This window comes from Podarcis bocagei (assembly GCF_964188305.1).
Source record: "Podarcis bocagei genome assembly, chromosome: 11".
Classification (NCBI taxonomy): domain Eukaryota; kingdom Metazoa; phylum Chordata; class Lepidosauria; order Squamata; family Lacertidae; genus Podarcis; species Podarcis bocagei.
Window position 1 is genome coordinate 30682471 of NC_138136.1, and position 72089 is coordinate 30754559.

The window sequence follows — 72089 nt, forward strand, 5'->3', positions numbered from 1 at the left end:
GCGGCTTCTGATTGGCCTCAGGAAGCTCCTGCAGCCAACCAGAAGCCATGGATGCCCCACCGGATGTTTGGGTTCCAAAAGAACGTTCGCAAAGCGGAACAATCACCTCCCGGTTTGCGCCATCTGGGAGCCAAAACATATGAGTTCCAGGGTGTTTGACAACCAAGGTATGACTGTAATGGCAATCGCAGCTACCTGAGAGGTGCCATAACTGAGTTCCAGCTGAAAAAATGCCCTGTGAGTAACCCATGTTGTTTCAGCTGGTGGTGCTGTAAACGTTGCCCTCCACTGGCCTATGCAACTAGTCCTTGACCTCTGAAATAGAGAAATGTCACTAAAACATTACCTGATGGTGTATGGTTACAAAGATGTGAGTCATTTCAGGTACCAGGGATTCAGCATGGTGCTCCAGGAATCTCCATGTCTTAGGACTCCTTGGTTATCTGTGTATGCCCAGAAGCTCAGAATATTTCCCAAGCCAGAGAAGAATGTCACATGTACATAATGCTTAATTTGTAAAGTGGGTGAGGATTTCAAGTTGGCAGAATTCTTAGGCCACGCAGGTCAATCTGATCATCAGCAACATCACTAGTGGGAACTACAGCAATGAAAGCAATAAAGCAAGCTCTGGCTGTGCCTGAGGGGAGAACTGCATGTACATGTTCTGTGTTTTGGATTGAGCCTCATATGGCTGTGCTACTCTGCATAAAGAAGTGCAATCTTTATTAACATTCTCCCTATCTCAGTCACATTGTAATCCTTATCGAATTGAGAAATCAGTTACAAATCATGGCAATAAATAGCAGTTTCTTGCTACATGAGGTTCTAGAGTTATCAGAAAACCCTATGGAGCTGGCTGAAACACAGATTTTCCTGACAAATGATTTTAAAATATTCTTCTCTGAATGCATTTATTTTTATTTTATTTCTTTATTTTGACAAGAGAAAAATCTATTTAAACCCAGCAGGGAAAGAAGTCACCAAAGAATTGCATCCAATCATATTTCACTCACAACGTTGAGAGTGGTACCATTCCTCATCTAAAAGAAACATAAATGTTGGAGAACATTTTTTACGCCAAGTAGTGGTTAATGGTACTTCAGTGGATTTCACGTAAATGTATAGACACTTGATCTTATGTATCCATAATGATCTTATGTATCCATGCAGAATTTCTGAGTGCATACAATATATCCCTCCCCACCACCCTGACTATATATATGGTTCAGCTAAGTTAAACAAGTTATGACTATTACGCCAAACCGCAGTTCAGAATCTCTGGTGCAGTTGTGCTCTTTTGCAGAAGTTGATTTGCATGTGTCCCTCCTGCCATGGCTTTGCTAATGCTGCTGTGCATAAGGTTTAAAGCTAAAATGTGTGGTGTGGTGTGGTGTGGTGTGGTGTGTGTGTGTGTGTGTGTGTGTGTGTGTGTGTGTAGATAAAGATAGATAGATATAGATAGATGATAGATAGATAGATAGAAGATAGATACAATTCTATTACACAGACTTTCTCATTCCTTTAATTGAAGTGTGCAGTTCTACTTCCACAAACAAATTTCATCTCTTCCGGATAGGGTAGCTCTCTAGAACTTGGAGACTGTAGGCAAATCAGGGCCAGCGTCAGGCTTTGGTGGCCCTTTGGCAGGGAGCTGCCAATGTGCTCCCAATGGTGACCTGGTCTCTGGTCCCCACCAGGGCTCCACTGCTTCTACCACTATCAAGGCTCCTGCTGCCATCCACTGCTATTGCCACTTGGATCCCTGAAAGCAGTGAAGGTGCCAGTCTCTCATCCTCTCCCTGAGACATGTTCAACCAGCAGTCGTGGTACTTTTGGAAGGGATATGAGTGGTCATTTGGCTCCATTCAATGCCAGCATCTTGGTTGGCAGCCATCTGTCTCGGGGGACAATGGGAGAGTGCACCTTTGAAGGTGAAGTCAAACAAATGGAGAGTTACAGTGCCTGCTGTGGCTGTAGAGACACGTTTTGTTGCAACTGGGGCAGATGAAGGCCTCCAATTGTGCTGCTGCAGATGCACCGTGACATTTCTTCTCTCTGCAGTCCTTCCTGCAGTCATTCCTCCTCTGACCAGCATCTTATATTTCCACCAGCCAATGCTGGCCAGACCAGCTGTGTCTCTAGTTGCAATATTGGATCCAGGTTTCCAGATCTTATTCAACAAACATACACATCTTTTTTTTAAAGAAGTCTGTAGAAAAATAGAAGAAATTTGTAATTGGTAACAACAACAAATACAAAAATGGGTAGCAATGCTCACTATCTGCCTGAAAAACGAATCTATGGATTTTTCAGCCACTCTACTTTTTTTACTATCTTGGGGTACTGAAGTTTGCCAAGAGAATTATAAGCAGTACCTGTCAATGAGGACTGCTTCCCTATTGTTCATACAAACATTTATTCACACTTAGATGAAACAGAGGTGGCTCAAGAACCCCTAATTTACTAGAGGTGATCAGGTGCCATTTCAGCTCACTTCAGCTTCTGATCTCATCTCAGAATATGTTGAATGGTTGAGCTGACTTAACCAGTTCAGCCACTTTACATTGTGGAGAAAATTCTAGAAAGTCTGGAGAACATGCATAGCCACCGTGGCTGACTTAAAGGTTCCCTGTATTCTCTCTCTCTCCCCTTCTGTTAAAGCTCTGGAGAGAGCCAAAGAAATGATCAATAGGAAAGTTATTAGCCATGAGATCCTAGTACGCTACCCATAACTTTCCTTTTAGTGTTGTGTTCAGAGCAGCATTGCAAGAGGGTCTTCAGTATATGCTGAAATCATTAAACTTGAATCCCTATGGAGCATATTTGAAATTGTTGTACTCAGATAATGGCTTTATTAATGTGGTCTCAGTAGACTTGAAAAGCAATTGTTTGACCGTGGCCTTCTTAGTCTAGCAGTAAAATAATTTACTGCTATAATATGGCTTCCATTAACTTGAACTAACATCATTTCCCCATGGTAACAGGGTCCCTGTGGAATTTAACTACAACTGTTTTGCCCTCTGCATGGCATGATGGGTAAATTTCTTTCAAATGACTCAGAGTATACTTGTTGTGCTTCTCTTCATATGCAACATTTGACGTATAATATTTGGAAACACAGGCTATGCAACTAGTTTGTCCAGGTTAAACTCCCCCACCCCAAACTGAAATGAAGACTGAAATCATTCTTTTAAAATAAATATTATCCAGTGTTTCGGCACAGCGGTTCCAACAGCATGTGCATGAATAATACTTGGAGATTTGAGTGTACTAGTGTGTTTTTTGAAATTGATTTTTTAAGAGGTCACACTAATTCAGTAACCATATCCACCAAGCCATACAGCACCCATTTTGCACCTGTGGTAATCCCTAAGGACAAATGGAGTGAATTGTGCAGTCAGAGCTAATAGCACACACTGTACAATATAGCAACTCCCTTCACCTCATCCTGTTTTTCTACGTTTCTGCTTGAGCTTTAAGGAAGCACATCAGAGGTACAGGAAGTTCTCAGGAGACCATTGCCCAAGCTATACCCTGTCTGACACTACAGTGGTACCTTGGGTTAAGAACTTAATTCATTCTGGAGGTCTGTTCTTAACCTGAAACTGTTCTTAACCTGAGGTACCACTTTAGCTAATGGGGCCTCCCACTGCCGCTGCGCCGCCAGAGCACGATTTCTGTTCTCATCCTGAAGCAAAGTTCTTAACCCAAGGTACTATTTCTGGGTTAGCGGAGTCTGTAACCTGAAGCATCTGTAACCTGAAGCGTCTGTAACCCGAGGTACCACTGTATACTGAAATGTAGATACAAGTGTGTGTGTGATGGAATTCTGGTCAACAATTCTAATTCCATCATTTCCCAACTCTGAACTGAAAATTCTGGCAGCTGTTCTGAAGATCTGCTGTGTTTTCCATCAGTCCAGCTATGAATGGGCTGAATGACTGTTTTCTGCCAATCACCTATGTTGTTATTGCATTTAAACTTTTTACTTTTTTTTTGCATAAGGGGGTATACTAAATCACCTTCATTCTCAGGAACACAGATGAAATGATGTCTGCTATTCCACTTAAAAATGATAAATTCCATGATGCAACAACAAGCTAAACATGCAACAGTGAAAACATTCCCACAGTACCAGCTGATTTTATCTCTACATCCCCCCTTTTTTCCTATGAAGAAGGAATGATGTAGCTTTTCAACAGTTCAAAACATTTGTGGGAAACCTGAACCAATGAAGCATCATATTCTTGTGTAACTTGAACAATCTGATTCATCTATTTCTTTTCACTTGTATAAATCTCACACAGAAGAATGAGGAGGAAGGCTGTGGTTAGAAGCTGATGGCCTAAGGGGTGAAATCTTCTTTACTGCTAAGAAGATTTATGTAAATCTCCACGAAGGGAGTGAATTTCAGATCTCTGGAGAAACTTTCATGATTATAATGTGACGGGTACTTGTTTTCCACTTCATTTGAAGTGTTTCCTTGTTCAAAAAAGAGCAGAAAAATGTGTCCTCTTAGAACAGAATGTAAGAGCATTTAGCAGTTGACTGCTGTGGAATTTCAGACAGGTTGTATGTGACATTACATTAATGAGTATTTATTTTACCATGGAGGTTTTTCTCACCAACCTTAGTTGCTTGGAGATGCCTACTAAAGCACCACTCATGCTTTTAATTTACAGGCTAAGCCTCTCTTCCTCTGCATTTCTGCAAGTATACTGCACATTTTTAAATATAAGATACGTGTCACCCTCAATGAAGTTTTCCATAGTTATTTGCTGGAGCTCCTCTCTGAACTTGGCAGTGGTTGTAAGTTTGTGGACTTGCAGTGCTAAATTCAGATGAGCCTCCTTCAGCTTTTTCCTCATTCACGGTGACTGAGGAAGGATTCAGGGAAAGGGCACAGCAGAGGCAGCTTGATGAAGTGCTGAGGATAACTGAGGGCAGGGAGATTAAAGCAGAGGGATGATTTGTCCAGGTTTTAAGGGCAGAGCACATTAACTTGCTTAATGTGGCCATCTAAGGACACAGAGCATGCCCACTATGTGGCGTTGGCTTTTTAAGGGATCAGAACACGCTTTTGTACACAGCTCCTTATGCCACATAATCTCTAAAGAGGCCATTTTATGCCATCTGGCTTCTCTTGTTATTCTCAGTCAGCATTTCACTCTTGAAATATGTTTCCCTTTCATTTGGGATAGATCTTCTCAATTCTTATTATCCACACTGAATATATCAAATCAGAACCGGAAATGGAGGCATTCTTTTACAGTCACTTTACCTATGACTGACGGCAGGCCCTATCTCAAAATGCTTTATTCCCTTCAGCATAGCTGTCCAGCTACTTACACCTTAATCTCGGCTGAATCCCCTCCTTGGCTTTTGCCAGGCTAGTGGGCAGGTTGAGGGTGCAAAGATGATATGACCATAATAGGACAAATCACATGCTATTTTTCTAGAAACAGAGGTGTCAGAACTCACCACGAATGTCTCCCTTGTTCTCTTATAAAGCCAACGGTGCCCATCTGAGAGGTTCCACAACTCAGTTACGACAAGTTCCAGCTTTGAAAAAAATCCCTAGGACCAATATTTTCAAAACAAGGGGTTGTATTCAATGTAAAATGAACTTCTGCATCCTGCCCCGTAAGGAATTGAGTTGTGACTCACTGGGGTTTTCCCATTCACTTTTATTGAGATTTTCTCACACCAATGGCAACAGAATGCACTGCCACTAATATATTCATTTTTCATACACACTTTCCCCTAATGTACGCATTATTTGACTGGAGAACTTGATTTCAAAATTCAGAGAAGTCTGCATTTTGTAGGGTAGGTGTATTTCAGTTCCAGTATTTCCCCCCAGCAGATGCAGATCATGTAATTTCACACTAAAATGCAAACGGAACCTAATTTCTCCCCCATTCCTAACCTTGAGAGCCTAACTAACCGAGGACCAGTGTGGTGCAGTGGTTAGAATGTCAGACTAGGACCTGGGAGACCAGGGTTCAAATTTGGTTCAAATTTCCACTCAGCCATTAACGAAGCTCCCTGGGTGGCCTTGGGTCAGTGACTGCCTCTCAGGCTAACCTACCATACAGGGATGTTGTGGGAATTAAGTGAGGAGGAGGAGAACCATGTTTGCCACCTTGAGCTCCTTGAGCCAGCATGGTGTAGTGGTTAAGAGCGGTAGTCTCGTAATCTGGGGAACCGGGTTCGCGTCTCCGCTCCTCCACATGCAGCTGCTGAGTGACCTTGGGCCAGTCACACTTCTCTGAAGTCTCTCAGCCCCACTCACCTCAAAGAGTGTTTGTTGTGAGGGAGGAAGGGAAAGGAGATTGTTAGCTGCTTTGAGACTCCTTAATGGGAGTGAAAGGCGGGATATCAAGTCCAAAGCCTCCTTCTTCTTCTTCTTGAAGAAAAAGGTGGGATGCAAATGAAATAAAGAAAAGAAAAGGGGGGAAAACACCCCTACATGTTACATTGGTGAAGGGATTGGCAATCATACTCCATTTTAAAAAATGAAATAAATAAATAAATAAATACTCAGCATTGCAAATCACACACACACAACTCTCACACATGCAGCAATTAGTATTCGCAAATTGACACCTGTTCATAGGTTTTGTTTTCTAACATTAATTACCTCAGTAGGTTTGTGGGTTGATTTGCACCCAGATTGTGTCCAAAGAGGGGAGGCTTAAACTTACCTTCCTCTTGTGCTTGGGTGCCACTAACAACCCCCCTCCTCCACATCCGCTGTTTATTTTTATTTTTTTAATGTGTGATGTGGTTACAAATCACATTATTAATGAAACTGCAGTCAAGCCTTTAGTCTGACTCAGCAAGACTCTTCCTATGTTTTTATCCCTCCTTCCAAATCCAGGGAAAAGCTGGCTTGTGTATGTATTTGCATGGGTGAGAATCAGATCTAAAAATCCTTTGCTTTCAGGAGGCAAAGGATCCCATTAGGACTGACTCAAAAGTGGCAGGCTTGGGTAATCTAATGCAAATTTCCGTGACATAGCAAAATTTACCTAGTAACTTGAGAGCCTGGCTTCTGACATGGACTTCCAGAGTCTCCTTCTAATCTGTGTTGCCTCTTGAAGCGAAAAGGTCAGTCTGAATCTCTTTACTTGACCATAGGGGCAAAAGCCTGCTGAGAAGCTCTACCTGCCTTTGGTGAAGAGACAACTAAAATACAAGTCAGATGATCAGCCTAAGGTCAAAGCTTCTCTCTAAAGATCTTCTGTTTGTTCCAATACTATGCCGGCCACATTGATATCCCTAACTAAGAGGCGATACTGTACACTATCATGGATCAAGTGCACTAAGAATTAAACCATTAAATGATTTTAGAAGAGATGGAATGAGATCTGTCTAAATCAATTTGGATTTCTAAGTGCCATTAACCTTTGGAATGTAGGTCGAAGCCTTTGTACGTGTCTATATGCCTGACCCAGGTTATGCTGGCTCTTTCTATATTGTGTCAGGGAAGAAAGGAGAAAAAGATTTCCCACACTTCCCACTTCACCTCTCCAAAGGGAATTGAACAATACTGTAACGAGACTTTCTCCATGTAAAAAAAGTCAAACCCCAGGCCACATTTTCAGAGAGAGATCTGGCACATGTGAGGGGGTGGGGAGAACAGAAACCGGACCTTTTCTTTCTTGTTGTCTCCCCGCAAATGTTTCTCCCCCCCCCCCAAATATGTCTGTTTTCCAACCCAGAGATCAATCCACCCCCTGCTTTTCCTCGTTCTACTTTTGTGCTGGTATTGTCTGAATCCCAGAGTGAACAGCAATACATCATCCTGCTTCAACATCTGCTAGAGCCCTCTCTCCTCCTAATCTGCCCAGATCCCAAAAGCCTTCCCCACCTGCTATAGCACCAAATGCTCATTATAGCACACAGCGACGCCCTTCGCTGTCCTTTCTCCCAGACTTTCAAGGTTAACGTTGGAACAATGGCTATTATTAAACTGGGGTGGGGGTGGCCTTTGAGAAAGGAAAGGCAGCCTGGGTTTGAGGGAAGGGGGTGGGGAACGCTGTGATGCCAGCAGTGCTTGTAGCTCAGATCTGCTGGAGGGCTGTGGCCGGCTTGCCAGTTGAAACGTGAGTCACCGAGCAAAGAATAGCTTCCCTGTTCTGTGGCTGATGCAGGGAGGAACCACGCCCAGCTGTGGTCTCTGTGTCAGGGCACTGTGGGCACCGAACGCAGCAGTGTGGTGGAAACCAGGGAATCAAACTGGCCATTTTAAAGGAACTGGCTGCCCCCGGGGAAGGGGAATCATTACTTAGCGCTCTGCAGTTTTTAAGTAATTGTAAGCACCCCCCCCACTTGTACACTTTTAAGCATATTGGTAACTTCTGTGCTACAGATTAGCTCATGCTGTGGACCTCATCAAGCTGCTGTCAATGGAAAATGAAAGGCAGATCAAGCTGGGCTGCAGGAGAAATCAGGAATGAGCCAGAAAAAGAAAGAAGGAGACAGTTTAGGGCACTGGTCATTGCAGTCTAAGCAACTTTTCATCTCAAAAAAGCCATCTACTTGAATGTGATCAAGGAGTTGATCAGCTGCGTCATAACCTGACCTAAGCCCATTTTCAGGTGTTACAGGTTAAATAAACTCATCAGGGACGTCGCCATAGCCGCTCCTGTCACCCATAAATTATCCTCATAGTCAAACGAAAAGGCATGGCAGATACTGATCTGCTCCTTTTACCAAATAACGCCTACATGTTAAATGTAGATTTATCCACGGATTTGATTGAGAAATTGGAGGTTCGGATATTTCTTATGTGTATATCATATTTGTGCATTATAACATTTTATGTTGTGTCATTTTTCTAGCAGTTAAAATTGGTGAACCCAACAAATCCAGCCCTTGTAATTTGATGAATACCTGAAGCCCTTTCACATCTTAAGTTGGGGAGCAAGGATCGGGTTCTCTTCCTATTTGGGGGCTATTTAAGAGCTAACTGGTCCAATACAAGCTGCATCAAGATTGACATATGGAAAGGATCCCGATGTTCTTTTGTTACATTACTATTTTTATAGTATTGTAAAAATATGTAATCGAATATTACTTATAAGCCAGGTTGGGTAGGATTTATATTGTGGGGTTTAAATAATTGCAATAAATAAATTAAATGACTAAAAAAGAGAGATTAATTACCCACCATTTTTATTTAGGCGAATAAACCCAGGTGTAGTTCTGAGGATACAAACAGAATTCTTAACAAGACTAAAAAACTCTCCAGCTTAGCGCTCCTCTGGCCATCATTTTGTGCCACATTTTTAGCTCTTTTTCTGACTTGCCAAATGGCTGTTTTTTCCAGTAAAGGCAGTGCTTTTCTTTGGGGGGGGCATAGGGGTACGCATACACCTAAACATTTTGTGAATTTATTCTAGCACAGTGAATCGTCAGTTCTGTTGCTACCCCTGATGGCGGCCTCATTTCCTGTCATGAGTCTCAGACGGAAGTGAGCGTTTAATGTGTGAAGCAGTGTGGAATGTGGATGTGTGATATTTGCGTGTTCAGACCCAGAAACCTCCCCCCTAAATAAATTCACACATGACTCAAATTTTGGTTTGGTTTTTGGCAGAATTTAGGCCACAACTTTATTGATTACATCAAGTGACTGGTTGCATAGGCTCTGGTTCGACTTGCTCCCTGCCATGCAGGTAGCGCTGACCCAGGGCACCAGCATAGGTCAGCCAAGGGTGAACACCTGGATAAGCGGAAAGCCGGGCACGGGCTAACTCCACCACCCAAATGTCCCCCTGGACTCAGGCACGGGCACAACCCCCTCTCAGGGGTTGACCAAACCAACGAGTCCCTGGATTCCTTTAACGGAATACCCTATACATAGGGATGGCAAGAGCGTTCTCCCATCCCTATCACCTGAACCAGAGCCTATCCACAACCTTACGAATTGTGACAATTTGTTACGTGGCAGGCGAAACCCAAATGGCAACAGCCAATCAGCCAAGTGGGGAAAATTCCTGCCATGCCCCTGTCCCAACGACAGATGACACACAATGGCATAGCAAGGTCAAGTGCAAGACCTAAAAGTAGGGAGAGGTGGGCAGGTGTTCCGATGCACGTACCGAAAGAAGAAGTTCTGCAGAAGTATTTCTTGGGAAATGCCATGTAGTTCAAGAAGAATGCTTTATACTTCCACTTTTGCTCAAAACTGGCTCTTGCTATCTTGCTTGAATGCTGATTAAGCATTATTATTATTACCCCACCTTTTAATGCATGCATTCAACATAGCATCTGTATGGGGCTAATGGCTTTTAGTTGGTTCAGATGCTCAGCTGTTAGTACTTATCAAATGGAAAGTAATCAAGAGAATCAAAATCAACTCCATATTTGTTTGTTTTTTAAAAGATATTTATTAAAGTTTTTAAAATATAACAATGAAAATGAAAAATAAAAAGAAACAAAATACAAAATACAACATAAAAACAGTTAAAAAACAAATAATTTTCCATAACATATCTTCCTTACACTTATTTCCCCAGACCTCCTCATACCTCCCTTTGTATTCCACTTCAATTTGTTAGTTCAGCAAATCCTTACCATTAAGCTTTTACCCATTTGTAGATGTGCCTACTGGCACTTATGTAGGAAAATACTTTGATGATGACCGGTACTTTGTAAATCTGAACTATTAAATGTTAACATCAAATATAGCAAGACTGGCCACTCATGATTCATTCTCTTGAGCATGTGGTACCTGCAGGAAAGAATTTGTAGAAGACAAAGCAGGCTATCATGAGACCGCAGTCAGTTGCTACCAAGGAAAATAGGAAAACTACAGCTTTGGTACTTTAATTTTGCCCAGCAGTTGACCATTGCTTACAGTTCCAAATGAACTGCTCTGCTAAGTCACCATTTCCAGGGCAAAGAACCACACAGCACGCCCCACCCAGGGAGCCTCGCCCTGTAACCAGCCCATCAAAGGGTCTCAAAATAACTTCTGAAATAAATTCAGTGCTGCATAAACTGTGTATCTGCTCTTGAAGCATTCCATTAAAACAAGAGGAAATTATTATGTAAAACATACTCTGCATGCAGTACTTTAAAAACTCTCATCCTTTTTTTAAAAAAAAAGTGTTTTGATGATAAATAGCTGTTATTCTAGCAGGACTATGATAGCAGCTGCTCTAGCTAATGTCACCCAAATGCAAGGTGCTTTTAAGAGCCTTACCTGGTGAATTATGGCTCTTTTTACAGTCATAAGGTTGGGAGAAGGGAGGAGGTAGAGAAACTTCGGAAAATGCTTGGAAAATGAGTCTAACTTTTGCTTGTGTTGGACGTCTGTATAGCACAGCAGAACAGCTGCAGCAATCTACCCGTGTCTTGTCAAAGCTGGCATGGATGTCATTGACTGCATTTTATGTCTTTCTTACCTGTAAATCATTGTTATGTCATATGAGACAGCCTCAAATTGTGGTGTGCCTTATTCTGAAGCAAGAAAAGATGGTCTGAATTAAATTTTTAGAAATAGTTTCTTTCATTTATTATTGGTGTGTGTGGTTAGGGACCACACTTCTGTCAACTGGACTCTCTAGCATTTCATAGTATGCACTTCTGGCCACGTTCCACAGGGAATTTCAAGATGAAAAGGCTTTGCATATGAAGGAATGGCCGCATCTTTCTAGGAGCCCATTCGTAGGGCTCACAAGCGTCTTGGCTGTGTTCCCAAACCCATAAAGACCCACACAGACTTGAAACCTAGGTGTAAGCCCCAGGAAAATGCAAAGAAATGATCTAAGCAGATGAAGATTTTATCCCTACAACTTCAGTATCACACAAATACTTAAACTGAATGTCAGAATCTTTCATGGTTGCCTAACTTCCCCAGCCTGTGTAGAGAGTTTGAATATCAAATTGCATCAGGATTGGAAATGTTCCTAGTTAAAGCATGCTAGGAATCCTAGGAAAAGATGGACTGGTCTTGTAAATATTACAAAATGCAGATCCTGTTTCAGTTCCTGGCATCCCAAAACAACAGTCACAAGAGGGCTAGCTATCTCTCTATGTCTGCAAACTACACAATTCACCTCCCGTTTGTACAGAGCGATCTTTTTGTGCAATTTCAGTTCCCAGTGCTATAGCTTTGTATAGGCATTTGGTACAGATGAGCCCCCAAAAGGCACGTTCCCTATTGATTACAGTACTCATCTTAGTCATGAAAACATATCAGTGCAGAGAGAGAGAGAGCTTACCCACCCAGTCTCTTCACTGTCCCCATGAAACCCTTTTGTGGTAGGACTGGAGGAAATCCCCCCTCTAGGTTCACCCAAAAGTTCCTCCCCTGATCAAATGAGGGCCAATCTTCTGTTGCTTTCTTTGAAGCTGGCAGTTGAGGACTGCAGTTTGCGGAGATGACTCAGGGTGCCTTGCACTGCTCTGACCAGCACAGGGATTTTTAAAAAAGTTATAAATCAAGCAGCTGGAGGGAACCTCTTGGTCACCTCATAAAGTTAAGTAAAGTAAGCAGCAACCCTCTCCCCATTTATTTATTTTTTGAGAAACACCCCTACCTGGTTTTTCAAGAGACTTTCACTTTGTCCAAGCCCACCCAATGAATTACTTGAAATTTCCGACATGCATCTACCATGTGGTAATACTAGTATAAGCATAGAAACAATGGAAAGGGCTGAGTGAACAAGGAATGAAATCCTGTGTGGTGTAGAAATAAGACTGTGGAACTTGGGCCTGGGAGACCAGGGTTCAAAGCCCTACCTGGCCATGAAGCTCACTGTGAGATCTTGCACCAGTTACTGCCTCTCAGCCTAGCCTACCTCTCATGGTTGCTTTGAAGATAAAATATGGAAGAGGATAACTATATACGCCTTCTGGAGCTCCTGGAAGGAAAGGTGGGATAGAAATGCAAGAAAATGAGTAACAAATAAGTTGCCAATCAAATGGGCTAGTTTGCTTGACTCCTAATAAATTTATTGATCTATGTGCATGGCAGCAACTGAGGTAATTTAATCAACCTGCTGTGTTCCTTCTCCTGCACACACATTTGTTTTGTCTCCTTTTTAAACAATGTATGGGGAACAATTGTTTATTTAGCATTTCTGAAGAATTATTAAATGGGATGTTAAGAATTTAAGTACTGAAGTTTGGCTTATGGGAGGGGAAAGTCTTGTGTGGCTATCCTTCAGGAATTCCTCTTCTCCAACTTTCTCAAACATCCTGGATGAAGCAGTCCAACCAGTGGCTTTCTGGGAGCTGGCTACTTCCATTCAGCTGACATTTTAAAGGTAATTTAAGAATGGAGTGCAACTGAAATAATTCATACTCCATGTACCATTAAAACTGAGAGAGAGAAAGAAAGAGAGAGAGAGAGAGAGAGAGAGAGAGAGAGAGAGAGAGAGAGAGAGAAAGCTTCATTCATTTCAGCTGGCATCCTTTTTATCAGGTACACTATATAAGCAAACATGGTGTTGAGCTGTTGAGTCTGAGGTCATGGCTGTCCCGGAGCTGGAGCAGTGGTATATTTTAGTATGCGTTCATTACAAGGTACAGTGTACAGTTAAGAAACATGCCTGTGGCGCCAGCGTGTGATTATGGTAAGACAGACTGACCACTGGGAAATTGCTGAGCTAACAGGGAGGGAGCCGGGCAAAACTCTCCTGGAGCCAAGTTTACAGATGGTTACCACACCAGCACACCTTCTAATGACATATGTGAAGCGCTCTGTCCTCGGGATATTTGCTGCACTGAGATCTTGGGTGGGTTCCCTCCTCCACTTTTTTCTAAAGGTGGCATGCCATTTATGAAATTCTCCTTCTAATTTTTAAAAAATTCACTAGTGTGTTTACATTGTCTCTTAAATTGTCACCAGGGGGTCATGTTCCATATCTTCCAGAAGCACTGCTGTTTTCCAGAAGACCTTCTTCATAAGCCTTCAGCTTAGGAGGAGGTAAATTTCTTTCCAGCTTTTGTGGAAGTATGATCCTTTAATAGAGCTGCAATCACTGTTTCACACAACCACTGCTATAATGGGATAATTGTACTTTTCAAATGACAAACACAATCACGTGAATTGCTTCGAATTGTTCTGAGGCAGGTAGAATGTGAAAAGATTGGATAATTAAACGATACCCATTGAACATTTGTCATATCAAGCATATCTATGTGTTTATTAGTGGTCCAAAATATTGCACCAGACTTTTTTTTTTTGTCTGTTCCAGAAATGGGGGGCAAGTAGGCAAAAATGGCACTCAAAGATGGGTGAATTTTGTTACTCAGGGCAGTGAAGGTAGATTGACATTAAAGAGAAGCAGGCAGGGGCTTCTCCTTCCTCTCACACAGAGACAAAAAGCTTTGCTGCCTCTTCAAAGGACAGTAGGGCTACCTGAGTAGTCTGCCTTAATTTCGTGCAGAGTAGCCCAATTAGAAAGATTCTTCATCATGATGTAGCATCATCCCCATTGGAGCATTCAGTTTGCAACAAGGGTGGAACGCTGCTTATATTAACTATGTGGTATGTAAGAAGTATTTCTGTTTGTCTGCCCTGAGCCTCGCAACATTCAGTATTACAGTATTATTATTGTTGCAATTTATAACCCACCCTTCAACCTACAACAATTAAAACACAGCACTAATGTTAAAACAAAATATTAAAAACAGTTCAAAGCAATGTAAAATTCCTTTTTAGGGAAGGGGTGAAGTTTGTGGAAGTTGGTAAAATGTACTCCTGGCCAGTAGCGTAACTTGGCTTCCCAAAAGTAGCCCCGGATGTGGGATGGCACTTTGGCTGTGCCTGTGAAAATACAAAAGGAAATGAGCACCCCTCATCCCTCTAGGTAGAGAGGCCACAGACTCAACGCCAAGAATGCAGATTTGCATCACCAGCCAAGGAGACAAAGGGCAACACACATTTCCATGCAGTGACTTTATGTACAGATGCAAATTTAGGAATAATTAGAATAATTTAAATAGAAATGCAGGAAACTCCAGCTCTCAGAATGAGGTGCAGATTGCCCCAAGTTAGGCTAAATCCATAGAGAAGAAAGAGAGGAAATCCCACAGTTGCACACAGTATACATTTGGTATTTTAGAGGAAGGTCTTAAATGTTGATGCAACCTGAGCACAATCTTGAAACAGCAGCAACTGGGACAAAATAAGACTCCTGCCTGGTCAGTGCATTTTGTCTATTGGTTTATCCATTCTATCAGGCTATAGGAGAGGGAAATAGGAAACTTCAGGGACTCTCCGTTAGCTCTGCTGAAACACCAGCAACTTTTGACTCCTCCTCTATAAATGCTTCCATTCCAGCTGGTCACTACAAGAACTCAGTAACCAAGAAGCAGTGCCAAAATTTGCCCTTTCTCAGTCCCTTTTCCTCTTCTGTAATGCTTGTGAGCCCAAGTACAGAGATTGCCTTGTCAATTATATTTGTAAATCTTCTTGGGATTTTGTTTTGTTTTTGCCAAAGAGCAAGATAAAAATGCTTTTAATCATCATCTTAATTGTCATTGGCTTACCCCTAAACAACAAGTACTAGTTAGGAACTGAGGTAGTTGCCTCTCAATCTGTTTTGGAGGGGGGAAAATAATAGATGTGAAAACCATCAGAATTCCATACTCCAAAAATCACAAACAGGGAAATGTTGCATCATACATTAGACAGACAAAGTGGGACACGGAGTGGGGTGGGAAGTGAGAAGAAACCATGAATAGAAGTGAAACATTAAGGACATTGTACGTAGCATGTTATATCTAATTTTTGTCCATCTGAAACATCTGTCAGGGCTTTTGCAATGTTTCACGTAGTGCCAAACATCTCCATTATTATTTCCTTAAGCTGAAACCAATCTTATTAATCCGGGTGCAGAAAGAAAGCTTTAGAATGTAAAGTCAGATATAATAGGACCTAATAAAGAGGCCAGAACCTGGAAGCACGTTTGCCTCATCAGGACTAAATAACACACTGGCAACTGAAACCAAAGAGTGCTCTAATGTCAGTTCCTGGGTTACTCATCGGTTGTCTAGCGTATGATACATCTAATGAGCTGTGGGGGCTTGCACTTTAGTTTTTGCCTTTGTAATGGAGCCAGATGATACTGATCTACTGTAAACCAATGCTATTGATCCAAAGGCACTGTGATACCCATGAGCAGCCGTGGAACTGACAGTAAGAGATTAAGCCACACTTCCCATGCAGAAGCATTAATGGTTTGGTATGTTTTAGAGGCGCATACTTCCTGGAAAATCAACAAAGTGTTTTGTAACACCTGAAAGCCTAACACATGTCATTATGGCATCAGCTTTTGTGGACTGGAATCAACTTCAGCAGATGCATGAAGAAGACTAATTCTCACTTGCAGGTGGTAAGTGGAGGTGGCAATGAGGTCAGAGGGAAAGGAGGGCACAGTGATCCTTTACAACAGCAGTGATTGGTGTGAAAACCATCAACCTGACAGGGCATCTGCCATTCAATCCCCCTATTTAGTGAGCTACTTAGTTAGGAAAATGTTTAAATCTCTTCATGGTGGTGGTGATGTTTTCCTGTCCACCTCATCAGATAGTTTGAGAAGCACTGGTGTAAACATGCAGTGGGGGGTGGGGATAAACTTGCTAACTGCTCTTCTGTCAATATTCCAATTACCCTCTGCATTTTGGAGGGTCTCCTGTACTAATGGAAGCTGCCAGCTTTCTAAAGCACACAGAGTGCCTCCAGAGGTGCAGGAGACCCCCATTTCAGAAGATCACCCTCCATGAGTCCCAAAATGACAGGCATGGAGACAGGAGCTAGGCTAGCATGCTAATCTTTGTAGCCATTTCCCTCCCGTATTTACTTTACATATTGTCAGGTGGCTGCAAGCATGGAACACAGCCTCTTGGATAATGACGTCGTCCTGAGTGACTCTCTAGCCCTCCTTTCTCCCACTTCCTCATTCAACATTGTCATCACCTCCTCTATGTGTGCCGCTTAGGGCCCTCTGTCTCTGAGCTCTTTGCTCTCCTATTTTCAAGGCTTGCCGGGTTCTGGAAGAGGGGTGGGGATCTGGAATGCTTTCTAAAGACACTGTGTCCATCAGCTGTCACCCCCTAGTGATTCCTCTTCCTCCTCCTCCTTTCCCATTATTTCCCAACTTTCCCCCTCATCTGCCTCTGAGCTGTGACCTCCCTCAAACTCCTGTTCTAATTCTGAACTGTCTTCCTCTTCTCTGGAAGGGTCAGGCTGGGGAGGCGGTCTCCACCATTCCTCCTCTGCCCAGTCCCTGAAACATATACACTTGATCTGAATGCCTGAAGAAGGCAACAAATGCACACAGATATATATTTCAAAATGACCTCTGGATTACAGTCAGTTATCAACTTTCACTAGAAACTGATCTAACTGTGGTAGTTTACGTAACCTGTCAATGAGCCATGTTGAATGCATTCAGATGTAACAAGAAACAATGGCTTATCATGATGTGAATGACTGTGGTTCATCAGCTGCCCCTCTCTCTTCTACCTCCAATAAAACTGCAACGAGTCTGGAAGCCTTTGCTTCCATTTTTAACAAACCATGGTTTAGCATTATTATCTAAACCCAGGCAGACTGCAGCAAGCCTTAATTGTACTGAACTAAAAGAAACCAACTTCAAACCTTGGTCTATGCAGCTGACTTATTTCAATAAACCATAGCTGAACAAAAGAGCACAGGAAGCTGCCTTATACTGAGACACACTATTGGTCCATCTAGCTCTGCACTGATAGGAAGTGACTCCGCAGGGTGCAAGGCAGGAATCCTCCCAGCGCTAACTGGAGGTGCCAGGTATTGCACCTGGAACTTTTTGCCTTACTACTGAGCTACAGCCCTTCTGCTAACCTACTGAGGTTAGTTTAAGATGGAAGGAAAATCCAGTTTTCATCTCCAAGTGGCCACATGAGAGGAGGGGAAGGGACTGTATTACATTCATTCAATATTTATCCAAATACAGTCATTGTGTCCCAATACAGTGGTACCTCGGGTTACATACGCTTCAGGTTACAGACTCCGCTAACCCAGAAATAGTGCTTCAGGTTAAGAACTTTGCTTCAGGGTGAGAACAGAAATCGTGCTCCGGCAGCGCGGCGGCAGCGGGAGGCCCCATTAGCTAACGTGGTGCTTCAGGTTAAGAACAGTTTCAGGTTAAGAACGGACTTCCGGAACGAATTAAGTTCTTAACCCGAGGTACCACTGTACTTCCTTTTCATATTCTTAAAAATAACTATGTCGAATCCGGTCATAGTTAAATTCCAGTTCTTTGAATTGTTTCCTTGTATCTATAACCTATCTTCATCCTCTGCTACTCTACCTTTTATTTGATACATTTAAATATATATTTTCCGATGCAAAGATTCTCTCCATTTTAGGAGTCAGGTGTCAGGGAACTGCCATCGGAGCATCAGGCGGTGGAGGGTCTCAGGGAGGAAGAAAGAGACTCAACAGCTGAGGCAGGAACCAGCAGGGGGAGGAGTGGATCTCTGAGGGAATGCGAGCAGGAGGGAGGGCTCAGAGACGCTTCCAGCGAGAACAGTGGGGAGGTATCTGAGTCTCCCATAGGGAGACCCACACCTCGCCGGAAACTGTCACGCCGTGAGTCCAGGAGACGCGTTTCCGTTAAGGAGCTTCTTTGCTGGAAACGCTTCCGCAGACAGCCACTGTCAGACTCTACGAGTGACTAAGAGCAGACATGTTTGTGGAGCTCTGTCACACACAGAGGTTTGTGGAGTCGCACAAACTCTGAGGGAGCACGATTTTACGCACAAGCAGCTAATCATCCCATTACAGCAGTCTGACAGTCTCTGTACGCTGCCTGTGCAGGAGAAAGCATCATGAGCGAACCAGCCGGAACCGGAGGAGCAGGAGTTGGCGCTGGTCCAAGCTTGGAAGAAAGGTACCGAGCGTTGGAAGTCCAACTTGCGCTGCAGACGGCGAGGCTTGAGGAGAGAAGGGCTCAGGATGCAGACAAGAAGGGGAGAGCCACTCAGTTCCCCAGAAAGGTACCAGGATTGGTGCAGAAGTTTGGGGGGGACCCCAAGGATTACCATGCCTTTAGGACAGAGATGCAATATGCCATTAATGTGCAGTTCGATGAGTTCCCTGATGAGGAATCGCGAGTTGCTTTCGTAATTGGGCATCTTGAGAAAGGGGCGCGGGACTGGGTTCGACCCCTAATGGCAACGCACAATGACGTCCTAAAGGACACGATGAAGTTCTTTAGAGCAATGGATATCATGTTTTCCAGCGATATTGAGGAAGGGGTGGTGCGCAGACAGCTAATGGCTTGCAAGCAGGGAAGCCGATCTGTCCGTGAGTACTGGACTGAGTTTACCATGCTGATTCACAGACTGGGTTGGGATTTATCGGCGGCACCTATTCAGATGCTATTTGAAGAAGGTCTTTCTTCGGCTGTGAAAGACGAGCTGTCCCGGAGCCCCAGGGCGGTGTCTATGGATCAGCTGACCAAATCTGCGCTGACCATAGGAGCGCGTCAGGAGGCAAGAGCCTTGGAGAGGCGGGAAGGGAGAGGGGAACGTTGGAAGGAGTTCCGCATTCCAGACATTCCTGAGCCAGCTTTCCCGCCGGCAGAGCCGATGGAAATCGGAACAGCGCGCGCGCGCGCATTTTCAAAACCCAGTGAGGGGGTTAAGAAGGAGGGAAAAGGCGCCCGGAAATGCTATCTCTGCCAACAGCCAGGCCACTTTGCCAGAGTCTGCCCCCAGAGGAAGGAATGGCAAGGGATGGTGGGAGCTGTTGAGGGAGGAGAGCAGGGAGAAACGGAGCAGGTAAAAGCCAACGCCTGGTTGCCACAGTCGGGGCACTGCAGCCAGGCCAAAGAGCAGTGAAAGTGCCCGTGCCAGAAGCTCCTCAACCTGCTCTAGTTATTGATGTGTCGCTAGAGCTGCAAAATGGACACCCCCTAAAAATAAAGGCGCTGTTGGACTCAGGCAGCTCCTGCAATTTTATGAGCAAGGAGTTTGCTGCTGAACACCAGATACAGACGATCCCTTTAAGCAACCCCCTGCAGGTGACCACGATTGATGGCAGGGAGTTGTTGGGAGGAGGAGTCAGCTTGCAGACTGTCCCAATGATAATGAGGGTGGCAAGGCACACAGAACTGATAGCGTTTAATGTGGCCACCTTGGGAGGCGCTCCCATTATTTTGGGAATGAGCTGGCTAGCGCTACATGATCCGCTGGTGGGCTGGCATCAAAGAGTGGTTTCCTTTGGTTCAGCACATTGCTTAGAACACTGCAAAGGGGAAAAGGGTTCAGCAGGGGCCCAAGCCACCCTAGCAGGGACAGAAGTAATGGAGAAGGTGAAGGTGCCACCACAGTATGCAGATCTCAGCGACGTGTTCAGCGAGAAGGAAGCTGACCAACTACCCCCTCATAGGCCCTTTGATTGCCAGATCAATCTACTCCCTGGAGCACAGCTTCCTGTGGGCAAGTTGTATACCATGTCAGACAGAGAAATGCAGGAGTTGCGAGAATTTATTGACAAGAACCTGAAGAGGGGCTTCATCAGAGAGTCCAAAGCAGCGGGGGGTAGCCCAGTGTTTTTTGTGGATAAAAAGCACACGGACAAGCCGAGACTTGTATGTGATTTTAGGAGGTTAAATGCAGTGACTGAACCAGTGACTTTCCCTATGCCCAGGATTGATGATATTTTGACCAGGGTGAGGAAGGGAAAGATTTTTACAAAGCTGGATCTAAGGGGGGCGTACAACCTGATACGTATAAGGAAAGGGGATGAATGGAAAACCACCATGTTTACCCCTTTGGGGGCATTTGAATATCTCGTTATGCCTTTTGGATTACAAGCAGGCTCAGCGTGCTTTCAATCTTTTATGAACCACGTACTGGGTCCTTTGCTCTACAAGAATTGTGTTGCCTTCCTAGATGATGTGTTGGTGTATTCGGAGAATGAGGAGCAACATGTGAGAGACGTCAGAGAAGTGTTGAGCAGGCTGCAAGCCAACAGGCTGTGGGTGAAACTGGAGAAGTGTCAGTTTCATACCAAGGAGGTGGAATTCCTGGGGTACCGCCTGTCAGACAAGGGATTGGCCATGGATCCCGGTAAGGTGCAGGCAGTGCTGGACTGGAAAACACCCAAAACCAAGAAGGATGTGCAGAGGTTCCTAGGGTTTGGAAACTTTTATCGTAAGTTCATCCGAAACTTCGCCCACCTGACGGCGCCCATTACGGACTGTCTCAGCAGTAAAAAGAAGTTTGTATGGACGGCGGAGGCGGAGCGAGCGTTTGAGGAACTGAAGAGGGCCTTCGCCTCGGAAGAACAACTTCTGCATGTGGACTTACAAAGGAAGCTGAGGGTCGAAACAGACGCCTCTGACAGAGCCATAGGGGCGGTGCTTCTTCTGCAGTCGGGGAAGGAGGAGTCAGAGTGGCGACCGTGTGCCTTCTTTTCGCGAAAGCTGAACAAATCCGAGAGGAACTACACGGTGTACGACCGGGAACTTCTTGCTATTCATGAGGCTTTCCGGAAATGGAGGCACCTGCTAATTGGTGCACAACATAAGGTGCAAGTGTGCACGGACCATAAGAATCTAGAGTATTGGAGAACTGCGCGAGTGCTCAACCAACGGCAGTTGAGATGGGCCCAGGAGTTCTCCAAATTTAACTTTGAGATTTGTTACGTGCCAGGCCCAGAGAACGTTAGGGCGGACGCTCTCTCACGCAAACCTGAATATTTGGAGGGGGAGGGAGCACCCGAAGAGACCCATGTCATTCCAGAGGACCGCTGGGTGTGTGGGGCGGCATTGGTGGGGCAAAGGGAGTTGGTAGAGGGTACGGTGCATGATGAATACGCCCAGGACAAACTCAGGGGTCTCAGGAGGGAGGGAGACAAACCCGGGGGTTTTGAGGAGAGAAACGGGGCATTGTACTACAAGGGAGCGTTATATATACCCGAAGGGGAATTGAGGGAGAAGGTACTCAAGCAACTGCACGATAGCCCCACAGCAGGGCATTTTGGGCAACACAAAACCATGTGGCTGGTTACCAGGGAATTTTGGTGGCCCAAGGTCAGGGAAGATGTGCGGGAGTATGTGAGAGGGTGTGAACAATGCCAACGAGCCAAGGGGGAGAGGCGGGCACCGGCAGGTTTATTAGAACCACTACCCACACCTGAAAGACCGTGGGAAGCAGTGGCCATAGATTTTATGACTGATCTGCCAAGGTCTAGAGGGAAAACAGCCATCATGGTTGTGGTAGACCTGTTAACTAAAATGGCCCACTTTATAGCCTGCTCACATGCGGTCACAGCAGAAGAAACAGCCAAATTGTTTGTAGAAAATGTGTTTAGGTTGCATGGCGCCCCCTTGAGGGTGGTTTCAGACCGAGGGAAACAATTTACTTCCAGGTTCTGGAGGAAGCTCATGAGCTTACTGCATGTTGAGGTTAATTTCTCAACGGCCCGTCATCCAGAAACCAACGGGCAGGCGGAAAGAGCTAATGGTGTTCTCCAGCAATATTTGAGGTGTTATGTGAATGACAGAGAGAATGATTGGGTGGAGAAGCTGGCGTTGGCAGAATTTGCCTACAACAATGCAGAGAACGTGTCCACGGGGATGAGCCCCTTTTTGGCTAATCACGGGTGCCATCCCAGAGCCTTCCCAGGGGGGGAAGGGGAGAACTGGAGCGTTCCAGCTGCAGAACAGTTCGTTGAAGAAATGGAAGCGATCCATCGCCAGCTCCAACTCAACTTAAACAGGGCTAAGGAGGAATATAAGAGGCAGGCAGACAAAAACAGAAGGGAAGGTGAAAGCATCAGGGTGGGGGACCAAGTGTGGCTGTCAACCCAAGGGTTGCCATTCAAAGGGGGTTGTAAGAAGTTAAGACCCAAAAGGCTGGGACCATTTGAAGTCATGCAGCAGGTCAACCCAGTGGCTTTCAGACTCCGGTTACCGAACCACATGAAGCTGCACCCAGTTTTCCACAGGTCATTGCTGTCACCATATAAAGGGGACAGTGAAGGGAGGGTCACTAGGGGACCAGCAATGGAGGAGAAGGAACACAGCTACCATGTAGCGGAGATCCTCGATTCCAGGTGGAAGGGAGATCAAGTTGAGTATTTGGTAATGTGGGAAGGGGAACCGGAGTCGGAAAACACCTGGGTTAGGGCAGAGGATGTCAATGACGAATTTTTAATAGAAACTTTTCATCAGAGGTTCCCACGCAAACCTCAGCCTGTAGCGAGGTTCCGAAGGAAATACTTTGCCACCACCGACGAGGAAGAGGAGTTGGAGGGGTTCACAGATTCCGAAGAGGAGGAGGATTCAGCGAGCCAGGACGGCGATCGATGGAGGGAGTTGTTCGAGACGTCTGAAGATGAAGAAGATTCTTTTCGGGGTTTTAACCCTTCACCTCCCAGGGAAGAGGAAATGGGAGGGGGTGAGGGGGGCCCTGGAGGGGAGGTGGATGTCAGGGAACTGCCATCGGAGCATCAGGCGGTGGAGGGTCTCAGGGAGGAAGAAAGAGACTCAACAGCTGAGGCAGGAACCAGCAGGGGGAGGAGTGGATCTCTGAGGGAATGCGAGCAGGAGGGAGGGCTCAGAGACGCTTCCAGCGAGAACAGTGGGGAGGTATCTGAGTCTCCCATAGGGAGACCCACACCTCGCCGGAAACTGTCACGCCGTGAGTCCAGGAGACGCGTTTCCGTTAAGGAGCTTCTTTGCTGGAAACGCTTCCGCAGACAGCCACTGTCAGACTCTACGAGTGACTAAGAGCAGACATGTTTGTGGAGCTCTGTCACACACAGAGGTTTGTGGAGTCGCACAAACTCTGAGGGAGCACGATTTTACGCACAAGCAGCTAATCATCCCATTACATCAGGTAACACGTGATGTAGTTTTACATTAAAAAGGTTTCCTTGAGCAAAAAAAAAAAGCACTTTATAGTTCATGATATGGATCCAGGGTGCAAGGAGTAAAGGAGGAGGGGATTCAAAACCCTGAATCTATTTTGCAATTCGATTTGTTGGAATTCAGATCCAAATTTTGTTCTGGCCTAATTTTGGTCTTACCTGCAGCTTCACATGCAACCTTATCCTCCAGATAAATTAATTTTGCCAGCTGTATCTAGCTGAGCTTGTCACTCCTATCCCTGCCTGCTGTCAATTTTATTGCTTTTCCCATGACTGATATTCTGTTTTCTTTCAATAACAAGCTTTTTTAAAAAGAGAGAGAGAGAGAGAGGGAGGGAGGGAGAAACTTAGTAATTTAAATTGGAAGTTATAATCTTTTTGTTTTTCACAACAGATGCTCTGTGAATTTTTTGAACGTATGCACGTCAAAGCTTCTCAGAAGTATTCATATGCACTGCTGCAACCTGTAAAGTTTAGCAGGATAAAAGAGAAAATTATTCCTGACATCTATTTGCACTAAACTATATGCATCCGAGAAATGCTAAGCGCCGTCTTTGCACTTGCTAGAAAAGATCTAGGGTTTCAGTGGCATGGCACACACAAAACATAAGTGCTATATAAAGCATGTGACCTAAAGGGCTGGATCTTAACAACTGATCCTATAAAAAAAAGACAAAGTGAGAGAAAGAGAGAGAGAGAGAATGGGGGAAGGAAACCCACCATATGTGATTCAATAATTTCAGTGCATTTTTTTGGGAGAAGTTTGCTTTAATCTTTGCTATTTTTTAAACTCACAGTCTGGAAAAGGATAGTCACTGATCACTTGAGGTATTGGGTCAAACGTTGTTTTCTCGTGGAGCTATTGGGGAGTGGGGAGTTGCCATTTAATTTTGAGCCCATCTAGTCCAGCATCCTGCTGTCACAGTGGCCACCCAGTTGCCTGTGGAAAACTCACAAGTAGGATTTGAGCAGAAGAGCACGCTCTCTTCCTGTGGTTTCCAGCCAGGGGTACTCAGAAATATTACTCCCTCCAGCTGTGGAAGCAGAACAACAACAACAACCATAATGGCTAGTAGCCATTGATAGCTCTCTCCTCCATGAATAACAAGAAATTATTAGAAACTAGGCCTGTACTTAACTAGTGAACAAAATACACAGCAGACAGCTTTGTGACTTGTTTTTTCCCTGAACTCATTATAGGGGTGACATGTAGTGGGGCTTGGTGTATTAGGACAAATGGGGCACTGCCTTTTGCCTGAGTAGTCCCAATGGACACCATCCATTGGGTGGTGCCCATAAATCGAAATGAAATGATGATGATACCAATGCAACTTAAAAGTGTGTAAAACCACCCTCCTGAATTTTTCATTCAAATTCAGGATATGCAACATGGGATATGGCAGAGATTACTTACATAGACTGCCTCCATTTTCCTCTGCTATGAAACCAGTGGCTTGTTTGGGACAGCACAAGGACTTTATAAATAATGGTGCTTCCAAAACTGGTGTCCATATGCATTGCAGTGACTTACATTTGTTATCACGGCTCATTCTATCATTCTCTTTTAGATAAAGGTAAAGGATCCCTGGATGGTTAAGTCCAGACAAAGGCGACTGTGGGATGTGGCGCTCATCTTGCTTTCAGGCCAAGGGAGCTGGCGTTTGTCCACAGACAGCTTTCTGGGTCATGTGGCCAGCATGACTAAACTGCTTCTGGTGCAACGGAACACCATGATGAGTGCCAGAGTGCACAGAAATGCTGTTTACCTTCCCGTCGCAGTAGTACCTATATATCTACCTGCATTGGTGTGCTTTCAAACTGCTAGGTTGGCAGAAGCTGGGACAGAGCAATGAGAGCTCACCCCGTTGCGCAGATTTGAACCACCAACCTTCCAATTGGCAAGCCCAAGAGACTCAGTGGTTTAGACCACAGCACTACCCATATCTCTTCTATTCTCTTTTACACAAGCACTACACAACATTAGTTTCTCCTTTCAAAGTTGTTTTTGAGTTTCTTCATCAACTTTTTATACACAGATGCAGATGGTAGAACACATTACTCAAAGGAAAGGTTTTCTCTTCTTGTGTTCTCCCAGCATTCCTTGCAGTGACTGCCTTTACTTTAACAGAAAGTGCCACAGAGAATTCTTAGTACGAAAGAAATAATCTTCTCAGTGATAAAGTGGAGAAAGAGGCATTCTCAGAAGGAGCTGAGACAGCCCTGCTCCTGTCACATTCTGAGGAACTTCCTCTTTCTCCCTACTTTCAATATTAATGCATTGAGCAGAGCAGAAGAGAAATGTAGGGTGCCTCAAGACCACCAGTATTTTGCAGAAAGCCTTTAAGGGCATACCAGAACCTCAGGTTTCTGCATCTGAAGTGGATTAACACACTCTTACCCTAGCACAGCAAATCCACATATATATATATTTAAAAAAGAAGAAGAGCAGACTTCATGTGGTTTGGAAAATGCTGAGGAAATGAATGAAAAGTGTGGAGTGAACAGGAAGACGTGCAAACACCTTGCAAGTGGATCTGGATGAATGCTTGTTGCAGTGCAACCACCCCACAAACAACTCAGAATGCATGTTCAAGAAAGACTGAACCAGACATCGTCTAACCACCGCATCGTCTAACTATAAGCTTTGTGCAAGCAAATCAGAATGAACGTGGAATAAACAATTCATCTGGGGGATCCTTTATATAAGCGTTTAAAGTCTGGTTCTTAAAAATACAGTTTAGCTTGTGAATGCAGTCAGCAAGATGAACGGACAATGTCTTGATGTTATCTGCAGTAAGTTAGACAACAAGAAAGGACACAGCTGCCGCCGCCACCACGGACACAGCTGTTATGGTGACAAATACCACAGCTACCGAGGCTCCTGTTACCTTAAACCATAGAAGGGGACCATCTGAACAAATGCTCGAGTTTGACTGTCAGATTCTTAGATGTGTCACATTTTTTTCTGTAGAGCTTTGGGCTGTTGTAACAGCTGTTTGTAAACACCACAAATCCAACATTAGCCCAGGAAAGGAGGAAGGTATCTGTGTCCCTCACCCCTTATTCTTCTCAACGTCTTTCTTCCTGCTCTGTGATTTTAAAATATTGCAGATATGCTGACACTTCTGCTGTTGATTTAAATAGCAACTAGTCTAATCTTCCCACTGAGCGACCAATTGGCAGGCTCTATCCTTGACTCCTTCTGTGTCAGGTGACTCATCAGCATGTCTGAGAATGTCTATTAGACTGCCAACCCCGGTCAGACAAACACAACAGTCAATTAGAAAAGTATTTGGGAGATGTCGGAATTCTGGCTCTGTCCATTCTGGTGATGAACAAATATATTCATAAAGGTGTTAGCATGTGCTGAGTCCCAATGAGGTGTACAGGGTGATAGTGCTGAATGCCCCTGGCATTACTTTTCCATAACACTAGGCTGAAACAGTGAGGAGAAGGAAAGCATTTCAAAATAGACACACTCATACCTCCATCTTTGTAATGAGCTGACAGTCAGATGCAAGTCTGAGACAGGAATTTGACAATGAGCACTCACACTTTACATTGTGGGTGCCCTTTGTGGGATCGCGCGGGGTGCTACAGTTCCCAGGGAGCTTAATGGCAAACAGGGGCTGGCCTGCCTCTCAGTGTTATTATTTGGAGGTTCACGCCCAGCCTCAGTAGTCAAGTTTCATTGCTGGGAGGTGGGGCCAGCCCCATTATATATAGGGGGTGGAGCCGACAGTAGCCAGGCAGTCGGCTCAAGAGATTCCCCCACCCTACCCTCCCTTAGCTTAATGTTTTCTTGTTTGCAGGTTAACTTTTTCCTCCTGTTTAGCGGGCGCTGCTATGGTCTTTGACTGGTTGCTGTTGAAGGACTGGGAAGAAATTTTCCTGTATTGGCAGGTTTTGCCTTGGGTGGAATCCTTTAGTCTTTTCTTCCCTATAATGGGGGGTGGGACATGAAGTGGTGACTCACCCCCCTGTGGTGGTGATTCCAGGGTCCCCTCTTAAAAGTGGTTATTTAATGGGTGTCAATGGCCATACACTGAAAGTTGTCAGTGAACTACCCTGTGGGGGGGGGGGATATGGGCTGGGCTGCCTGCGTACACATACATCTCGCAGTGTACCCCCATATCCCATTTACCTTGATGTGCCCCAGTTCCCCTGGCTGGGGGGCTGGGAGGGATACATGCCCAAGTCCTAAGCCAAGGTCTTCCTACATTCGGAAGTTTAATAAAGTTGTGGCCTAATTTTAATTCCATAACATGTTTTCAGAGTCTTTATTCCTTTCTTATGATCCCTGGGGGCTGGGGCTGTCACGGCCTGGTCACGCAAAGCACCCTGAGTCGTTGGCTACATGCACACTAACCCATTTGTAGTACAAAAATGTGTGTTTTTTCCTCATTCAAGAATCGTTCATGCTCATCCTCAACATGCTGATTTCAATGTAGATTGATTCTAGATCCTGCCATCCCTAAGGATGCATTTGGTTACTTAAGACACATTTGAAAACTTTCCTCTTTATTAGGTTATCCATGCCTTTTGCTTCTTGTACATGCCCCAGGTGAATGACAAAGGAAATGTAGATTGTGATGTTAATATACATCCATACACAGTGTCAATTGTCAGGTGTGTTGTTCACGTCTTTAACTTCATAACAGAGAATCTGTATCTGGGCAGCTGTGGTTACACACACACCCTCATTGCCAAGGCTGTCTACATCTGTTTTCATCTGTTTTCAAATAGACACACTGTGGCACATTCTAGAATTATTCCACAATGAGCTTTTATTTTCAGAATAATATCAGTTTCTCAAGAAGCGCTTTTCAGGGGCATAAAAATATACAACAAATAAAGATTGTGTGCGGACGACATAGAAAAAAGTACTCAGTTTCCATTGATTTGAGAATAACATGTTGTCTGTCCATTGCCTTAAAATGGCACTTGAACTTTAGGAATACTAGGTATAGTAGGGCAGAACTGTTCATTTCAATATATTCTAAATCTCCTAGCATTTTAGAAAAATTGGAAAATTCTCGATCTTGGCAGCTCTCTTCAGGCACTGCAGCAAACACCTGAGAGCTTAAACTGAGGAGGTGCATTCAGAGGTGAGAAAAGGGCTTTATAGTCATCTATTTTCTCAGGTGCCCGTTGTCAGTTCCTCAGACCTTGAAGCGGAGGGAACAGGAGGTATGGGAAACTTGGAGGTGGAGGAATGTTGTTCTTAATTTATTTAAATATTAATCATTTGCTTTCTTGTTTCTGTATTTACATTTATTCCCTTACATTTATATCCTGTCTTGCAACATGGAACCCAAGGTGGTGTGCATGAGGTTCTTAGGCACATGTCTAGGCATTGACAAGATCGAGACTTGCTTAGTTAGCAAAGTGGTCGCTTCATGTGCCTTCATGCTATTCCCTCATGTTAAGCCCAGAGTGTGATAGGCAGTTGTTATTCCAGCAAAGACTCATTGAATTGTAGAGTTGAAAGGGACCCCTTGCAATGCAGAAATCTCAGCTAAAGCATCTATGACAGATAGCCATCCAACCTCTGCTTAGAAACCTCCAATGAAATGAATAGCACATATGGGGGCCACCAGGGGGCGCATTGGAAGATGGCCGACAATAACATCTCTCCGACCCACACGAGGTAATTAAGAGGCTGATATGGGAGTAAGCAGCCTCCCTTGCCCCCCCCAAGGGAATGGGGGGGGACTGCCTTGCCAGCTGTGTCCATAATTCACCCCTGGATTCGAAAGAAGGGGGTGTGGACACTTGGCATGAAGCCCTCGAATGAGGTTGGCTCTCCCTGACGCTGTCTCTAATCGTGCACTGGTTGCATTAGCTCGAAATATATAATTGGAAACATATAATTGGAAAGAAGCTAATGCACATACATCAAGTGAAGATCGGGAGTAAAGACTGCTGAATAATGGGATCTCTGTGAGCGGAGCGACGGGCTGGACAATAAATCAAGTGAAGAATCATTATTAAAAGATTGGTATGTTGGACTGAACCGGAAAGGGGGGGGGCTTTTCTTTTTTGCCTTATGTGAGTATTTAATAACCCTCCCCTCCAGAGAGAAGAATCTTTGCAAATTACTAATCACAAGCAGGAGAATAAGAACTGTGTGGAAATGAATTATTGATTAAAGAGAGGAGTGGTGGAAACATCGGGGAATGGAAAGAAAGTTTTATGACGCAGTTACTAATGGAGCTTCGTTAAGACAGGCTTGCTCACAGGAGGACGAGGGGGAAGAGGACCAGGGTCATCGGAATGTGAATGTATGGTGATCGGAATGTGATCTTGACCTGGCAGAGCCCCCTGAGATATAGTTTGGCAAGCCTGTGGAAATTAACGGACAGACTGTGGGAATATTCTTTACGGAGGTGTGGAAATGGCGTCTGTCCTTTATGTGATAGGACTCTTGGAGAGTGTAAAACCCACACAGGACATGTTTGTTTTCAACCCGCTTGTGAAGATTATCAGAGATCACAAAGAAAGGAACATATGATAACAACAAGAAGATGAGGAAAATAACAAAGAGACTATCTGGACAGAACTGGATAGAACTGTTTAATTAAAGCAGCAGCAAGAGTGATGTTTGGATCCCTTTCGGAGCTTGAAATATGGGTACCCCCAACAAAATTTTTAAGATTTGGCTGTATAATTTGGAACTAATGTGATTTGGAATTGATGTGATTTGATTGGCCTGTTAATAAAAATTATATTTTGAAATGAATAGCACATATAAAAAAGTGTGTGCTATTGAAAATGATATGTACCAATGCATTGTTATTGGGGGGTGGGTTGCTTGGGGGAAATGCATACACAAGGCAAAATGACAAACAAAAGACATACAGAAATTTTCATGTGGATTTTTTAAAAAAAGAAGTGTATGCAGAAATGAGATGAACCAAAATTAGTCAAACTGACAGAAACTGAAACAGACAAATTCATCCATTCCTAATTACAAAGTGAATTACAAATTCAGTTGTTTCACTGACTGAATCAGATATTAAATGGAAGCATAGCACCAGAACACAAAGGCAGGCAGAGACACACACAGAGTTTTTCACAGCTGGAGCTGAAGTGAGGAAGAAGCTAGGTGAGGGATAGGATTTTGAGACGGCAGTTTTGGAACTGGAGGTCGGAGACTACACCCAAATTAATCCCAATCATAAACTAATCAAGAGATGTTGCCCCATCTTTAAAAAACAAAACAAAATGAAAACAGCTTTACATATGAGTATAGTCGTTCACTGACAGCCTGATCAACATAGTTTCCTGTGCTTAATTCCCATGCTTAATGAATTCAGATGCCACCAGCTGGTCTTAAAAAATCCCATTGTTTAAATAAATAAGAGCAAAAGAGAGAGCTATGTGCTGGTAAGAAATAATAAATACAAATCATATTGGGTCAGCAAACACAATTATCAGTCAATGGTTCAATTCAGATATCATAGCAAATCATGGTTTGTGAAGACAAACCATTGTTTCATCTTTCAGCAAGCAAATCATGAATTGCAGCTGCTTGTCCGCTTCCATTTTCCCTCTGCTTAGCACTCAAGTGTTTAGGTACTGTGGCCTCAAGAGGCGGAGCAACAACCATAATGATTCATCATGTCAGAGATCAAAGGAAATGAAAGAACTACATTTCCAAAGCATGTTTTCGACTCTGATCTACCAGCCTTTTTGCTGACCATAGATTTTTCACTTCATGCATCATTTGAACCCAGATGTTGTTATGTTCCAACTCCCATCGGCCCTGTCAACATGACCAGTGGTTAGCAGTGAGGTGTTGTCCATCTTTGGAGGGTCACAGGTTTCCTAACCCAACTGCAAATGATAGCTAAGCTTTCTTATCCAGAAAATGGAGTGAGGTCTGAATTGAGCTAAATCCTCCTTTGATTACACATATGTAAATTGATTACTTTGATTACTCCAGTATTTGCTGTACTTGTAATGACTGATTCCTTGCGCCCTTTTCTAAAGCAATTGCAGGAGCATCTGATAACGTTTATTACATACTGAACGATAGGCAGTATAATGACTCATGCACCACACACCATCTTAGTCCCAATGATTCTTTCTGTGTATTATCTGAGGGTTTTTTTGCTTTTGTTTTTTTTACTACATTCCCCTTTTCAACATGAATCACAAGCATTATTCTTTTAAACATACAATCTGTCCTCTTTAACTCCTTGCAACCCCCACAGGGAAAGTGTTTGGAAAACCACACAAATCTCAAAATAACAATATAAAATTAGAACTCAAAATGCTGTGACCCTCCACATTTTCCTTCAACATATTGGAGCCCACCTACAGTAGCTATTTTGGTTCAGCAGAAACTGAACTGCAGCCATGCTGCCAAGACTACAGTGAGTAGGATAATTACGAAAAGTGTAGGGGTTGTTGATTTTTATTGTGTCTGAACAGCATTTGAAACCAAATGGCTCAGCACAATCATTATCTTGGTGGGTGACAGCCCACTCCACAATCCATTTAAACCAAAGGTCTTGGATTTAGAAGCTGAATAAGAATCACTGGAGTCAATGGGACTTCAGCTAATCTAATGAAGGCCACGAGACTTCAATGGAACTGAACACAGAAGTCAGCTGAATCATTTCCCTCCAACATCAGCCATGATTTCTCATGCTGCTGCTGAACCCGCAGTCGGAAGGCATGCTATTTGTGTTCATAATTCAGAAAGCTAGTTTGTCAGGTGTATGAGATAATCCTCGATAAAATGAAACCACAGGGTGGGTGGGGAAGATCAACACCCATGGGGGGGGGGGGTTCTTTTAGCAGGAAAAAATAAGATTAATAAAATGGAAATGGTCCTAATTTTTTAACATTTAACAATTCCTGGTGTTTTGAGAGCTGCTGCTTTACTGTGAGTTCACATTCGGTGCATATCATGAATGCCTCTATTTATTCCAAGATTAAATCTTTCACCAATTAACCATTCAATTTAAAGCTTGCAAGCCTAATAAAACTAGGTTACATTTACTTACCAAGTTGACCTCAGAAGACCAGATTATTGGGCATAAAGATCTATAAACTAGGCATAAGGGAGAGGGTGATAGCTCAGTGGTGGAGCATCTGTTTTGCATGCAAAAAAATTCAGGTTCAATCCCAGACATTTCCAGGTACGGCTGGGAAGCCTGTCTGAAACCCCAGAGAGCCACCGTTAGTCAGTGTTGATAATAGTGAGCTTGATAGACTTTTGGTCTGACATGGGCTGTATACACACAACACATTTAAAGCGCATGACTTCCCCTAAGGAATCCTGGGAACCAAGGGTATTGGCAAAAATAAAATTAAAAAGTGGGGGCAAGGTCTATGCCTTTTAACTACAGGCTGCTGACTTAACTACTTGCAGTCTTTACACAGTAATGGTCCAGCATTGTGTTAGTTGGTAAAATTTTAACACATCTGAGAGAAGATTTGCTTATGGTATATATTTCCCTATATCCAGTGCTTCCTGTCATTCAGGTTGTACAGCCTTGATTGCTGCCTCCATCATCTCAGTTGGGACATTCTCATCCCCTCCCGCTGGGTCATATTATGTATGTGCTCAGTGCTCCATAGCTGTCTTCTGCTTTTTGAAGTAATTGCATATATCCTTAGCTAAACAAATGGAAATGGATCTGCATCTTTGTCTTGTTTCTTTAGCAAGCTTGTGCCTTCTTTTCGACCTTCAACCAAACAACTAGCACTAAGTTTCTGCTTGCCAAGAAAATGATTTCTGCAACTCATTTCCTGAGAGCCTTGTCAGCAATTTTGGTTTCTGTTCCGCCGGGTTACTTTTGGTTTCTATTCTTGGCCTCTGCCCCTCAAAAAGCAGGGTTGTATCCAGCAGCAAGTACCTCACTATTCACAAAAATCTACCACCACACCTTGGCTTATATTATCATTGTATTTCTAGGGTTTCCCAATCTTGTAACATTTTCAGAAGCAGCACCCTTAGATCGGTACAGGCGGCATTTACCTGAGCCGCCTTCTGACCCAGGAAGATTTTCCTCCAGAAAAGTCCAGGTTTGGTAGCCCCTCAGTAGAAGTAGTCTCAGAAATCACTCTAAAGGTCTTCTTGACTAGCTGACACCCAGGCTGGGAATTGCAGTTTATCCCTCACCAGAGATGCAATTCCTAGCACCCTTAGCAAACTACAGTTCCCAGGATTCTTTGCGGCAAGTCATGTGCTTTTAATGTGCTTCAGTAGGTATGGTGTGTACACAGCCTCAGTATATGGCAGCTTCCTACGAGCTACATTTTTGGACAACCCATGGAACCATGCCCTCTAGCAAAGTCTGATATGGAAGCTTCCATATTCTTTTAGGAGCACGGAAGAGCTTCTCACAGCTGCAACTCCAAATAAGTATTATTGTTCTTTCACCAATTTAAATCCAGCAGAGGCACTTATATACACACACACAGAGAGAGAAGCCCAAATGAGTCCATACAGGCATGGATATGAACACAGTGAGTGGGCAATTCTCTTGCAGACGACATGGCAAATGTCAATTAGGAAGACTATGAGCCAATAATAGCCATATACCCTTCCAACAGCAGGCCTCTCTGTCAGTTAAACTTCGTAATCTCCCAGAATACACCACAACACCCCCACACACTTTCCTTTCTGAAATTCTCCAGATAGTTGTCCATCTGCCAAGAAAGCCTGGTCCAAATAAATAAAGGCCACACTGGATATCTGCAGAATGCAGATGCAGTTCTTTAACTTCAGTCAAATCTAGAGACATCCTGGTGAACTTGAAAGAATGAATATGCAAGAACCCATTATCAGTGATAATTGTGACAGCAGTCCCCCCCCCACTACAAACACACATAAACATTGTAGCTATTCTGACCATTCTGTTTTTGTTTTGTTTTTCACCGGAAGATGATGGATGAAATATTAAAAGGTGCACTTAAGGTACATTCTTCAGATGTAGGTTGAACTGTCAGATAAGCAAACCAAGAAATCAAACACTGACTCAAGCTGGTGTTTTCACCCCAAAGCAATTGAGCCTTCAAAAGAAATGCTTAAGGGACCCAATTGCCTTTTCCGCCTGCTGCCCTTTTCCAAGGGGGGAAAAACATATTGAGGAGTGTGATCTCCCTCAGTGATGGAAGAGGTTTGCGCTTGGCACTCCTCTTTTCAAGATCACAGGAATTAAAACATGGTCAGTGTAGAGATAATGACGGGGCTTTTTGGTTGCTGGCAGCAAAGATGGTGACTAATGCCTGCCTCACAGGAAGATGAACAAGAATGATTGCACAGTCAAACCCTCGGCTTCAGATTATCTCCTCATCTCATCCCTCTCAATTGTCCTGCCCTTCCCATTCTCAAGCCCTAGCAGCACTTTGATAATTTCCCCCAGTCAAAGAAAGTGAGGGTGGGGCAGTGAAGGAGGAAGGTGTGAATGAGCCTGGAAGGGGCATCCCCGGGAGTGAGAGAGCACACTTTTATATTTTGATGTGTCGTACCTCTTGAGTCCAGTTCAAATATGACTCACATTACATGGAGATATTTGAAAAAAATGCTTCTGTGTGGAAGCTCTCCACTTGGTGAGGCATCATATTTGTCCTGGGCTTACCACACAAGTCATCTCAGCCACATGAAATGGCTACTTCATTGCTGCATTCCCTGCTGGCAGCTGCAGTAGAGACATTTCACCAAATTCTTTGACTTACGCATCAAGTACATTGCAAAAAGTTTTATTTGCTGGAGCACCATAACGCAACAACACTAGATTCTTCACTGTGGACTGAGTAATATTTGAATTGGCCCAGCGACTTCATGGATCTGGTTTTATCTTTTTGTAAATTGCTTTGAGATTCCCCCCCCCAAAAAAAAATCAAGCAGTGTATAATTTTTTTTGAAAGAAATATCGAGTTGTTGTTTTCAAATAAAGGGTGGCAAACTCTGAAATTATACCAAATTGTTGCCCAGCGCAATAGATACTCTTCTATTCAAGTATCTGAAGGGCTGTCACATGGAAGATAGAACAAGCTTGTTTTGTGGGGGCCCAGAAAGTAGGCCCCAAACCAATGGAATCAAATTGCAAGGAGATTCCAACTAAACATCAGGAAGAACTTTCTGACAGTAAGAGCTGTTTGACAATGTAATAGACTACCTTGGACTCTTCTTCATTGGAGGCTTTTAAACAGAACATACTGAGCATTGTACAATGTGTTCCACAAATCAATCTCAAAAAAGCTGTTGCCCCAGTGTCAATTTTCTGCTTTTATTCTGTTTACACTCACACAGAACGCATTGGTTCTGACTTTCATTACAGAGGACTCCCCATTTTTTTCCCACCGGGGGAGTGGGTAGCTTCACAGGATAGAATAAGATTCTATCCTTCTATAAGAGCAGTTCAACAATGTATTGAACCAATTGCTGGGGTGGAGGATACACTCTAGGTCCGCATTTCCTGCATCAAACCACTGTGTGTACTAAATGGCCTACAAGTTTGCCCTCCATTCTATTATTCTAAGAGGCCCAAGCACAACCCAAGTCACCTTTGGCAGCAATAGGCCCCCCCTTACCTTTCTGAGCCCTTTAAGTGTTGAGCGGGCTGCAATGTCCTCACTCTGCTGCTAGTGCAACCTGAGGGAGTCTTGCCCACTTATGGTAGGCTGCCTCTTAGCTTCCATAAGTGCACCAAGCTACTGGCCCTGTCACTACTTCCTCACATCACAATGGAGCATAAAGTAAAGGATGCCTCAGGTAACATGGTGCCTATCTCTCAAGAAATTCCAAAAGAAGCCTAAATCCTGCCAAAAAGCATAAAGATTCAAGTTCTGGGCCCACACTTGATATACTTTCATCAAAGCTTTGGTTCCAACCCAGATTTAAATCTGTTCCATCTTCTAGCTTGGCAGTGTGAGTATGTGTTGGTATTTATTGTTGTTTGCATGGGCCTTTACCTCCTTTCCTCCTCTCCCCTCTGTACAGCTATTTGTACTAGTCAGAAATATACATATCATAACAAGAATAGGCTGGATTTCCTACCCTGCTTGCAGATTACGCATCCATGAAGTGCCAAGGAAATGCCTTCACTTACGAACAAGCTTGACCTTTGGTCCATCATAATTTCCTCTCTTTTTTGGATCATTTTACTGAGAACGTACTGCCTGAATGTATTTCATAAACTGATATGAATTTGATCTTCCTCACCCCACCGTTTGCTATAAAGCTGGTGATGGTTTAGCTTTGATAGCAGCAGGTGGTAATCCAATGTGACTTGGATTTCCTAAAGCAATAACTTTTGGCAGCTTCACTCCTCATTGTGAGGATGCATTTCTATTTTTGGCCATACCTTGTGGCAGAGCCATAAATATAGAAAGCCTAATGGACAAAGGATTTTTTTTTTTTAAGTTGCATGACATGAACCCCATTTTCTTTATTAGAGAACAAAAGAAGGAATCCTAATGCACTTTTTTAACGCACCACGTGTTTTTCAAATGTAGCACACTGTTGTTTAAATAGAAAAAAATATATATGAGGATCCTGCAGAAACAAAGTATTTTGCAGTGCAGACTGCTCCCTGTTCAGCTGGCCAGTTTTGCCCTGTCCCAAGATCCTCAATTCCATTTTCTCCTCCCAGTCTTTTCTCTCCCCATTCCCTCCACAGTCAGACTGTGTACACACCATGGATTTAAAATACACAACTTTCCCCCAAGAACCTTGGGAACTGCGGTTTGTCCCTCACAGGGCAACAATTACAAGCACCCTTAGTAAAAGCCAGTTCCCATGATTCTTTGGTAGAAGCCATGTGCTTTAAATTTATGGTGGGCAAACATCCTCAGTCAGCAAGTCCAGTTCTCATTAGACTGTTTTTGGGGCCGCTCACCCTTAGGGTTCCCCCCTAAATATGTTTTGTACTTCTGCAAATCTTGGAGTTCCTCAAGCATGCTGAATCTCTCTCTCTCTCTCTCTCTCTCTCTCTCTCTCTCTCTCTCTCTCTCTGTGTGTGTATACGTTGCCACTTCCTCCCTGCAGAATGGAAAAGATAATGCAATCTGCTGCAGAAGTTACTGTGAAATGAATTTATACTTTTACTACCCTTTGATGAAGACTGCAATCTGAAACATCTGGATCGAAGGAGGATCAGTGCAATGGAAGGTCATGGGCCTCCCTATAAATTGGCTGTTACTTTTATATATATATATATAAAAAGATACTTCATAACTCTTTATAATAATGACCGCTCCACGCTTAAAACGGGGGGTGCCCTTTGCGTGGAGGCGCGCAGCCCCTAGATCTGGAGCGGCTCCAACAGCATAGGCTTGGTTTGCCTTCCCTCAGGCGGGATACCTGGAGGTCTCCGCCTACCTCAGTCAGTTGCCCAATCCCACCTGGGGGAAGCGTTGCCAAGGAGACCAGGCCAGGTAGGGGAGGGATTACCTGCCCACACAATAGAGGGAGGATCTTACCTGGGAATCCTCACTTGGCTCCAGAGCTTCTCCCACCCTACCCACCCTCAGTTAATGTCTCATTTGCAGGTTAACTTTTCTTCACAGGTTTTGCAGGTTAACTTTTCTTCACAGGTATGCGGGCGCTGCTACGTTAAGGTCGCTGTTAAAGGGCCGGAAAGGAATTTCCCTGAATTGGCAGGTTTCGCCTTTCCCGTAGCAAAACGTCACAACTTTGGCGGTATCAGGCCTTGGGCAGAATCCTTTAGTCCATCTTCCTCTTTGCGGTGGCGATACCAGGGTTCCCCGTTAAAGGGGTTTCTGAAGGGAGGCTTTGACCGTACGCCGAAAGGTCGTCATTGCTCTCCCCTGTGGCGGCGGCGTAACGGGGGCGGCTATCTCTGCTTGAACATATGTTCTCCAGAGCCGGCCCATCCCCCCCCCACACTGGATAACCCTGATGCTGCCTAGGTCCCCGGCTGGGGACTGGGGAGGGAGAACGCCCAATGCCTGAGCCAAGGTCTACCCACATTTGAAAGTTAATAAAGTTGTGGCCAATTGAATCCCCATAGCACGTTGTCTTGAGTCGTTATTTCACATGACGGGGGGGACCGCGCGGGATCTGGGGACTCCGCCTGTCCACGCAAAGAGGTTTGTTAGCTCTTGGGTATTGCAATGAAGAATGCCTTTGGAATGTCTTTCTACATGACTACTGTTGCATGCGACCCCAATCTCTCAGTGGTGCAAGATTCCAGGATACCTGGTACTTGCCTAGGGTTTGTGTTTTCTTTTGGGAATGAGGCAAAGTAGTGACTGTGGTTTCTTTATGACATATGGTTTATTTACACACATAAACAAGTTGAGCCTACGATGGAGGGGTTCACAGTATGAACATCTCAATGGGGTCGTGTTTCTCCCACAGTCACAGGCTAGTGCTCTCAAATATTGTTCTTGCTCTTGCTCAGCCTCCAGCTTGTTGCTTTACTTCTAGATCACATCCCTGCTTCCCCAATATTTTGAACTCGCCTACCCATTTGCCATCTTGTACCCTTTTGCCCCTTAACTCCCCCTTAATGACTCATCACCCAGGTTATCACCTCACCAGGAGGCTAGCCTGGCTATTCCAAGAATTAGAAGCCTTGATTAAATTACAACACTTGCTGGATCCAGGGATTACAGGGGTCTGGCACTCATCTTAACATAACACTGTGCTCACACACACAACAAGACATCTGTCCCCAAATCTACAAACAGCCAAAATACAGCTTTCTTGTTAGCAAAGGCATTATAACACATGTCATCAAAAAATGATAATAAAATACAATTGCACTTTTAACCCAGCACCAGCACAGTAACAGCTTATTCCTTTCTAACAAGTTCCAGTAAATCAGAATCTCTTCAGGCCTCCCTCTTTCTCTTTGGTACACAATCCCAGTCTGTTTTGTATCCTAAAGCAGTTTACTCAGACTCCCACATTTGGCAGCCCCAAAATGTTGGATTTCGACCTGTTTAACCCGGGATGCCAGCCTATGTACCAGAGCTGTGTTACTCAAAGACTTTGTTTATTCTTTCCTTTATGCTAATGCAGCACAAAGCAACTTACAAACAAACACATAGTTACCTGAACCATTCCTAAAAACAGTTCCCATCATCACAAACAAGCAAGAAGTACAAATCAACAGCATTTCAAAAACCATTGCCAAAACTTGCAGGAAATGTCCCTGCAGCAAATAAGCAAACAGTCCCCAAAAGCACAACCCTGTTCTAAAAACTGCAATACATTTTGTATAGCCACTACAATTTTCAGTCAAGGATTTGGACTTCTACGGTGATAATATTCTGCTCGCATTCCACTTTTTGCAAACAAACAAATAAACTAAAAAATTTTCCCCTTCTGGCAGCACCTTAGAGACCAACTAAGTTTGTTATTTGTATGAGCTTTTGTGTGCATGCACACTTCTTCTGAAGAAAACTGAGACATTAGTGGTTCATTTACAGCACATTCCTTCACGTGTCTTCTCTGAAGTGTTTAAGAGTGCACCCTAATGTATTTAACAGTGATAAATAAAGATATAGTGCAAATGAACCTCAAATACTTTCCGAGCAATATCCTGTAAGAGTATGATTCCTAAAAAGCAGTTCCCTATTGAGTGGAAAAAGTAGTGTGAGGGATCTGTGTTATTCTAAATAATAGCACAGGAAGGGGTGAGTGGAACAGAAACCAAGAAAATATAGCGCTTTTAAAAAAAACAACACAAAATCTTTAGGCTTTATTTGGGTTGATGAGAACTCATAGAACTCAGACACTGTACATGTACAAGTCTTTTTATTAATATTGTGAGATATTATGCCATTCTAGCTGGGAATTGTTTAAATACTCCTGGTTGCATAGAAACTGGGTTTCCCTAAAGTGAACTTTCACATATGCAGTGAACTTTAATTTTCACATCATAAAAGAACCTGTATGTCATGAATGGCCAACTCAGATCATAGTTCCGTACACACTGCTAAAAAAAAAGTGGCACTTCCATTTCTGCAATGGGGAGCCTCAGGTTACATCATTCCCTACTCTAACCACAACTCATTGTTGTTCAAGTCAGTCCCCCAAACCCTTGAGAATGGCTTTTCCAAGGATGAAAGGTCCTGCAGTGTGAAGGAAAAAAGATGGGAAAATTCCATTGCATGGATCTCTCTACATCCAAGCTAGTCTTCCCCTTTGTAGATGTGTTAATCTAGAACACACTGACTTTAGTCAGAGAACCAGTGGGGAATACCCTTTATCCTTGCTTATTTAGTTATTTATTTGCAGGAATTTTACCTAACTCTTCAACTGAAAAAGGCCCCAGAGCAGCTTTCAAATATCTGCAACAGGGCAGTCCTTGCTCTACAGTCTAAAAGACATGACACGGAAGGAAGTGAGACTGGGAAGGAGGAGGGGGAAAGCAAACTCAAACACGACTTCTTAGCTACAGAGTTTTTATGACGACCTGCTGGAATGGAAATAATTCCAGGGAAAGAAGAACCTAAAGTATCTGGTCTCTTAGCAGAGCTCATGGAGAGGGCCTTCATTCCTGTTTCTCCCTCCATTATAGTCTGATGGAATGGCTCCAACTGGAGGACACCTATCCTCAACTTTATATGGACTGTTATCAAACTTTCACCAGATTCACATGTGCCCCAGGTTGTGACCCTCACCAAAAAGAGGTTGCTTATTGTGAAGATTAACAAAAGTGAACCATGACAGATCAAAAGGATAAACGACAGGATTAAAAGCCTTATCTGAGAATAACATCCTGCCTATTGCTAAGATGAATATTTCTAGCCTCTTACACCATGGGCTAGAACTCAATTGCCAAGTTCAACATGTGGAGCAGTGAGGTGGTTTTATCTAAAAGTGTAGAGATTCAAAGCACGAACCCTGAGCAATAGATCAAAGGCAACAGCTTTCACTGCACCAATATATTAATTAGAAGTGTGAGCATTTTCTGGAGCACAGGTGTAATATCTGTATCCAAGATGGACCACTAACTAAGCAGTGTCTTGTGCAGCCTTTCAGGCAATAAATATAACAACTCGGGAAGGCCAACGAATGACAAATGCCTGCAAACACTGAGAGAACATCCACATTTTCATTGAGTGCATTCTCCTCTTCTGAATTATTTGCTGATCTCACAAATTCTGCTTTTGAACATGCAAGGAACTCAGTCATGTTAATAAAAATAAGAGCCCTTTAATTGCTGAACCATATTTGAGGGAGGCATGGTATCATACTACATTCCTGGCTAGGACTCTATACCCCTCACCAGGAACAGAAAAGACAGATATTTCAGCTCACAAAGTTTCATTCAGATTTAGGAATCCATCATCAATGTATCTATGACTTGCAGCCAAGAGAATCACAATAGACGGTCTGCCCTGATGTCTGTCTGTCTGTCTCTATCTATCTATCTTCCTTCACACAGGGACTGATCCCACTTATTGTTCACTAAAACATAAACAGAGAGGCAATAAAATAAGTGCAGATTTGCTGTTTTGGAGTTAGAGCACAATCTGGAGAAACAAAGGTCCAGAATAATGCTACAAACCTTGATTTTTTAGCATAGTGCATCGCTAACCCTCTAATATTTGATTTTGATTATTTATTTATTCCCTTTATATCCCACCCTTCCTCACAAAGGAGCCCAGGGGCAGCAGACAACAAGTGATAAAACAATAGTAATATTAATAATAAAAACAATTCCAGTCCAGATACAGACTGGGAAAGAGAACAACTTTAAAGTCTTGTTAAAGGAGGAAGGTCTTCAGTAGTCACTGAAAAGACAATAGTGACAGCAGCTGTCTTATATTCCAGAGGGGAGAATTCCAAGTGGTAGGTGCCACAATGCCAAAGACCCAATTCCTACATTGTGCAGGACAGATCTCCTGATGGCATCTGCAGGAGGCTTTCAGCTGAAGCACATGATCAATTAGGTTTATAAAGAGATGAGACCATTTTCGGGTATCCTGGTCCCAAGCTGTATAGAGCTTCATTCACAAAAAACCAGCACCTTGAACATAGCCCAGTAGCTAACAGCAGGGTAATGAATTGGCAATATCCTGCCCTAGAAGATGCTTGGGAAATTGATCTTTCCAAATCCTACTGCAAAATGACCTGCTAACTCCTGGCTAATGCCTTGACTACAGATTGAAGTTAAGGAGGAAAGAGTCTAATCATGACCTTGGGGTCGGATAGCATGCTGAGCCAAACTTTGGCCTAGATACTGCACCATATTGCACTAAAGGGACTGGGGAGAAGCACAGAGGGTGTGAGCTGCTCTCTAGGATCCAACTCATTCATGCAATCCATCCAAGTAAACCATAATTTGGTTTACCATGATGTTCAGATCAGGCCATAATCTGATTCCCCATCTGTAGTACCAATTTCCTTGGTCTTGGGAGACAAAAGCATGTGCATCAATTTATAATGCAAATCGGGTGGCTTTTAACACACCACTAAAGATTCTTTTTTTCGTTTTTTCAGCCATGTGTAGTGGCTTTGAGAAAAGAGTCTGACTCACATGGTAAGCTGCTGCCATCGAACAGTTCCCCATGCAGCCACACAACCACCGTGTGGAGCTATACAGCATGATAAAAATCACTGATTAGCCTAACACTGCTGAAATATAAGAACTGATAACATGATGCAATAACCTCAATGAAACGAAACCAGTCTGGGTCTGGTCACGCCTGTAAGAGAGACCATCTTGAAACTTCTCATAATCCATGGAGGCTAGGTGAGTTAGAAATGGAATTAATGAGAATATACAAGGCGCTTGCTCTCAGTCCGTGTCAAAACAAGGGCTAAATTTTAAAGGTGACCTCACTTTTCTAGTGTCGTCTTTGGACCAATAGTCAGCAAAACTCTAACACTGGAAAAGTAAATGTTAGTTGCTAACCAGATGAAAGTTGTCTTTATTCTTGGGTTGATTATTCCTTCTCTCTCAGCGGGTCTATGAACAATGAGCTGGAGGTGAGCTGAGCTTCAAATGATCTGTCAGCAGCTACCAAGCTTTTCCAAGCTTCCCCCTGCACCTCGCATTTGAAATAACAGTTTTTCCTGCATCGTGATTTTTGCATAGTGTGTGCGCACACACCTACACATCATGATTCGCGATATATTGCCAGGTCAAAAATGATGAAACCAATATCATGCTATGGACTTAAAAATGGATTTGGACAATATATCGATATATCACCCAGCCCTATTCATGTAGCAGAATCAGTGCAGTTTGTGTGCATTTCGCTGCACTGCACACAAACAAGCCTGTTGTGTGAATACACTTTGTCATCAGTTGTGAGAATGGCTAGATGTCAATCTCTGTAGAACACCACTAAGAGGAAGGGCTGTAGCTTTGTCTTCAAAGGGTCCCAGATTCAATATGTGGCATCAGCAGGGGATTGTCTGAAACCCTGGGAAGCAACTGCCAGTCAGTGTGGACAATATTGAAGTTGATGGCTCAATGGTCTGATGCAGAATAAGGCAGCTTCCTCTGTAGGAAATGTTCAGCAGTGGATGTACACATCAGAGAAAGCTATGATCCAATAGCGAATCCCGTCCTATTGAATATACGAAAGAGATTTTTTTGTGTGTTCAAAAATGCCGCTTTGTTGTTGTGGAAATGTGGAAAAATGCCACGTTGTTGTGGAATATTCCCACAAATCCTTTTGGAAGTTCAGCCTGTTTCAGCCAGCAGAGAACACAGCAAGAAGGGACAGGTCAGCTCTCACCCTAGAGAACAACCAATGCGTCAACTCAGGAGCTATTTTTATAGCAACTTGTTCTATAAATAAGCTCACAAAGAATTGCCAAAGGAAACGAAAGCCCCCACAGCACTTCTCGAGAGAATGTCTCTGGGGGAAGGGCTGGGCAGGAGGAGAAGGGTAGAGACAGACAGGTTCCGTTGTTTACTGTAGAGTGTTATTGCAATGTGCCTTGGCAGAATCAGATCAAAAGTGTGAAGTACAATGGGCAAAAAAAAGGGGTCAAGTATAAGCTCTGGTATTCCGACATCCCTGCAGATAAGAAGAGAAAACTTATCCAGATATTCACTTCCTAGCAATCTCTCCATCTTTGAAATCATGTCCAGCAAGAGCACTATATTTGTTAGAAAGTCATGACCTTTCTTGTTTATATCAAAAGAAAGACTCGTTCAATAAATTGTTCCTATTCTTTCCCCCAAAAGTTACTGTCGGTGTCCTCAGCTGTTATTGTGGAGAGTTATTTGCCAGTTTCCCTGCACTGAATCTCTGAAAGTAAAAGTATTCAACCTCCAAGAACTATCACTGCAACTGCACTATGGGGCCTACTTTTATTTTATTTTTAAGTATGCATGATTCTTTATAAATGTTGGAAATGTAAGGAGGCTGAAGGGACATTTTTTCATCTCTGGTGGACATGCCCGAGGGTGAAGGCTTTTTGGGAAATGATTTATAATGAGTTGAAAAAGGTGTTTAAGTATACCTTTCATAAGAAACCAGAGGCCTTCCTCCTGGGCATTGTGGGCCAGAGAGTGTCAAAGAAAGATAGAACTTTCTTTTTATATGCAACCACAGCAGCAAGAATTCTTATAGCCAAATATTGGAAGGCACAGGAGTTACCCACGCTGGAAGAATGGCATTCGCAGCTGATGGACTATATGGAATTAGCCGAAATGACAAGCAGAATCCGAGACCTGGGAGAAGAAGTAGTGGAAGAGGACTGGAAAAAATTTAAGGACTATTTACAAAAATACTACAAGTTATATGAATGTTGAGAATTTGCTAAGCTTTTGGGAAAAACATGCTTCAGCACTGAGATTGGTAAATGATGGAAACTAAGTTATGATTTATAAAAGCATAAATTGCAGACTATATAACTAAATGAAAACACAAAAACATATGAAATAAGGTATTAATTTGCTGTTTATTTTTATTGTAAAGAAAGCAGGGGATGGAGGACGTGGGGAAGTCCGGTTGATCATGAAAATTGATTTGAAAAAGTGAATTTTCTTTTATAATTTCTTCTTTTCTTTGTAAAACCGCTTTTGTTGTGTTACTGACGATGTATTCTGACCTTGGAAAAAAAGCAATAAAAAATTATTATTAAAAAAAATAATAAGTATGCATGATTCTTTGAACTAGGATAAAAACTGAGTTTTGTGCATGCAACATTAATCTTGAAACCTTAATATTCACATTGTAGCTAGTCTAACACAATCCAATGTGTAGTTCACATAACATTGCCACCTTATTTTCTTTAAATATTTTTTTAAAAAAGAATTGCTTTGTTCCTTTTTTCCTCCAAATCTGCATTATGTAGGACTATTGATAATAATAAATAATTGGAAGTAGTGATTAGCCCAAAGCATAGAGGTCAAAGCACAAACATTTGTCCTCCTGCGTCGGGGCATTGTGCAAAAGTGGGAGAGCTATACATTCCCCCATATCATTGGTAGTAGCAGTTGTTCTGGGTGCCACAATTTAAGAAGTATATTGACAAGCTGGAACATGTACAGAGGAGGGCAACCAAGATGATCAAGGGACTGGAAACTAAGCCTTACGAAGAGCACTTGAAGGAGCTGGGAAAAGAGGAGACTGAAAGGAGATATGGTAGCCATGTTTAAATATCTAAAGGGATGTCAGAGGGAAGATGGAGCAAGTTTGTTTTCTCCTGCTCTGGAGGGTAGGACTCAAACCAAGGGCTTGAAGTTACAAGAAAGGAGATTCTGACTAAACATCAGGAAGAACTTTCTGACAGTAAGGGCTGTTCAACATTGGAACAGTGTCCCGCGGGAGGTTGGGGACTCTTCTTCACTGGAAGTTTTTTAGCATAGGTTGGATGGCCATCTGTCATGAATGCTTTAGCTGAAATTCCTGCATAACGGAGGGTTGTACTAAATGACCCTTTGGGTCCCTTCCAACTCTACAATTCTATGGTAGCTGTTGGGGATGAATCTGTTTCAAGCTCTGTCTGCAATAACTCTTGTGGTGGGAGCCTTTTTTTAGGACATACATCCTTTTTAAAGTGAAGCTCTTGTCATTAAAATACACTAAATTCTATGAGTTTATGACTCCTGCTCAGTTCCTATCTGCCCTCGCTTCACCTACATCAAGAAGGGCTAGTTGACATTTCATTGGATGCCACAATTTGACACCCACCACCCTTTCATTCTAAGCAGATGAGGGAGGCAAAATGTCTGCTGCCCCTTCTCAACAACAGATGCAAGAAACATTTGTCCCTCCAGATGTTGCTGAACTGCAACTCCCAAAAATCCCAGAAGGTATTATCAATGACCTGGGATCATGGAGTTATAGTTCAGGAACATCTGGGGGCACAAAAGTTTTCCACAGCTGCCCTGGAACCTGCCAGGGGAATTCGCCCACATGTAACTTTTGTCACTACAGTATTGTGACCTGCCAACCACTATTTCTTTCTACAAATTATCTATCATTGTTATTATTATTAATGTGAATACTCTGTCCTTAAACAGGTTCCAGAGTTAGCTTATAAAAAGTTGCAAAACATATTAAAACAAAGCTATTAAATGGCTACAATATAAAAGAGCACTTGGAAATCAGTCAGTAAATATAACCCTTTTTTGACAGATGAAGAAATACCGCATGAAACGGAATTTGCAACTTTTGTTTTACCTGATTGATCAAATTACATTAAACAACAGGGCTAGTAATGTGCTGCAGGGCACTTCATTGATGAACAGGAATCGGATGGAACACTGTGAGGGCAAAATAAACAAGATTAGTTCATAGGACTTCAAGACATAATGACTCACACATTCAGGAAGGGTCTGCTGACAATATATTTTGGAACAATTGGGTAGTAGGAAGGAAGCATGAGTGGGTGGAAGAGAAGTGGCTGATACTCATATGACTCTCTCTCTCTCTCTCTCTCTCTCTCTCTCTCTCACACACACACACACACACAGCCACTGATGTAGAACATAAAGGTGTTAAACAACTTTTCTAGCAATGTTTCCAAATGCTTTAAAAAAAGAAAAATGCAACCATTGCCAAGTTTCTTTGCTAATGTTTCAGTAGCATGGAAATTTTCGCAGCATTAATTTTGCTGTTTTCTGCTACTGGAAAAAATGTGATTAGCCTGATCTCCAAGAAAGTGCAAGTGTTCCATTTGTCTGTGCCCTGTGGCTAAGTGGGTACACTAGCATCACACCAGTGGCACTTATTGGACAGTTCCTGCGATGTCACTTCTCATGTGCTACAACTCCCCCTTCATTCCCATGCTATTTTTAAAACTCCGTTTCTTCCCTTATTAGTTTTTGGGTGTGTTTGTGTGTGGTGGGGTGTTTGTATGCATGTCCATATATAGGAATAGCTTATCTGATGACACCGTTCCACTGCTTAGCTGTTCTGATTATTTTATCATTTGTGTGTTTGCCACCCTTTGGCTCCTTTGGGAGTAAGGACAGAGTACAAAAGAAATAAATAACTATTACGAGATAAAACATGTATAAAAATTTGTGCATGTGTGTTCTTTTCAAATATGTAAATATGCATGTGGATTTTTAGGGTGACATGCAGTGGGCTTCTGCTCATGCAGAGTAACTTGTCCTTTCTCTCTTCCCTTTCACGGCTCCTTGCATGGATACCAAATCAGCTTGGGAGGTTGGGGGCTCTCTGGGGCAGATTTCGGAGGCACAGAGGCTGTGGGGGGAAAGATGGGGGAAAGGGCAACTCCCATCACCCATATTTTGAGATTTAAAAAATAATAATAATTGAAAGTGTTGGAATTATATGGGTAAAAGCCAGCAAAAGTGATACAGACTTGAAAGAGATGGCTTCATCCATCCCTAATAACTCCCCACTAGAACTACTCAGGAGACTCGTTTAAGGTAAGATGTGGGCAGTCTTCAAAGGACCATGAGGATGGCAGCGTGCAGGTAATTGACAGGGTTAAAAGCACTTAGATCACCGTAAATGAAGATGAAATAAAGCAAGCACCAGACTTTTCTTTACAGCAAAATGGTCAAGAGAATCTTGCACTGCTTGGTGCTTTGGGGGGAGGGACCTAGGAATTCTATAACAGTGCAAATTTAGTTTTTAAAGTAGAAAACATGCTAAAAGTCTTGAAAGGTCTGTCCATCATTGTTCTTTTCAGAGGCTTTTAAACAAATGGAGGAGGGGGTGGATTGCTGTTACAAAACATATAGTAAGTGAACTAATGACCTGCTTCTACAGGGAATGCACAGTATTCACAGGCACTTAGGTGTATCTAGATTAACAAATGATATGGGGGGGAAGAACCCACGAACCATTTACAAAGCCATACTGGTTCTTTGTTTCCAGTTGCAATCATAACCTCATAATTGTGAAGTAGGAAGGGAATAGTGTGAAGCCACAGGGAACCTAAAAGCTTCGTGCCATGTAACTCACCAGCTTGTCTGCAGCCTTTCAGTTCCACTATCTAAGTGCTACGTACTCTAGTTAAAACCTTGTGTTTATCTCCACTGGTCTCCTGTTTTGGGGCCTGGCGTTCATTACTTTTCTTCCCCCCAGAGGGAACCATATGTTAGAATCTAAATGAATAACTAAAGTAAATGATAACAGTTATGCACATTCCAGATCTAGTTAAGTGTAAATGTCTTTTGCGAGTGCTCTCTCCCTCCCCCACCAGGCAAAATAATTCCTGCAGCCTTGCCAGGTTTGGTTTTTAGGGTTCACAGCAACGATTGATGGAACGAAGAAGGGAAGGTGGATGACAATATGGCAGGCAGCTTAAGAAGTGACAATATGCCTCCTGAGTTATGAGAAGACACAACACTCAGCGACATGCTATTGCAGCATCTCTGATGCACTCATTCCATCTTCCTAGAAAGCAGGCCTTCATGACACTTTCAGCAATCACTGATAACAAATTGTGTTCTCACCTTGTCATGCCCTTTCTCATGTTTTCTTTACAGGCTGGTAGTTCTCTATTTTAGTTTTATTTATATGCATATGAAGGAACCATGTAGTTGCTATAGTTTGCCCTGTTTCATCCTGGGCAACCCACATCAGTGGGAATCACTGGGAACAGGCATGCAAAGTTGACTCCTCATGCTCCAACAACCTTGTCCAAAGGTATCCTGCTCTCTCAGACATCTGCTTTCTCTTGTGATTATCGTTATACCTGAAAATGCCTCCCTGAATGCCATTTCTCTTCTTTCCTTCCATTGCTTCTCAGAAGCTATCTTTCCCATGAAACCTCATGACATCCCCCAAACTGCATGTTATGTGAGTGGAATTCCCTGATCTGGACTTTGAGCAGTATTCTGCTCAATATGAATCACTATGGATCACTAAGCTCTTCATGCCAAGAAAGATTTCCAAAGTTTTACTGCAAATTATCCTTAAACTTGTTACAAAGAAACCTGTTGTAAATACAAATCAACAAATTGCTCTTAAACAACCAGTAATGCAATTCAGTTTTCCTTAAGTTTTTACTTGTCAGTATAGTCCAGGAACTCTCTGGTCCCAGAGAGAGATTAGCAAGTTGCTTCCTCAGTATGCTGGCAACTTTTGAGCGAGACCCAGACTCCCAGGAATGAGTCAATTAACATTGAAACAAACATTCCACCCTCTTTTTGCAGCTTAGCATCTTTTGCACATGCTGCAGTTCAAATGAAAACCTCCATTAAGTTTCATACACAATGCATACAAACATAGCAATTTATGCACATTACATGGCAGGTGTGCTGAACCTTTCCCCTCCAAGCCCTGGGGCTGTGTTCACCCTTGCTCAACTCTCTAGAGACCACATTACAGTGGGGACAGGAGTTCAGTACCAAAATGTGACCATAGCCACTAGGTAAAGGTAAAGGGACCCCTTACCATTAGGTCCAGTCGTGACCGACTCTGGGGTTGCGGCGCTCATCTCACCTTATTGGCCGAGGGAGCCGGCGTACAGCTTCTGGGTCATGTGGCCAGCATGCCTAAGCCACTTCTGGTGAACCAGAGCAGCACACGGAAACACCGTTTACCTTCCCACCAGAGTGGTACCTATTCAAACTTGCACTTTGATGTGCTTTCGAACTGCTAGCTTGGCAGGAGCAGCGACCAAGCAATGGGAGCTCACCCCATCACGGGGATTCGAACCGCCGACCTTCGGATCGGCAAGCCCTAGGCTCTGTGGTTTAACCCACAACGCCACCTGCGTCCCAGACCATAGCCACTAGGAGCCACTAGGAGCTATCAATTTCAGTTCTCAGTTTCTCATTTCTACAATCTTAAATTCTGTTGTCCACATTTTAGCACCAACTTGCAAAATTTTAATATCAAAATATCCTCATGAAAATCCATCAGATTTTAGTATAAGATTCTACTTATAAACACATTATTGTAAGCAGTTTCCCCTAATATACACATTTTTGAAAACAATGGTCATGATGATTATGAATCACAGAATCGTTGTTATTATTCTCCTTCCTCCTGATTCGTGGAAGGAGAGATCTCCAAATATTTCAAAAGGACACCAGTAAAGAACTGAAGCTGTGCATTTCCTTTTTAAAAAAAGGTAATACAAGATATGTGAACTAACATGGCCGCAAGTATTTATTCACTGACATACAAAAGGGAGCTGGTTAAATTGCTTCCCAAATTGATATAAGGAGCAACTTGAGCCTTCAGCAATGCAGTGAAGAATGCAACACAGTTGTTTCTTCCCACATGTGTAAAGAACTCTTTGGACCAGGGCCTCAGGTATTTCTAACAGATGCCTAAGGATGGCCCTTTGCACACTAAAGGCTTCTAGGGATTTTTTAAAACTTCTTCACAAGAACATAATGAGAGCTCTGCTGGATCAGAGCAAAGGCTGATCTAGCCCACCATTCTCTTCTCTACGTTGCCAATCAGATTATTCTAGAACTCCCCGCAAGCTTCAGACAAGCACAACACCACTCTCCCCATCTTGGTTGCAAGAAAGGAGCAAGCTGCGTGGCAGAGAGATTTTAGTTACCTCTCTGTTTGGATGTGGATAACACAGCTGTGAGCTGAAGACAAGAGACTGCTCAGCATGCGGTTCAACAAATGTAGGTGAAACACCGTCATTACACCATCGCAGTCAGACTGAGGGTTGTGTTTGCTGTGGAATGGTGCTGTAAATAGGTGAAGTGGAATAATCTCTAAATGAAGAAATCCGAGAAAATTAGAATTCTGCCTGGGGCGATACCTGACAGCCAGGAGGAAAGTTAAGTCAATCATGTCACTTGCTTCAACACAGTGGGAGCTCGTGGGGGAAAACATTATGAATGGGTGAAACTTCATTTTGATAGTAAAATCTACACACATGAAGTTTGCTGTGTTGAATGCATCATATCGGATTTGGTTAGCAAACTGCGTTACAGATCATGAGTCGAATAGGAAAGATGGGGCTGGAATGCCATCGTTTTTTGACCTGAGTGGTGGTGGTTTGCTCAAAGGTGAAGAAGAATATGTTCAGACATCTACCTAGCCTGGCTGATCCTTTCATGTAGCAGTAAAATGGATAGGACACACACTCTACTTTCTGCCTAAGTTTGCCATATTCCCGCTCTGCAAATCTAGACAGGTTAATTTCCATATTACACATTTTTTGTCAATTATGCAAATCAAGTTGTGGGTTGGGAAATGGCTGAGCACCCTTCTGCTGATTTTCCACAATAGCAAACCATTGTGCTTTTCTTACATGTTGCATGGCAAAGTATTATTTAAGCCTCAGAGGTGAAATAAAAACAAATGCTACTTTAAATTGTAACAAACCTAAGGATGAGTAAGCAGGGTTTACTTTTGTGTATAAGATTGCACTGTTATTCTAATAAAGGAACACTCAACTCATGTGCATATGCACCAGCATATACAAGTCAGATCAAAACTTCATTAGCTTACCACGCAATTGTTTGATAACACTGTTTTTTTTTTTTTTTAATAAATTTTTATTGGTTTTACAGCATTTTTTAAAAAAGAACAAACACAAAACAAAACAAACATACAAAATACTTTCAAAGATATTTTCATGAACCTCTTTTCTTGGACTTCCCCATACCCCCCCTCTTTGCATCCCAATGTCCATATTTGAACTAGCAACTCCCAGTTGTTACTTTCTAATCTCTGTCATCTTAGTCCTCCTTTATCATCTAACCTTGTATCCCTGTACCCTGTTACTTCTAGCAACCACAACATTTTAACATTCGTTGAGTTTGTAGTAGTCCTTAAGATAGCTCTTAAATTTTTTCCATTCTTCTTCCACCATCTCTTTACGTTGGTCACGGATTCTGCCTGTCATCTCAGCCAGTGTCATATAGTCCATCACTTTCATCTGCCATTCTTCCAGAGTAGGTAAATCTTGTGTCTTCCAATACTTTGCGATGAGTATTCTTGCTGCTGTTGTGGCATACATAAAGAAATTTCTATCTTTCTTTGTCACCAATTGGCCGACAATGCCCAAGAGAAAGGCCTCTGGTTTTTTGGAAAATGTACATTTAAGTACCTTTTTCATTTCATTATAGATCATTTCCCAGAAGGCCTTTATCTTCGGGCATGTCCACCAAAGGTGGTAAAAAGTACCTTCAGTCTCTTTACATTTCCAACATTTATTATCGGGCAAATGATAGATTTTTGCCAGCTTGACTGGGGTCATGTACCACCTGTATACCATTTTCATAATGTTTTCCTTTAAGGCATTACATGCCGTAAATTTGATACCGGTGTTCCATAACCATTCCCAGTCATCTGACATAATGTTGTGTCCAACATCCTGCGCCCACTTAATCATAGCAGATTTAACTGTTTCATCCTGTGTGTTCCATTTCAACAGCAAGTTATACATTCTAGATAGATTCTTAGTATTGGGTTCTAACAATTCGGTCTCTAGTTTTGATTTCTCCACTTGGAAACCGATTTTCCTATCCTGTTTAAAAATTTCCATTATTTGGCGATATTGAAACCAATTTTCTACTTTGTGCTTCAATTTCTCCTGACTTTGTAGTTTAACCTTGTCTCCATCCTGTTCTAAAATTTCCCAATACTTCGGCCATCCGACCTCCATATTGAGTTTCTTCACTGCTTTAGCCTCCACTGGTGACACCCATCTAGGGGTTTTATTTTCCAATAAGTCTTTGTATCTTATCCAGACATTAAATAATGCTTTTCTAACAATGTGATTTTTAAAGGTACTGTTAACCTTGTCATACCAAAGATATGCATGCCAACCAAAAGCATTATTGAAGCCTTCCAGATCCAAGATGTCTGTATTCTCGAGGAGCATCCATTCTTTCAGCCAGCAAAACGCTGCTGCCTCATAGTACAATTTTAGGTCCGGCAGGGCAAAACCCCCTCTTTCTTTAGCGTCAGTCAGTATTTTGAATTTAATTCGGGGCTTTTTGCCCTGCCAGACAAATTTCGAAATGTCTTTGTGCCACCTCTTAAAACATTCCATCTTATCAAGAATCTGCAAGGTCTGAAACAAGAATAACATTCTAGGCAATACATTCATTTTAATTACTGCAATTCGGCCTAACATTGACAGTTTCAGATTTGACCATATTTCTAGATCTTTTTTAATCTCTGACCAACATTTTTCATAATTGTCCTTATACAAATTAACATTCTTAGGTGTTAAATAAACCCCTAGGTATTTGACTTTCTTAACCACTGTCAAACCTGTTTCCTCCTGAAACTTCTCCTTTTCCATATCTGTTAGGTTTTTCCCTAAGACTTTAGTTTTTTGTTTATTCAACTTAAATCCAGCCACCTGGCCAAATTGTTGAATTATTTCTAAAACCCTTTTCGTACTAGTGTTTGGCTCTTGCAAAGTCAATACTAGGTCATCTGCATACGCTCTTAACTTGTAGTGTTTAGCTCCGACCTGCACACCTTTGACCTGCTGGTCATTTCTTATCATATTCAGCAACACCTCCAGAACCGAAATGAAAAGTAATGGGGAAATTGGGCACCCCTGCCGAGTTCCTTTTTCTATCTTAAGTTCCTCAGTCACAACATTATTTACAATCAGCTTAGCTTTTTGTTCGGAATATATTGCAGCCATACCATTCTCAAAACCCTGGCCTACCCCCATCCCATGAAGATTCTTCCTCATAAAACTCCAAGAGATATTATCAAAGGCTTTCTCCGCGTCCACAAAGATCAATACTGCTTTAGTGTTTATATTCACCTCCAGCTTTTCCAAAATGTCTATTACATTCCTTACATTGTCCGCTAGGTGTCTTTTAGGGAGAAAGCCTGCTTGGTCTTTATGAATCTTCTCCATCAAAACTCTTTTAAATCTTTTTGCCAAAATGTCTGCAAAAATTTTGTAATCCACATTAAGGAGTGATATCGGGCGGTAGTTCTTAAGTTGGGTCTTTTCAGTCTCTGACTTTGGTATGAGTGAGATATATGCCTCTTTCCACGATTCAGGTGCCCTTTTTCCTTCAAGGATCTCATTACAAACTTCTCTTAATGGTTGAATCAACCATTCCTTCAACGATTTGTAGTATCTAGAAGTCAGTCCATCTGGTCCCGGAGATTTGCCCAGTTGCATATTCTGAATGGCAGCCTCTACCTCTTGTTCTGAGATTCTCTGGTTCAAGTCCATCTTACTTTGCTGAGAGATATTTTGTAATCCATATCTTCCAAGGAATTTGTCTATATCTTCTTCATTTTGCGGGCCTTGGGTGTAAAGTTTTTTGAAGTAACTTAGAAAGCAATTTCTAATTTCATTAGGTTTAGATATACTCTTTCCATCAACCTCTAGGCTTGTTGTTTGATAACACTGTTTTGCCTTCCTTCCTTCCTCTTCCCACAGCCCACTTGTTTTATATGTGAAAACATATGTGGAGCATGACTGAATATGGTCATGTGCCAGAGGAAGGGGTCTCTTGAAAAGCATGCTTGAATGTGGAACAGAAAATGGTGAGGTAAGGGTTATACAATGCTAAATAACAAGCCTGTGCATATTTCTTTGAAACTGGTTCTGTCCCTGCTCAGATTTGTACACTATTGGAAATTCTAAGCTGTCAGTTACCTTGCAAATCCATGTTACCTTCCCATTTTCTCTCCCCGTTGGTCAAGTTTTGGTGTTGAAACTTGCTTCATGTGTGGGAACAAGCTGACTTGGAACATAGTCTACCCCCTAGTAAGCAATAGTAATGCAAGCAACCAGAGGTCAGGTGAGTGGCAGTGTCGCACCACACTGTCCGCTACTGATTAGAATCCCAAAAAAGTGTCCAGAAATAGGGTGGAACAGATGGTGATGATTCCACTCATGAAATAGCCACATGGTTTATGGAGTAAAACATAAGAACAGCGTCATCCAATAAAATGAAACAAATCATATCAATAAAAGCTGCAATCCCATTAAAATAGCAGTAAAATCAGCACAGTGAAATAAAAGCAGTCTTAAATGAATAAATAAAACCTCAGAAAAAGGAGGATCTCCAATTCTGTTGGAGCAAAGAGGAAGCTAAAACAAACTCTCTCAGGTTTCAGTTCACTGGGGCTGCCACAGCAAAAGCCCTGCTCCTTGTGGAGGCTAATCTACTTTCAATATACAGTGGTACCTCTGGTTAAGAACTTAATTCGTTCTTAACCTGAAACTGTTCTTAACCTGAAGCACCATTTTAGCTAATGGGGCCTCTCGCTGCCACCACGCTGCTGGATCACGATTTCTGTTCTCATCCCGAAGCAAAGTTCTTAACCTGAGGTACTATTTCTGGGCTAGCGGAGTCTGTAACCTGAAGCGATTGTAACCTGAAAAGTCTGTAACCCGAGGTACCACTGTATGATGGAATCTGGGGCAATGCCACCTCAAAAGATCGTAAATGCTGAGGGATGGGTGGGCATGCCTGGGAATGATCAGAGATAAGACAAATCCATCACTTTGAATTAGGCCAGAATCTAGTGTAGGACCTGATAGGGCACTACACTAAATCCCAACTCTCTATATAGCAATGTGTTTTGGTTTCTTATGTAAAAGATAGATGGTGTAACCAGCAGCCATCAATACTGCAAAGACACCGCTTGCTAATTTCGCTCTGGCATCAGTGGCAGTCTGGAATGAACACTTACTATATAAACTGGAGCACACAGTAAACTATTAATGGGACAGTGGTGAGGAAATGAAAGAAGAATGCCAAAGCATGAAACCACTGAGATGATGACGTTTGCAGTTCACAACTGTGCCCCAAGCAAGCCTCTTGGAAATATTTGCAAGCAGCCTGTGCACTCCACTGCTTTCCCAATGTATCACTGCAGGCAGAAATAAATATTGATTGATTGATTGCATGATCGGTGTGCATGGTGCTTTATACAAGAGGACAATCACGGACCATTTGCCAGCCCAACTGAGCTACACTTCATTCAAGCACCAAGATATCTATGGCTGACAAATGGAACTGAAAAGGTGCTGAATGGCTAAAAGTAGCATTTTAAGACAGCAACCTTTCATCTCCATCCTTCTCTCCTCTGCCTGCCTATAGTTATATATACTATAATATAAGCAGTGCTTTTTTCCCTGGGGGTATGCAGAGGTACGCATACCCCTAAACATTTTGTGAATCTAAGTTTGGCCTCATTGGGGGCAGTATTTCAATATGAGTAGAAAACGAAAGTACCCCTAAACATTTTTTTTTATAAAAAAGCACTGAATATAAGTGGGTTTGAGCAGACATGAGGAACAGGGTCCAGAAGCCACTTTGCCGTGTGTTATATAACTTTGGGTAACTTTCCCTGCAAATGTTTCAGGGTCCTTTAGCCCTTCTCCATCTACTACCAATTCACGAAGCGTAAGTAAAAGTAGCCCTATATAAACAACACAGATGGAAGTGATGCTAACGGTACAATGTCAGCAGTATCCACAGATTGACAGCATGAGTTATGTTGCCAGATGCACAGAATGTTGCACTACTTGTTCTTTATAAACGAGACTTGATGGAGTATGTCAATGTCAAACTCCTTGCTGATTTACACACGAACATACAGAGACAGGCACACTGACAGTCACTTACGTTCCTGTGATCTATATCAGCTATACCATCTGCTTTCTGCTTTGCATGTGGTAGCGAACTAACTATCCTACTGTGCATGGTTATCACAGATTACATGCTGTGGAAGTAAGCGACAACAGTGTTCTCTCCCTCCCCTTATTCTACTCTCTCTTTCCCTATTTTAGTGTTAGAAAACAAGCTGTTTATCATCTATCATCCATGATGTACATATATTTGACATGTATTTCTGAAACTTGATTTTTGTTTTTTTCCCTGTTGTTTTTTTTGCTGTTGCCTTTGCCAGTGCAGCTTATTCACACTGATCAGACAAGGAATTTCAATCTGTGCTTAACAGAAATTCCCTGGCTTCTAGCACAGTTCTTCTATCAATTTCTGCGCACCCTGATGAAGCTCTTTTTTTAAAAAAAGAAACCACATTTAATACAGCTCCTCTATCCTCCACAAAGAGACAATTTGCACAACTGCATTTTCATTTTTGGGAATAATAATAATAATAATAATAATAATAATAATAATAATAATAATAATAATTGCAGTCACCTCATCAGGGCTGGCTCCAGGTTCCTACCAGATGTGAGGAGTCAGCAGGGCTTGCTGGAAGAGGAAAACAATAGAAGTAGTAGTAGCAGTGGCAGCAGCTATGATCTTTTGTTGAGTACCAGGTGGCCACCATTGCAATTAGAGGGGAGGGGTTGTGAGCAGGCGTTCCTGCTCCCTGCTTCTGTTACCTGACTGCCGCGCCGCACCCCCTGCAGCCAGCCAATCGGTCTGACCTGGGGGTGGGGTTTAGCCGCACTCTAGCGACCGCGGCGGCACTGCCCACTCATTTGGTCCCAGGAGGTTAGGCATTGGAATATGTGTGGTATGTCTGAGGGCAGGTTGTGGCCAGCACCTACCCCTCCCCTTTTGGGTATTCCTTTAAAGGGATCTGGCGGTCGTGGATCCTGTCCGATGCCCTGCTGGTGGCAAGGCCATGGAATGACCCCCACTGACAACAGGGGAAGCTTCCAGTTGTATTTGCATCAACAAGCTCCTCCCACTGGTTGTTAACCCATTAATGACTCCTGCAGAGCGGGGGGTCGAGGGACTTCCGGAGGCGGCACCATCAGCAATGGCGGATTCCCTCTAGTCTGGAGGGAACTGCTACTCGGAAATCGGGTCTTGCCGCTACGGCGAAGCGGGGACCCTATCGAAAACCACAGGCGGGTGAAGCCTGTGAGCGTGGGACTCGGTGGGCACCTTCAGCACGCTCCCAATTTGCAAGGGAACCCTGCAAGGGGCTCCGGAGCAAAACGGGGGTTTGACGCGGTGCTGAGAGTCGATCGCTACTTCCGTGGAGTGAAGCCGCGCAGCATGTAGAGATCGTTTCATCCAATGCCTAAACCAATACACATGCTGTAACCAATAAAGTTGTGGCCTTATTTAGCCCATTAACCTAAAATACATGTGTCTTTGTGTCTTATTTATCTCCAAGCAGGTAGTGGTTCCGCGACTCACAACCCACAATGCACTGGAGCTGTATAGCATTAATCTGGGGCATTCCAGGCAACTGCAATGACAGCAGGTTGACACTGAAAAGGGAGTCCAGGGCAGCCGCAGCCGCAGCAGCTGTGGTGGGTTCTTTGCACCTGCCTGAAGTTGCCACCTTCTGCCAGCAGCCTGCACCTCACAATAAGGCTCACGTGAAGATCAGTCTTCCTCCCAATGCACAGCACCCCCATCATGCCTTGACTCTCCGTACCAATAGACTTGGATCCAGTCAGACCATACTACAAACTGCTTTGATCTATGAGTCTTCACATGTATCAAACGCAACTCAAAGTTCTGCTGGAATATTTCACATAATGCTTAATTTGAAACAGGGCTCCCATTTAAACAGATTTCTATGGCAAGACTGAGTCTTACACATAAGACTCATAAGAAGGAACATAAGAACATAAGGACCTGCCAATAGCCCCTTAGTCCAGCATCCTGTTTTCACAGTGGCCAACCAGATGCCTGCAAGCTGCAAATTAGCACAACAGCACTCTGCCCACCTGCCATTCCCAGCAATTCATATCCAGAAGCATCTGAACATTTGTAAAATAATGCCCTGTTCCCAATTGCCATAATGCCCTGGTTCCAAGGTATGATCTGAAGGCATCACCTTGGTGATGCTAACTGGGTCTGGTCAGTTCCTGGATGGAAGATCTCCTGCACACCACATGTATGCCCCCTAGGGTGGGAGAGAAATGTAAGGAAATAAAAATAGTAACAATGAGATTCCCCACAGATCAGCCATTTGGAAGCAAAAGTTCAAGTGCAGAAGGTATGAATTTCCTGCAGCCCTAAGCCCCATCATGTTTCATGTTAGATATTAAAGCCTTACTTCAAAGGAATGGAACGGAAAAACATTTACTTTTTGCCTCTGTTGCTGTCAAAGGCTTCCCAGAACCTTCTTCCCCCTTTTTCACATGAAAGTCCAAGTTGAATAAAATGCATAGAGACAGGTGGGGCGGGTTTGGTGGGATTGTGTCCCCTGGTCCTAACCCCCCCACACACTCATGTGTAGACAAAGCAGTGGTCAAAGCCTACCAATGCACAAACTGGGTGCGCATTGACTTTGACCACATGGAAAGGGTCTGGGCTGGAAGTCTGAAAAGTTGAAATCTTCAGTTGATATTCTAAGCGGGGAGGTGGCTGAACCCCCTCCCCTCTTTAATATTGGTGGGGGGCAGGGAGAATTTTGGGTGTGGAGGAGAGACAAGCCTCAGTAGCATTCCTTCTGCTCCTTGAACTGCTGGAGACGTTTTATCCCAATATGCCTCTTAGAAAAAATGCTGCACCACTGCCTTTTTGACATGTTATACCTGCCAAGGAATATCACATGATTAAGGGGGAAGCAGGGCAGTGCTTCTGCCCCAATTCCTGGAACTGCACATTTCCCCAGACCTTCTCCCACATCCATGCTTTGTATATGGACCTCTGAAAAGGAAAAGAAAGCCCTGGGCATCTACTTGCATGCCAGTTTCTCCTTTCACATACTGTATCTGTGATCTCAGCCTACAGGTGTCAGGTGGGAGAGCAAATAATGTGGCCTGACTATACAGTAATATCTAAGTCAAAGGCAACAAGGCTTTTGAATATTAGTTGCAGGAAACTGCAGGAGGGGAGCATGTGCTTGCGCTGAACCCCACTTGAGGGTTTCTCACAGGCAACTGGGTGAGAACAGGATAATGAATTGGATGGGCCATTGGCCAAAACCAGTAGATTCTTCTTAATATGTTCTCACTATTTCCAGCATTGCTTGGGATTTCTTCTTTACCATGAAACAACACAGAGGCAAAGTCTTACGTGATACCTGTCTCAGGTGACTCCCAGCCGTTAGACAGGGTGTGGTGTCCTATTAATCCAAATCCACCCAAATTGCCTGACCAAATATGAAAACAATCATATTTGAAAGAAGGGCTTCCAGTGTTTTGGCAACTATATTTTACTATTTTTAATCACTAATGTGCAACAAGAAGCTTTTTATCACGTATAGGGAACTCATTCTTTTTCATTTGGTGACAACAGAAGATGGCGCATGTAAACGAGCTCTTCAGTTTCAAGTAGAGTTCAGCTCCTGTAACAAACGCATTTTAAAAATTATTTTTGATGGACAGACCCTGTGCATGTGTCTTTTGAAATGTCTTTGTCTAACATCACCATCGGCTGTGGGGGAAGAATATCACAAGACAGGAACAGCGCTGGAAGGGACAGAAAGCTGACCTAGCGACAGCCAGCGCCTAAGGTCTCTTTCTGACCTATTTCCTTGTCTGGCACCTGTCCTTATGAAATCTCTCTCGGAAGATCTAAGGAAATTACACTTATCCTCTGGTAACTAGGTAACATAATCTCCCAAAGGCTAGCTAATTGCAGCCCATGATAACTTCACATACTCTGCAACTGTTAAATTTTTCATTTCTTTCAAATTATTGTGGATCAGTGGAGAGGGTATTGATTTGATTCATTAACCGATTCCCAGTCTGTTCCAAGGTTAATGATTGCATGTATCTCAATTACATCTTTAACAGGTTATACTCTATGATTTGTTTCAGCTGCATTTGTACATGGCGTATGGTCCACACCTGAAAGCCTTCTTAGCACTTGATGATTTAACAAGGCATTTTCTTTTTCCCCATTATGCTATGCATGCCTAGAAAGAGAAGAAAACTCTTTGGGAAACACTGTAGAAAGGAAGCTTTTGTCCAAATCTTGAATGAACATGCAGGGCACACAGTTAGAATAACACCCTTTATAAGGGCAGATGGATACAAGGAGAACATTTGCAGATGGTCAGTATTGCAAATGAATTCCGATTAAGCTGAATGGGGTAGCTTTTTTCTTTCTGCTTATAGTTGCAATTCAAGCTTTGATGCCTGAGGAGCTTCATGCCCATAATTAAGGAATACGTTTGGTGTGCAGATGATGTCTTAAGCCTTTGATCTCAACAGTGTACTGTGGTGGTCTATTCCTTATGTATGGGCAGGGTCTAAGCAAAATGAAAAGCTGATATACCCTCCCTTTTGACTAGACTTTCATTCATTTTAAAACCACCTGGAACTTTATATTCCAAATAAATAAATAAATAAATCCCAGTGAGTCCAATGGAATTTACTCCAAGGATTGTATGCAAACCTATCCATGTTGTCTACTCAGATGTAAATGCCATTGCAACCCAAATTTCATATCCTAAAGCAAAGTCCAAGTTAAGAAACACATCTTAATGCCCATTTCGTTGCTCTTGCTTGTAGGTGATACTGCCTAGAGGTAGTTATGCTATTAACAGGAAAAGAGTACTTCCAGCTCTCTCTCCTTCCCACCTCCCTTTCCTTTTCTTTAGAAGCCCAAGATACTGTAGTTTAGTTTAGTAACTAGGAAGCCAAATGAGTATAGTCAAGAGGAAAGACTTCAGTTATACAATCCATTAAGTAAAACAATAGAGCCTGCAGCTGAGCTATTAAAAAGAGTAGAGCAATTTTTATTTCAATGCCTACATTTTATTTCCTCTTCTGAGTGACTGTTAACAAAGGGCTGCTGAAAGGACTGGATAAAAAGTAGACGTCAGATGCAGGATCCATGAGTTAAACAACATTATTAGATACAATTTCATAAAATCTAGTTGCTTTTCTGCTACCAGAAATCATGTCCTTTTGTCAACTTGTGGTCACATCAGCACTTCTGTTGATATAATTTGCTCCAGCTGCAGAGTGTAGCTGGCCTGCAAATCAAGGACTAGAATAGGGACAGTCAGGAATAACTCAATAGCTTGGATAATGTGCAAATCACTACACATCTTGCTATTAGTATAGTTTATTTTCACTCTGAATATTTGGAGCATGAAAAATGTATCTTTAGCAAAACAGCCGATCTGACACTTTCACAGAGCAGAACAGGGATGCGTAGAATATTAGAGCCCCCTCCCCCCATGACCCCATATCCACACAGCACTTTGTAATCATTTAAGTGGGATTATCATATCAAAACCCTTCATTAAGTTTCATTGAATTGAAACCAAACACCTCATTTTGTATATTGTTTGAGGTCTCTCTGTATCACCGCTTGAATCCCTTTGCACTAACTCATCAAATGCAAAAAGGGGCCATTTTCTATTCCATACTTCTTCTCTTCTGTTTACCCCTTCATGCCCTTTGACCAGAAGTTACACAGTGGGGGTGGGACACACACCATATTACCTTCACAGCAACAATATATTTCAAATGCAAGATGTAAAAGGAGATGGGAAGCTGAATTTTTAAAAAATAAAAATACAGGATTCAGTGGAGCTGAGAAGGAATGTATCAGCATGAAGGTAACTACTTTCAAGAGAAGTTAATACAGCCCTTTCAAATGGGGACCAAATGGAGAAAAGTTAAATTACATTTCATTTGTTTGCATGGATTATTTTTTAGAAGGGGTTTTTCCAAATACTGTGTACTTAATATGATATTCACATATTACATTACATATTACATTCAATTTATTTGCATGGATTTTTTTTTTAAGAAGGGCTTTTTCCAAATACTGTATACTTAATATGATATTCACGTCACTCAATCACACATTGATTCACAGGGTGGAATACATGTTACTGGGGGGATTTAAGGGATGGGGTGCTGTATTCCTATAGATTTCTGTGAGGGATAATCAGAGTTTTGTTAATATAATAGGTTGGGATACATTAATGGAGGATTGGCATCTCAATTGCTATATTTTTGATTGCTAGGAATGGACTCCCTTGCTTCAGATGTGGTTTCTCTCTACTTACAAGGCACTGGGGACAAATAGCAGGGCAACACATGACCCTCCAGATGTGACTTCATCAGCCCTAACCAATGGGCAGGGTTGATGCAAGTTGCACTACATCAACACTTGGAAGGCAATAGTTCCCCACATCTAGAGTAGAAGACAGCTTCACCAATTGTCTCCTGCTTATGAGTTACTGTCAGCCAGGATGGACCTTTGCTCTGAACCAGCACGTCTCAACTTAGGAAGTGGTTCATAGGTGACAGCCATGTGGAAATTGCACTATACATCTCTTAACCCCTTTCCCCCATCCAGATCCGTAGCATTTATATCTCTGCTTGAATTCCCACATACCTCCAACACAGGGACTAGACTAGAAAGCCATATCTGGCACCTACACAAATGAACTCACAATCAGAAGTAGTAATTTAAGTTGACCTATGACACTGATGACCTTGTACACTTCAGCCCCAGTATAAATGCTGGCAAATCAAGTGAGCAGATATCAAAGGACATGTGGAGAAGCAGTGGCTAGCTGAAGCTCAACCCAGAAGTGAGTTAGAAAGAGTGAGGAGGAAGGTTAGGCTCGTTGTCTAATAATTTGCTCAACAGCCATTAGGGCACTGTTCCATCTTTAGATTGCACTTGTTTTGTGAGGTCTATAAATACTAATCCTCCCTCGGAGAACAATAATAAATACCCAATTCAAAGATATGAATGGGCTTAATTAAGCAATCAGGCTGCATCCAGGCCTAATCAGCTTCAGAATATAGTTTTGTGGCACACTGTTTATTCAAGGCCTTCCTACAATGGCACAGGAACACATGGTGTGCTTCTCATGGACACATGGCAAAAGGGGACATGTGCATCACACAGGAAGGAAAGCAAGACAAAGCAAGGAGCAAGGAGCAAGTTTTTTATTGGTTATTGCACTTTTTGCTTAGTTAGGAGAGTGCTTTGTGCCAAGTTAGCATAATGGTTGCATTTGTAAGTATCTGATGCTATCTAGTAGGTTAGATATTGATGGTTTTGTAAAAAGCTTCTAGGATCCAATACATCGGCTACACAGGGCTGCAAACACTAATAGTAGTCCACACCGTTTTCTTTTATTAGCAGCAAAAGAGAGGTGGGGATGGTGGAGGAACTTGATTCAGCTCACATTTAAAGGCAATCATGTCCATGTTGCACTTTCCCAAAAAATATGTAAACCAAAACACAGCCTCCTGTTGAACTTCACAGTTATCTGAATTTTGCAATGCAGTTCTCCAGCCAGGAAATGTATTCAAAAATGCATATGCTGGGGTAAATCCATAAAAATGGACATATAACAAGAAATAACATGCACACATCCAGTATATTAGGAGAAAATAATTTGCAAACCTGTAGATTGGGTAGAATTGCATACAAAAAATGTGGATAAATTCACACTAAAATGCTGATAAATTTTCAGGTGGACTCCCCCCGCCTCAACAAAGCAAACTGAGGTGGAAATGTGGATAACTGAATGAAAAAATGAGAAACTGAGAAAAATGAAATTGTCAGATTTCTTCATCCCTAAATGAAACTGAATCTCAAAGTGAATCGTGATGGAGATTTCTAATCAGCAAGTTTCTTCACCTGTGCAACAATTTGGGGGTGTCTAGATAATGGTTGGTGCTTTAAAAGATAAAGCTTTTAAAAGCCTATTCCCAGATTATTCTTTAGACATTCATTTTTGAAAATAAGAATAAGAAATACACATGTTTTCATGGTGGACTTAAAAAGCACATGCCTCTACTCTGAATGAAACTTAGTTGAATACCAACCACTGAATCCAGTCAAGGTGGAGGTGTTGTGTGTTCCAGGTTCTTGGGTCTGGGAAACAAAATTACTGCCTGTTCTAGATGGAGTTTGTACTCCCTGAAGGAGCAAATGTATAGCAAATGTATAACAATGCATTTATTTCTGAGGTGCATATTGCATTGGCATTATGCTGCTTCTGGTGGCAGATAAAGTCACACGTATTTGTCCATGTTTTTGGAAAAGTGGGGTGAGATTATGTCTCTGTTGATTTAATCTCTTCTGTAGGGGCAGGGAACCTTCTTCCCATAGGCCATGGGAGCAATTTGCTAGAACAATGGGTACTTCCAACCACTCATGGGTGGTAGGCATGTGTCTTGCTCAAGGCGAGGAGGGAGCAGTTCCTATTGCATGGAACCCACTTCTCCTTCCCACTGCTGCTCTTTGAAGCTGCCCCATGCAGCCCCTTTCCACCTTTGACGTAGGAAGTGGAAAGGAGCTTTAAAAGCCCCTTGTCGTCCTCCCTACATATTCCTTCCATCATCAGGGGTAAGAAGGAGAAGCACTTGGGAGGACTGCAAAATGTTCTGTAATTCTCCCCATGTTCTCCTTTGCATCCTTTGCAAAGCAGAAGCTCAAGGGGTATCACAAAACCCTTTATCCTGCTCCTCCTTTCAACCAACAGTGTCATAGCTTGGAAACATTGCCATGGGGTGGGCTTTGCAAGCATTCCTGCGCTCCAACTTTCAACCTTCAATGTTGAAAAGGCTAAAAGGGAGGAGCATGGGGAAGGATTGACATTCCCAACCTGTGGGGCTGATACCTGATTTTGTCCACCACCACCATTAATGCAGAAAGCAAGATAAGGAAGCCTGCATTTTGGGAACTACCAAAGACATTATTATTCTCACTATCGGCTAAATAATTATTATGCAAATTATGGAAGTCAGGAGGACACACGTATTATTTACAGATTTAAACCAACCACAACAGCAAAACCTGATCATATTCACTAGATTGATTTCATTTCAGGGCATGAGATGATGAAGAAGAAATTTCCGCCCCTGTTTCTGTTTTCATCAGAATTCCCTGACAACCCTACTTACAACATTCCTGTACCAAGAACTGGGCAAAGTGTAATTGGTAAAGTGGCTCCCAAAGAGAGAAGATGCATTTCAACTGTACTTTGTGGCCTTTGATTCTGTTTGCGTGTACAAAAAGTCCATGGCTGATCATTGTTAAAGTTTGAATACATTCTTGCAAGCCAGCAAAATGTACAAAGCATGGACAAGCGATGATGTAAACACACATGCTTTGCTATCCAAAATTATGTATCCACTCTTGTTTGGTCTGTGTCTAGAAATGGCCTGGCAACCAAACTAGCTACATTTTCCCATGGTTTCCTCTTCTAAAAGGAAAATGTTGCCCCCCCCATCCTGCTAAAATTAAAAGAAAAAGACGCTGTATAGGGGAAATAGTTCTCTTTTTGATTCACAATAGCACATCTTTCGTTTTCTCCACGAAAGGCCAGTGAGAGGGTATTGATCTAGAAAGTCGCTGACTGTTATGGTTTTCTATGAAGCAAAACTTGAGATTTGGTCAGCTGACACACACACATAAAGAATCTCTATGAACAGTGAATGAGCAACTGCTGGGATCTGGTTTCGTAAGGTGTAGGACCTGCAGCGCAGAGAGAAATTAATGCTTTTCGATCACCTCAAATTCAAAAGACTCATAGTATGAAAGATGGGAATGAGATTATTGCTAGTTTGCAAGCTGGTCTGCTAGTTTAGGAAATGCTTTTGCTGGCAGTAGGTCTTTCTTGTAAAAGATAATGCTTTGTGCAAAAGGGAAAAAAAGCTTTTCATACCTTTTAATTTTATTGCCTTCCCTTCCTGCTTCCTGTAAGCTCATAATAATACAGCAGAGATGTCAGCTGGCCACAAGAATATGCTGGGGAAGAGAGTCACTCTGGTGGGACAGTTTTGCAGAAAAAAAGAAAAGGGAAAGCCAGCTCCCAAGTGCCGCAGAACTCTTGGGGCTGAACATAATCACAGAGCTGATGATGAAGGGATCCAGGACAGAAAAGAATTTGGAACCCTTTATGTTATTCCATCAGTTGTTTTGTCTGGTTGAAAGAACTTATCGGATTGTTCTCCCTTTTGTTTTATTTTGCATATGGTTCTCTTCACTCAGTTTATTGGAAACAAAGCGCAGTAGCACAGACAAAGCACCAGAAGGGACAGCACTTGTTCAAACTTTGCAAAAAAGAGAGAGGATCATTTATAAAAATTAGCACTGAAACTTTGGCAGCTGGCCTGCAAGTGGTTTCATCATTCTTTTCTCCCTACTCGATGGTAAAGCTTGGTTCAGTTGCTGGAGAGCAGGCATGGGACGCTAGGCGTTCAGATCTGTTTGCAGCTACACAGTTGTCAACGTGCCTTAGTTCTGCTCATCTATGAAATGGATATTATAATTGCCTCATTTTTGTATGCAAAAGATTAATGCATTGAGTTTTGCCTAGCTTCAACAAGGCATTTGTTTTGACAAGACCACCCTAAATTCAAAATGTGAAATCAAATGCAAGTGGTAGCATAAGTACCTCAGGAAACTGGTGGGTTAGGGGAGAGAGAAGGCTCCTCTGCTATGTTATTTATCTCTATTGCATTTAACTGCTCACGTGACAGGGACGTCTGTGGTGCAATGGTTCCGTTTGTTTGGCTGTTAACCAGAAGGTTGGTGGCTTGATTTCACCCAGCGGCGGCTGTGGGCAGGATTTCTGCGTTGCAGGGAATTGAACTAGATGACCCTCTGGGTCCCTTCCAATTTTACGTTTCTATAATCCTATGAACCATGTATCATAAGTTTCCTTCTCTGGAACTATATTTTTCATGTGAGTAGTCCGCTGCCAGTACCTTCCCAGTTGTCCCTCTTAGTTCTGCTGGACTCTCAGTGATGTTTGATACTATTGGTCATGGTATCTTTCTGGACCATCTGACTGAGATAGGCCTCAGATCCACTGTTTATGGAGGTTCCAGTGCTTCCTTGACAGTTGACACATGGTGTCATGATATTGCCCTCCATACTGTTAAATATCTAAATGAAATGTCTGGGAGATATTATCTGGAGATTTGGAGTGTGTTGTCCTGAGGTTGCAGGTGACACACAGCACTGTTTCTTCTTTTCATCAGATTCCAGGAAAGTGGTTGGTAGATATTATCTTGGTCGAGCTGTGGAATAGGGATCCACTCTGTTTTGAACAATATTGCACTCCCCTTGAAAAAAAAAAGTTCCCAGTTTGGGGGGTACTCCGGGATCTGCCTCTGCCTATGGATATGTTACATCAACAGAACAACCCTAAACATTGAACTGAGCTCTATGACACTTGTTTCCTTTCAGCTATCTAAAGGTTGAATTCAGCAGAGTCAGTAGGGAATTGACTTAAATAGAATGTTAAAGGGGTGCAGCCAACCTATGTAATTATTATCACCTTGCTATTTAGAAAATCATCATTTACCTTATTTTAAATTTCGTTTCACCCAAAACTCATTTCTTATCTGCCTAACCTGCTAAGAGACTTACCCTTTCCTTTCCCAGACATCCTGCTTTGGGTGAGTGAAGAAGCTGGAGAAGAAAACTGGGATTTACAGGTATGGGTAGAATAAGACCCTTGATCCTTTGGACTCTCCAATTAGAGCTATGCAGCTCAATCTTAATATGTCTACTCCGAAGTAAGTCCTATGTAATTCAGTGGCACTTACTCCCATGTAAATGGCGTTAGGATTGCAGATTTAAAAGCCTGGATTTCTGGAAGCTTGGAACTTTAATAAATAAACAGCAATATTAGAAACCTCGCCCACAGCTAGCAATTAGTTGTTTTTAACCCAAATAGGAGTGTCCGATTTTCTTTGAGGAGCATTTCTAGAGAACTTGTAGAGTGATATATTTATAGTAGGCATTTAGGGTGTCTCTTACAAAACCATCAGATTAGTGAAATACCCCAAATCACAAAGTCTACTATGTACCTGAAGGAAACATTTATTTGGAAATGTGTACATTTGTATATATTTATACACAAACACTCTTCTTCAAATAGAGTAAACAGTGGGAAGACATGTATAAACGTGTTTCTTAAACATATTATTCTTTGCGTAGGTGCTTCCTCTTATATGTTGTCTTTCGACATATATCTGCAGCATGGCTTGTTGCTACATGAATTCACAAGATTAACAAAGTTTCCATGCAGTGCTAAAATGTTGGGTCTTCCTATAGATATCAATCCCTGCTATAGAGAATGAAAACATGGTAAAGCAGTACTTCACATGTAATCTGGGTACAATTTTTCAAGCAAATATGTGCAAACCAGACATTCAGGGGAGATCAGTCAAAGAACCAATATGTGTCTGGATATCGTTCAGGCTCTCCTGAGATACTTTGCTTTTATTCAGGAATATTAATGCAAGGACAAGGATGGACTGATTAGACTATTTCCTGTCCATGGCAATCTCACATGTGGTTCATTCACTAGTCTCTTGTCCCATTTCTGCATTGAATTGGGATTTTTAAAAAAATCTGCAAAAGCAAAAACTGTATTTAAACCGTGTCACAAAATACATGCTTAATATTTTTATCTGAATGTACATATTTCTCAATGTATCTTATTCCAAGGCACACATTTTATGTGCATTTTTGCACATCACTTGATTTTTTTTTAGCCAAGCATGGTATCACAAAATTGGGAAAAGTGAGAAATCCAAAAATTAGTTATTTATCAGTCCACATGTTAGTCTGTGAGGGGTAAAACCAGGGCAGTTCGCATCAGAATTTACCAAAATAGAATTTCTCATGCATTCCTGTGCACAGATTGAGGCTTTGTTCATTATAAATTAGTTTGTCCTATCTTCTGAAATTGCCAGCATGCAATTTTCAGTAATCCTGAAAGAAAATCTTAGACTAGGAGAAGATGGGGGGAGTTGAGTAGTGTTGCGTAGGTGGTTTTGATTAGAGTTGGCAGCAATTTAAAACAAGATGCATCTTCCAGAAGAAAAGACAATTTCATTCAGGGAAAATAATGATAAGACCTTTAAAAAGGGATCAACAAATTAATTGAAAAGGAGTGTTTTTAAGAGGAGAAGGGGCAGATATTTTTTTTAAAAAAGACCTGAGTAACAGGCACTTATTCCCACTGAGTTTAATGTGGATTTAAGAGTATAACTGTCTTTTGTGATTGAGAAAATTGCCCCCTGCATTCCAAGCCATTTCAGACTTCACTTGATCTTCCATTTCCTCCATTTCAATGCTACAAGGTTGACTCGTTATGCTTTTACATTCTTGCTCTGTTATTATTGCATTGCTATGCATGATCGCACTTTTATGATTTTTGTTGTTGTTACTGTAAGCCACTAAGAGAACTTGTTCATCGGGCAGATGTCAATACTATTGAATATCAAATTTATTAATTAATATGAAAAACTTTTTGACATACAGTTTTTTAAACCCTCCCCCCAACCCGGCCATTTGCCTACAATTGTAAAAATACCCTAGAATGGAATGTAGGCCTCCCCAAACAGGACATGTCCAGGATTTTCTGGATGTATGGCAACTTTAGGAATGCTGAAGACACATCCCTTTACTCTGGCCTTTGACACCTGGGAGGTGTGTTTTCAGGGCCCACCCTATTCCTGTGACTGTAATCTGTTTTAACCATTTTTAATTCCAAATTATTGTAACCTGCCCTGGGACCTGCTGGTGAAGGGGAAGTAATAAATGTATAAATCAATAAATAAATCATAGAAGCACAATGCAAATGGGAGGCAGGCATATTGATTCTGTAGCATTTATAGGCTGCAAAGGCGGAAGCAGCAGCAGCAACAATCAGGGCAGATCGTATTGGTAATGTCTGCTTCTGTTTCTGTCAGAATTCTTTGACATCTCTAATGACCAAAACCCAATACAGATGGCCTAACCAAAACATTACTATCATCCCAAGGCCTGTGTGCTTAGGTGTGTCTTCATTTGATGAAAAACCAATGAGGCTAATTTACACACCTCCAAAGGAAGGAGCTTCATGAATAAAGGCTGTCTTTAACTATATACGAAAAGTAGATTGAATTGTTACCTGTTAAGCAGCAGCAAGTCCTTGCTGTTCTTGGTTGTCAAAATAACTTACTCCAGGAAAGTAATGTATCATTACTTTACATCACCTCAAATATGGTTTC

At 42.6% G+C, this 72089-nt stretch overlaps 1 long non-coding RNA gene across 1 annotated transcript; it reads right to left on the minus strand.

Moving 5' to 3' along the window:
• Positions 1–42233: 42233 nt before the first annotated feature.
• LOC308597553 lies at positions 42234–58425 on the minus strand. Its single transcript, XR_014013055.1, has 5 exons — positions 58366–58425; positions 52239–52383; positions 51801–51966; positions 47483–47565; positions 42234–42299 (listed from the first exon to the last, which is right to left on the minus strand). It is a non-coding gene; the product is annotated as an uncharacterized lncRNA (long non-coding RNA).
• Positions 58426–72089: the final 13664 nt, after the last annotated feature.